The sequence below is a fragment of the Bos mutus genome, chromosome 9 (assembly GCF_027580195.1).
Source record: "Bos mutus isolate GX-2022 chromosome 9, NWIPB_WYAK_1.1, whole genome shotgun sequence".
Classification (NCBI taxonomy): domain Eukaryota; kingdom Metazoa; phylum Chordata; class Mammalia; order Artiodactyla; family Bovidae; genus Bos; species Bos mutus.
Genome location: NC_091625.1, coordinates 37,824,846 through 37,896,934, shown reverse-complemented (window position 1 = coordinate 37,896,934; position 72,089 = coordinate 37,824,846).

The following is a 72,089-nucleotide window of genomic DNA, read 5'->3' as shown; positions in this document are numbered from 1 at the left end:
TTACTTATTTATGTGCTTGTTTTTAATTACAGAATCTGGCATATAATCTTGCCACTTCAAGTATGGAGTGCCTGAGTGTATAACTTCATTGGTTTCTGGAAAATAGTATTCATCATGATTATTATCATTTAAGAATTTTGTTCCCTGTGAGTTTGGCAAAATCTAGAGTACCTAGATATCTTTCCAGTGTGTATATGTATATTTGTTTTTAAATATGACTTAAGTATTTCTTGCCACTAAGTTAATTTTGAATAAAAGTTCTCTTTCTCCTTTAACAAGTAAGAGACCAAAAGCATCAACTTTTTGATATCAAAGAAGAATTACTAAGGTACACCATTTCTTGTGGGAAGTTAGATGATAACTGTTCCACAGAGCAATTACTGGTTTAACTTTCATCCTGCATGAAGCTTCTCTTGGCTTTAATTCAGTTTCAAAGTTTTGGTATTATATCCTGAGACTGTAAGTTTATGTGGCTTTGGATAAATATATTTTCCTTATTCATCAAGTATTTTTTGGAATAACTGTTTCTAGTTAAAGTACTCTGTTAAGTGTGAAAATACCTGAGTTTATACAAATGTACTGAAGTCTTCATCCTTTGCTTTTAAAAAAGGTCCTCATCCAGCAGCTAGATTACATAAAAACAAAAAAGCCTGCTAGCTACATAGACATGTGTTTTTGTTTAAAATAAGAATTTCCTTTTATGTTTCTCTGTTTTATGTCAAACAGCAAGAATTAAATGTTGACAGATTGGAGAATATCTCCACTACTATAAAGAATATAAATGCTATCTCAGGGGAAAAGAGATAATAATAATTAATTGTGCAGAGGGGACCGTGATGTCAGTTTGGTCAGCTCTTAAGGTTCTTGTGGGTTCTACTTCTATGAATGTGCATGAAATTGTTCATTAATAAACAATTTCTCCCTAACTCCCACTAGCATATGAAAAGCATTAAGCCAAAAAATGCAAAGGGGTTTCATCTTGGTGCAAATTGCTAAAAGGTAAATATCCTAGAATTAAGCTTAGTTTTTAACAAAGGAATTTAGTTAAAAATAAATGAATGGGAGAGAAAGTGGCATGTTATTAATCAAAAATAAAACCATAAAATATCCCAGTAATGTTTACCTTTCTACACTGGCTCTTCTGTATTAAAGAAATGCATACGGAACAGTGATACAAGTGGTTGACAGGTAATGCAGTAGACTGAGGAGCAACTTTAAAAATACTAAAATACACACAAAGGCACGCACACGAATAAGCACCTGTATCACCGTTTCATTAATACAGGCTACAATTTCAGAGTTGTGTTCATATTCAGCAAATTCCTGTGGAAGGCTCCAACATGGAAAATGAATGGGTGTCTCCCATTTAAGCTGATATTCAGACTACTTGAAAAAGTGAAGATTGACCATGTTCAAAGCAGAACATTGAGAATTTCAGGTCATTCTAATATTACATTAATAGATCACGCTCTTGTTTTAGAAAACTCGGCTGGCTTTCATGTGGGGTGGTCGGCTGTGCTGTGTGTGTGCATTAGTTGCTCAGTTGTGTCTGACTCTCTGAGACCCCATGTACTAGTCTGCCAGGCTCCTCTAAGCATGGAATTCTCCAGGCGAGAGTACTGGAGTGGGTTGCCATTCCCATTTCCAGGGGATCTTCCCGACCCAGATATCAAACCCAGGTCTCTGGCATTGCAGGCAGATTCTTTACCGTCTGAGCCACTAGGGAAGCCCATAGATTGTGCTGCTTATTCACAATTTCCCTTCCTCCTCTGCCCTTGGTAGAGTTTCCCACGCACGGTATACTTCCACATCACACTGGCTTTTGGCTTAGGACTTGTTCTGACAAATGGAAAGTGCTTGGTTGATAACATGCATTGCTTCTGCTCCCCTGTCTTGCACTTCTGCCATGACATAATCACTTCACAGATAGGAGTTGCTTTTTCTCTTAGGTCATGGAATGAAATGACACATGGAACACTCCTGTACCCCAACCACAGCTTGGCCAGACCCACAGCAGCCAAACCCAGACACCTGAATAAGAAGTATATGTGTTTTGTTTTAAGCCTGAAAGTTTGGGTTTGTTTGTTATACATAAGCATAACAGGAAAAGCTGACTAATACAAGTGACCATGAATCAATTCAGAGTAAAAGTTCAATGAAGTGAAAATGAAAGTTATTCAGTCATGTCCAACTCTTTGTGACCCTATGGGCTATTCAGTCCATGGAATTCTCCTGGCCAGAATAGTGAAGTGGGTAGCCTTTCCCTTCTCCAGGGGATCCTCCCAACCCAGGGATCAGACCCAGGTCTCCAGCATTGCAGGAGGATTCTTTACCAGCTGAGCCAAAAGGGAAGCCCAAGAAAACTGGAGTGGGTTGCCTATCCCTTCTCCAGCGGATCCTCCCAACCCAGGAATCGAATCTGGAAATCCTGCACTGCAGGTGGATTCTTTACCAACTGAGCTATCAAGGAAGCCCCAAAGTTCAATAAAGACCTATATTGTAGAACATAAAGTTTACCTTGAAGTGGGGCTGAGATCTTCCTTTTAAGGTCTTAGCACCAAGAAGACCTGAGCCAGAGCATGGAGTTTGGAAGCCTAGGTAGAAGAATTAGGAATTTGAGCAGATTATCAGGGCTAAAGTTTTAACAGAACAGAGAAGATAAGGAAGCAGTGACTACAAATGAAGTGGAAGATCAAGGGAAAAGCAGCAGCAAGACAGATGGTTTGCTGAGGTCCTGAGTGGTTGAGCTGTTTCTTCCTTTCAGTTCACCTTGTACTGAGGCTTGATTATAGTAACAAGTCAAGTGGTCCCAGATATTGAAATAGGATGAGTCAGGGGAATAAGTCATGGTCTGGCAACAGAGACCTGGATCACTTCAACGTGAATTATCCTCATAAGAAACTAACAGAATCTGAAAGGGTTTTTTTCAGGATGGGGTTTGAGGGAGTAATAAACACATGCATGGTACTTATAAGAAAAAAACGAAAAGCTGATTTAAAGTGAAATAAGTGTGTGGTACTGGATCATCAAAAAAGCAAGAGAGCTCCAGAAAAACATCTATTTCTGCTTTATTGACTATGCCAAAGCCTTTGACTGTGTGGATCACAATAAACTGTGGAAAATTCTGAAAGAGATGGGAATACCAGACCACCTGACCTGCCTCTTGAGAAACCTATATGCAGGTCAGGAAGCAACAGTTAGAACTGGACATGGAACAACAGACTGATTCCAAATAGGAAAAGGAGTACATCAAGGCTGTATATTGTCACCCTGCTTATTTAACTTATATGCAGAGTACATCATGAGAAATGCTGGACAGGGTGAAGCACAAGCTGGAATCAAGATTGCCAGGAGAAATATCAATAACCTCAGATATGCAGATGACACCACCCTTATGGCAGAAAGTGAGGAGGAACTAAAAAGCCTCTTGATGAAAGTGAAGGAGGAGAGTGAAAAAGTTGGCTTAAAGCTCAACATTCAGAAAACGAAGATTATGGCATCCGGTCCCATCACTTCATGGCAAATAGAGGGGGAAACAGTGGAAACAGTGTCAGACTTTATTTTGGGGGCTCCAAAATCACTGCAGATGGTGATTGCAGCCATGAAATTAAAAGACTCTTACTCTTTGGAAGGAAAGTTATGACCAACCTAGATAGTATATTGAAAAGCAGAGATATTACTTTGCCAACAAAGGTCCGTCTAGTCAAGGCTATGGTATTTCCCATGGTCATGTATGGATGTGAGAGTTGGACTGTGAAGAAAGCTGAGCACCAAAGAATTGATGCTTTTGAACTGTGGTGTTGGAGAAGACTCTTGAGAGTCCCTTGGACTGCAAGGAGATCCAACCAGTCCATTCTAAAGGAGATCAGTCCTGGTGTTCATTGGAAGGACTGATGCTGAAGCTGAAACTCCAGTACTTTGGCCACCTCATGCGAAGAGATGACTCATTGGAAAAGACCCTGATGCTTGGAGGGATTGGGGGCAGGAGGAAAAGGGAACGAGAGAGGATGAGATGGTTGGATGGCATCACTGACTTGATGGACATGAGTTTGAGTGAACTCCAGGAGTTGGTGATGGACAGGGAGGCCTGGCATGCTGCGATTCACAGGGTTGCAGAGTCGGATACGACTGAGCGACTGAACTGAACTGAAGTGTGATGTCAGCTTTCCGAGATAGACAATAGAATAGTAGGTGGTCACTTGTGTTATGTAGTCATTGTATTGGTACAAGTTTACCAAACAAGAATTGTTTTGAAAGAATTATTGTGAAAATTCATTTTCCATTCATAAAGGCTACATTTGGGTCTCATGATATTCTAAGACAAACCTGTGCTGTCTCCCACAGCAGCCTGCTTCAGTTCTGTTTTTCCATCTCTCTAGAAGGGATGTGTCACTCTCATGCTCCGGGATGGTCAGTTGTATCCCCTTCCCTGTAGTATAAACTGAAACTTTCTATAATTTGACCCAAACCTTATTACCTTTCCAACACCCATTTCATATTACTCCTTTTTTTGAAGCCACTCTTTTAACATAACTTGCCTTTTTAGTATAATGAACTTTATGACCAGCAGTGCTGAGCTTAAATCATTCTCTCTTTCTAACTGTGTGGCCTGGCCAATCTTTGTTCTATCTAAGCACTAGTTTCTTTTCTAGCTGTGTGGCCTGGCCAGTCTTTGTTCTATCTGAGCACTAGTTTCTCTGTGAATATATTATTGTTTTAAAATTTAAATGAGATGTTTAAAAGAAAGGAATATTCCAAAACAAGACCAGTGTATTTTAGTTCTGCTTATTCTTGATAAATGCTGTGTATGCTTTAGCCTCCCACTGCCTGAATCTTCTACTTTTTTGTGTTCTCTGTGTAAGTCTTATGGTTTTTCAAAACTTCGTCAAATTCTACCTCTGCTGAGAATTTATTTCCGACTTTCAGCTTGTGGTGATCTCTTCCTTCTCTTGCAGTATATCCGTCATTTAGTGTGGTTGCCCTGTATTACTGTTTATCTTTTAAATGTATATTTTATCTTTCAGACCAGATGCAAAACTTTTCAGGACACAGACAACAGATGATAAAATGTTGTATGCTGATTACCTTGGGCAGAACCTTGTTTATTGAAGGGGGTTATAAGGGACTTGAACCCACTCCAGTGTTCTTGCTTGCAGAATCCCATGGACAGAGGAGCCTGGTGGGCTACAGTCCACAAGTCACAAAGAGTTGGACATGACTGAGTGACTACCACACATAGGGAGTTCAAAAGTCATAGAGCCTAACTTCTTGTGTGATGATATGGTGGATATGGTGATAATGGCAATGATGATGGAAATGAACATTATGATTGAACTAAAAATCAAAAATGTATTTACTTATGAGTCTTAAGTTGGTCTTATTTTTCAAAATATTTTTCATTTTCTATAAGTGTATTAATGCATGTAAGTATATATTAAATAATAAAGTAATGATGCTCATAATATAAAGATTCACATATAGTTTTTTCACATATGTTTTTAAATTCACATTTTCATTTTATATTTTATTTTTTGATGAGCAATATTGATCAGCAAGTTCTCTGATGCTCATGATGTATTATGAGAGGATAGTTTCTGTATCATTATCAATATATAGCATTAGAAATGAAATAGCAAGAGAATTTGAAACTGAATCTAGAGCATGATCAGAAAATATTTTCTCTATAAGGTCAGATAATACCTTGATCTTTACAGTCTGTCTGGAAACTTGTCAATTCTGCATTGTTATACAAAAGTAGCCATAGACTAGGTAAATGAACAAGCATGGATATGTTCTAGTAAAACTTTATTTTCAAGATTAGGCATGGCTTGTGATCCATAGTGTGTCAAGCTCTGATAGATGACATCTAAATCAGCATGTTAGTTTTCTATTTGTAGTGAGTTAGAATGCAGAGTTCCAAAGAATATCAAAAAGAGATAAGAAAGACTTCTTCAGCGATCAATGCAAAGAAATAGAGGAAAACAACAGAATGGGAAAGACTAGAGATCTCTTCAAGAAAATCAGAGATACCAAAGGAACATTTCATGCAAAGATGGGCTCGATAAAGGACAGAAATGGTATGGACCTAAGAGAAGCAAAAGATATTAAGAAGAGGTGGCAAGAATACACAGGAGAACTGTACAAAAAGGTCTTCATGACCCAGATAATCATGATGGTGTGATCACTGACCTAGAGCCAGACATCCTGGAATTTGAAGTCAAGTGGGCCTCAGAAAGCATCACTATGAACAAAGCTAGTGGAGGTGATAGAATTCCAGTTGAGCTATTCCAAATCCTGAAAGATGATGCTGTGAAAGTGCTGCACTCAATATGCCAGCAAATTTGGAAAACTCAGCAGTGGCCACAGGACTGGAAAAGGTCAGTTTTCATTCCAATCCCAAAGAAAGGCAATGCCAAAGAATGCTCAAACTACTGCATAATTGCACTCATCTCACACGCTAGTAAAGTAATGCTTAAAATTCTCCAAGCCAGGCTTCAGCAATATGTAAACTGTGAACTTCCTGATGTTTAAGCTGGTTTTAGAGAGGGCAGAGGAACCAGAGATCAAATTGCCAACATCCACTGGATCATGGAAAAAGCAAGAAAGTTCCAGAAAAACATCTATTTCTGCTTTATTGACTATGCCAAAGCCTTTGACTGTGTGGATCACAATGAACTGTGGAAAATTCTGAAAGAGATGGGAATACCAGACCACCTGATCTTCCTCTTGAGAAATTTGTATGCAGGTCAGGAAGCAACAGTTAGTACTGGACATGGACCAACAGACTGCTTCCAAATTGGAAAAGGAGTACGTCAAGACTGTATATTGTCACCCTGTTTATTTAACTTATATGCAGAGTACATCATGAGAAACGCTGGGCTGGAAGAAACACAAGCTGGAATCAAGATGGCTGAGAGAAATATCAATAACCTCAGATATGCAAATGACACCACCCTTATGGCAGAAAGTGAAGAGGAATTAAAAAGCCTCTTGATGAAAGTGAAAGTGGAGAATGAAAAAGTTGGCTTAAAGCTCAACATTCAGAAAACGCAGATCATGGCATCCGGTCCCATCACTTCATGGGAAATAGATGGGGAAACAGTGGAAACAGTGTCAGGCTTTATTTTTGGGGGCTCCAAAATCACTGCAGATGGTGAGTGCAGCCATGAAATTAAAGGACACTTACTCCTTGGAAGGAAAGTTATGACCAACCTAGATAGCATATTGAAAAGCAGAGACATTACTTTGCCAACAAAGGTCCATCTAGTCAAGGCTATGGTTTTTCCAGTGGTCATGTATGGATGTGAGAGTTGGACTGTGAAGAAAGCTGAGCACCGAAGAATTGATGCTTTTGAACTGTGGTGTTGGAGAAGACTCTTGAGAGTCCATTGGACTGCAAGGAGATCCAACCAGTCCATTCTAAAGGAGATCAGCCCTGGGATTTCTTTGCAAGGAATGATGCTAAAGCTGAAACTCCAGTACTTTGGCCACCTCATGGGAAGTGTTGACTCATTGGAAAAGACTCTGATGCTGGGAGGGATTGGGGGCAAGAGGAGAAGGGGACGACAGAGGATGAGATGGCTGGATGGCATCACTGACTCTATGGACGTGAGTCTCAGTGAACTCCGGGAGTTGGTGATGGACAGTGAGGCCTGGCGTGCTGCGATTCATGGGGTCGCAAAGAGTCGGACACGACTGAGGGACTGATCTGATCTGATCTGATCTGAGTGACTTTCATTTTTCAGGGAGCGTGTTTTACTCTGTAAATAAACTCTCAAAATAAAATCCCTAGCGTTTATTTAATTTTCCCTAAATCTTCTAATGAAAATTTTGGTTCTTTTTATGATTGAAGTCTCTTATGAAAAGAATCCTGAGATGCTTTGCCAGCTTTCCATTTATATTTTGCTTAAAGTTGATAAAACTTTTAAAGTCTTTCAGACTTTATAAAGGTATTTTTATGTATATAAAGTAGTATATTTTCAGTTCAACCCACAAGCATCTGTTTGAGCCATTATGTGGTGAATTTTATGCTAATATCTCAATAAAGTGTTTATTTCTTTCCTATTTCTTAAGATTATATTTCCTTAGGAATATTGTCAAAATATAGTCAAGCTGTGAAGTTCCAGTTTTCTGTTTGTGTAATGTAACTTGAGGCCATTTCTTAGGGAAGTGGTCTCTTTTCAAAAACATTTTTTCCCTAATGTTTTCACAGTATTATATTTAATCTCTGAAAAAGAATATATTTTATAATCGATGTGAAAAAATTCTTATTTTAATATGGAGTTTTATTTTTCTTAATGGTATGAAAATAATGGGATGGCTTACAAATAAAGGAGTGATTCAATGAAATACAGTAGTATTGCATGAATTTTTATACTTGGGAGCACAATGGAGCTACTCAGGTGACAGATTGGGAAGCCAGTATTAAAGAACAAGGCTTGCAGTGAGATCAGCCTGGCCCATGGTCCAGCCAAGACGGCTAGATTAACACACTTGATAGGACCATTGGCCTAGCAACTCTTTGTTCTCTTCTCTTAAAATCCCAACCCCTTTTTTTTCGTACCCTAGTTATTTGTACTCCTGTCCTTGCCGTCCTCTCCATCTAAGAGCGTGAGTCATCCTTTTGTGCTTTCTCTTTCTTAACTCACCATGTTGTGTCAGCCATGAGGCTCCATGACGGTATTTATGAACTGTTTCTCATTAAGGTCCTTGCCTTCTTGTTGTTGTGCTCATGCTCAGTCCTGTCCCGATTCTTTGTGACCCCATGGACTGTAGCCCACCAGTCTCCTCAGCCCATGGAATTTTCTAGGCAAGAATACTAGAGTGTGTTGCCATTTCGTACTCCAGGGGATTTTCCCAACCCAGGGATCGAACTTGAGTGTCATGCATTTCCTGCATTGGCAGGTGGTTTCTTTACCACTGAGTGACCTGGGAAGGTTAGCTGTTTGTGATTGTTTGGCTGACTGGTAATTGACAACTTCACGTCTCCATATCGCTTTCTTAAAATTCACACACTTAAAAAATACCAGAAATATCCTTTTAAAGAAAGAATGTGTTCATTCCCCTCTTCCAAAATCTTTGGGGAGCGCCCTCACTATCTACAGAGTAAACCTAAATTTCTGAACATTTTGACTAAGACCTTTTGCAACAGGACCCTAATATAATGAGAAGGGTTCCAAATCAGGAAAGGAGTATGTCTGGGTATATATTGTCACCCTGCTTATTTAACTTATATGCAGAGTACATCATGAAAAATGCTGGGCTGGTTGAAGCACAAACTGGAGTCAAGATTGCCAGGAGAAATATCAATAACCTCAGATGTGCAGATGACACCACCCTTATGGCAGAAAGTGAAGAAGAGCTAAAGAGCCTCTTGATGAAAGTGAAAGAGGAGAGTGAAAAAGTTGTCTTAAAACTCAACATTCAGAAAACAAAGATCATGGCATCCAGTCCAATCACTTCATGGCAAATAGATGGGGAAACAGTGGAAATAGTGAGATACTTTATTTCGGGGGTGCTCCAAAATCACTGCAGATGGTGACTGCAGCCATGAAATTAAAAGAGGCTAGTTCCTTGGGAGAAAAGTTATGACCAACCTAGACAGCATATTAAAAGGCAGAGACATTACTTTGCCAACAAAGGTCCAACTAGTCAAGGCTGTTTTTTCCAGTAGTCTGTATGGATGTAAGCATTGGACTATAAAGAAAGCTGAGAGCCGAAGAATTGATGCTTTTGAACTGTGGTATTGGAGAAGATTCTTGAGGGTCCCTTGGACTGCAAGGAGATCCACCAGTTCACACTAAAGGAAATTGGTCCTGAATAATCATTGGAAGGATTGATGCTGAAGCTGAAACTTTGGCAGTGCTTTGGCCACCTGATGGAAGAACTGACTCATTTGAAAAGACCCTGATGCTGGGAAAGACTGAAGGTGGGAGGAGAAGGGGACATCAGAGGATGAGATGGTTGGATGGCATCACCAACTCGATGGACATGAGTTTGAGCAAGCTCTGGAAGTTGGTGATGGACAGGGAAGCCTGGTGTCGAAAAGCCTGGTGTCCATGGAGTTGCAAAGAGTTGGACACGACTGAGTAGTGAACTGAACTGGCAGTGAGCTTAGAATAGTGAGAGTCATGTGGCAATAGCTCAGTAAATTGTATTGATCATTATAAACAGTATTGGACTTAAACATTGTTTTCTGATTATTTGTTTATGCAATGAATCAATCAAGATCCAGGTAGGAGACAGGAACTGCATCAGTTATTTGAAGAAAACACCTGGTTTATAACTAGACGTAAATTTATATACTGGATAAATAAAAGGATAAGAAGAAAACTGAGGAATCAAAGAGCAAACACTGCAGAAGTCTCTGCTACTTAGGGCTAAGGGACAAAATGGAACAAGCTGAAATTATTAAAAGTTAGATGCGTGAAGGAGAGCCTCTTTTGAACTGAAACTTGGACATTTGGGAAGAGAGTGCTGCTTGACTGGTATAAAGTTGGATTCTGGGGGTGTTGCTAAAACTACACACTGGATTAAAATGCTGCTTTGGGAATGACCTGCTGTTGGTGGGGTCAAGGATTGCTGTGGTGACTTGCACCTGAACCTGAGAGCCCGTAGTTTACAAATGGGATAAGCAAGTCCGTTCTTCCTCTTCCAGCCTTGGTGCACCTCTGTAGTGCCTCCCATTGGCAGAGCCTAACATTTGTGGCAGCTGGCAAGGTCGAAAAGTGGTTTGCAGAGCTCCAGATTCACTATGACAAAGTCTTAGTGAAGGATTTGTGAATCTAGGAGATAAATGCTCACCATTTGGTACAATCTGTCTCATCAGCTGCATGTCATCTATACTCACCCTTCTCACAAACTGAAATTTCACACAACAACAAAAACAAGTCTCTGTTTCGACCTAATAATATACAAACATCCTTTATACAGTGCAAGTTCTCAGCCTTTTCCAAAAGTAGAGGCATGGTCCTGACATCTCTGTGTTCATCATTGTTGTATGTTAATTACTACTCAAATACAGTCATGGGTCTGTCTGACTATTCTGTAAATCTCTACACTAAATTTCAAAGTTAACCAGCAACAAAATTTGTATAAAATAATAAGAATATGCTTTAAAGAATTGTCCACTTATGCTAATTTCTATTTTAAAAATATTTTTCAAAAACGGACACTGACTTTTTAAATAATTAAATTTATTTATTTTTACTTGAAGGATAATTGCTCTACAATATTGTGTTGACTTCTGCCAGGCATCAACATGAATCACACCTATGTCCCCCTGTCTTGAACCTCCCTCCCCCTTAAACCTCCCTCCCCACCCTACCCTGATAGGTTGTTACAGAGCCCCTGTTTGAGTTCCCTGAGACACATAGCAGATTTCCATTGACCTTATATTTTACATATGGTAATGTACGTTTCCATGTAACTCTCTCCATACACACCACCCTCTCTATCCCCCCCACCACGTCCATAAGTCTGTTCTCTATGTCTGTGTCTCCATCACTGCCCTGCAAATAGGTTCATCAGTACCATCTTTCTAGATTCCATCAGTTCAGTCGCTCAGTCGTGTCCGATTCTTTGCAACCCTACGAATCGCAGCACACCAGGCCTCCCTGTCCATAACCAACTCCCAGAGTCTACCCAAACTCATGTCCATCGAGTCAGTGTTGCCATCCAGCCATCTCATCCTCTCTTGTCCCCTTCTCCTCCTGCCCCCAATCCTTCCCAGCATCAGAGTCTTTTCCAATGAGTCAACTCTTTGCATGAGGTGGCCAAAGTACTGGAGTTTCAGCTTTAGCATCAGTCCTTCCAATGAACACTCAGGACTGATCTTCTTTAGGATGGACTGGTTGGATCTTCTTGCAGTCCAAGGGACTCTCAAGAGTCTTCTCCAACACCACAGTTCAAAAACATCAATTCTTTGGCACTCAGCTTTCTTCACCATCCAACTCTCACATCCATACATGACCACTGGCAAAACCATAGCCTTGACTAGAAGGACTTTTGTTGGCAAAGTAATATCTCTGCTTTTAAATATGCTATCTAGGTTGGTCATAACTTTCCTTCCAAGGAGTAAGCGTCTTTTAATTTCATGGCTGCAGTCACCATCTGCAGTGATTTTGGAGCCCAGAAAAATAAAGTCTGACACTGTTTCCAGTATTTCCCCATCTATTTGCCATGAAGTGATGGGACCAGATGCCATGATCTTCGTTTTCTGAATGTTGAGCTTTAAGCCAACTTTTTCACTCTCCACTTTCACTTTCATCAAGAGGCTTTTGAGTTCCTCTTCACTTTCTGCGATAAGGTGGTGTCATCTGCATATCTGAGGTTATTGATATTTCTCCTGGCAATCTTGATTCCACTTTGTGCTTCAACCAGCCCAGCGTTTCTCATGATGTACTCTGCATATAGGTTAAATAAGAAGGGTGACAATATACAGCCTTGACGTACTTCTTTTCCTATTTGGAACCAGTGTGTTCCATGTCCAGTTCTAACTGTTGCTTCCTGACCTACATACAGGTTTCTCGAGAGACAGGTCAGATGATCTATATATGTGTTAATACATGACATTTGTGTTTCTCTTTCTGACTTACTTCTCTTTCTGTATAATAGGCTCTAGTTTCATCCACCTCATTAGAACTGACTCAGGCATCTTCCTTTTTACATCTGAATAATATTCCATTGTATATATGTACAGCTTCTTTATACATTCATCTGTTAGTGGACACCCAGGTCTCTTCAATGTCCTAGCTATTGTAAATAGTGCTGCAATGAACATTGGGGTTATTTTTGTTCCCTCAGTCAGTCATCTCCAACTCTTTGCCTCTCCATGGACTACAGCATGCTAGGCTTACCTGTCCTTCACTATTTCCTGGAGTTTGCTCAAACTCATGTCCATTGAGTTGGTGATGCCATCCAACCATCTCATTCTCTGTCACGTCCTTCTCCTCCTGCCTTCAATCTTTTCCAGCATCAGAGTCTTTTCCAATGAGTTGGCTCTTCATATAAGATGGACAAAGTATTTGAACTTTAGCTTCAGTATCAGTCCTTCCAATGAATATTCAGGGTTGATTTCCTTTAGGATTGACTAGTTTGTTCTCCTTACTGTCCAAGGGACTCTCAAGAGTCTTCTCCATCACCACAGTTCAAAGGCATCAATTCTTTGGTGCTCAGCCTTTTTCATTGTCCAGCTCTCATATCTGAATATGATGACTGGAAAAACCATAGCTTTGACTGTACAAACTTTTGTCAGCAAAGTAATATGTCTGGTTTTTAATACATTGGGTACCTGTGTCTTTTTCAATGTTGATTTCCTCAGGGTATATGCCTAGTAGTGGGATTGCTGGGTCATATGGTGGTTTTATTCCTAGTTTTTAAGGAATCCCCATATTGTCTATATTTAGTAGACTATCTCTATATAGTATGCTGCTGCTGCTAAGTGGCTTCAGTTGTGTCCGACTCTGTGCGACCCCAGAGATGGCAGCCCACCAGGCTCCCCTGTCCCTGGTATTTTCCAGGCAAGAACACTGGAGTGGGTTGCCATTTCCTTCTCCAATGCATGAAAGTGAAAAGTGAAAGTGAAGTCTCTCAGTTGTGTCTGACTCCTAGTGACCCCATGGACTGCAGCCCACCAGGCTCCTCCGTCCATGGGATTTTCCAGGCAAGAGTACTGGAGTGGGGTGCCATTGCCTTCTCCAATATATAGTATACTATATGGTATACTATACTATATATAGTAGTACTGTCTATATATAGTATACTATATATATAGTAGCTGTATCAATTTACATTCCCACCAGTAGTGCAAGAGGGTTCCCTTTTCTTCACACACTCTCCAGAAGTTACTGTTTGTAGATTTTTTTGATAATGGCCCTCCTGAAGGCCATTCTGACCTTAAAGCAGAAAGTAAAGAGGAACTAAAGAGCCTCTTGATGAAAATGAAAGAGGAGAGTTAAAAAGCTGGATTAAAACTCAACACTAAAAACACTAAGATCATGGCATCTGGTCCCGTAACTTCATGGCAAATAGATGAGGAAATAGTGGAAACAGTGAGAGACTTGATTATTTTGGGCTCCAAAATCACTGCAGACTGTGACTGAAGCCTTGAAATTAAAAGATGCCTGCTCCTTGGAAGAAAATCTATGACCCAACCTAGACAGCATATTAAAAAGCAGAGACATTACTTTGCTGACAAAGGTCCATCTAGTCAAAGCTATGGTTTTTCCAGTAGTCATGTGTGGATGTGAGAGTTGGACTATAAAGAAAGCTGAGTGCCGAAGAATTGATGCTTTTGAATTGTGGTGTTGGAGAAGACTCTTGAGAGTCCCTTGGACTGCAAGGAGATCCAGCCAGTCCATTCTAAAGGAAATCAGTCCTGAATATTCATTAGAAAGACTGATGCTGAAGCTTAAACTGTAATACTTTGGCCACCTGATATGAAGAACTTATTCCTTGGAAAAGACCCAGATATTGGGAGAGAATTAAGGCAGGAGGAGAAGGGGATGACACAGGATGAGATGGTTGGATGGCATCACCGACTCAATGGACATGAGTTTGACCAAGCTCTGGGAGTTGGTGATGGACAGGGAGGCCTGGTGTGCTGCAGTCCATGGGGTCACAAAGAGTCAGACGTGCCTAAATGACTGAACTGTTTCTGACCAGTGTGACGTGATATGTCATTGTAGTTTTGATTTGCATTTTTCTAGTAATGAGCGATGTTGAGTATCTTTTCATGTGTTTATTACCATCTCTATGTCTTCTTTGGAGAAATGTCTGTTTAGGTCTTTTGTCCACTTTTTGATTGGGTTGTTTTTCTTGTTGAGTTGTATGAGCTGCTTGTATATTTTGGAAATTAATCCTTTGTCAGTTGTTTCATTTGCTATTTTTTTCTCCCATTCTGAGGGCTGTCTTTTCACCTTGTTTATAGTTTCCTTTGCTGTGCAAAAGCTTTTAAGTTTACTTAGGTTCCACTTGAGCTTCCCTGGTGGCTTAAATGGCAGAAAACTTGCCTACAGTACAAGAGACTTAGGTATGATCCCTGGGTCAGGAGGAACTCCCTACTCCCTTTTCCCGTCCCAGTTTTCTTTCCTGGAGAATTCCATGAACAAAGGGGCTATATATCCCCTTGTGTCCCAAAGAGTTGGACATGGCTAAGTGATACCCTTCGCATACTCCTGGGCCTTCCCAGGTGGCACTTGTGATAAAGATCCCACCTGCCAATGCAGGAGAATTGTGCATTGTAAGAGATGTGTGTTCAGTCCATGCATTGAGAAGATCCCCTGGAGGAGGAAATGGCAACCTGCTCCAGTATTCTTGCCTAGAGAATCCCATGGACAGAGGAGTCTGGTGGGCTACAGTCCACAGGATCTCAAAGAGTTGTTCGTGGCTGAAATGACTTAGCACAGGTCCCACTTGTTTATTTTTGTTTTTATTTCCATTCCTCTAGGAGGTGGGTCATAGAGGATCTTACTGTGATTTATGTCATAGAATGTTCTGCCTATGTTTTCCTCTAAGAATTTTATAGTTTCTGGTCTAATATTTAGGTTTTTAATACATTTTGAGTTTATCTTTGTGTGCAGTGTTAGGAGGTGTTCTAATTTCATTCTGTTACATGTAGCAGTCCATTTTCCCAGTAGCAGTTACTGAAGAGACTATCTTTGCCCCATTGTATATTCTTGCCTCCTTTGTCAAAGATAGGGCATCCATAGGAGCATGGGTTTATTTCTGGGCTTTCTATCTTTGCTTTATATTTCTGTTTTTGTGCCAGTACCATACTGTCTTGATGACTGTAGATTTGTAATATAGTCTGGAGTCAGGAGGGTTGATTCCTCCAGCTCCATTCTTCTTTCTCAATGCTTTAGCCATTTGGGGTTTTTGTGTTTCCATATGAATTGTGAGATTTTTTTGTTCTAGTTCTGTGAAAAATGCCAATGGTAATTTGATAGGGATTGCACTGAACATGTAGATTGCATTTGATAGTATAGTCATTTTCACAATATTGATTCTTCCAACTCCAACAGATGAAGTATCTCTCCATCTGTTTATTTCATCCTTGATTTCTTTATCAGTGATTTATAGTTTCCTGTATACAGTTCTTTTGTCTCCTTAGTTAGGTTTATTTCTAGGTATTATTTTTGTTGCAGTGGTAAATGGGATTTTCCTTAATTTCTCTTTCTGATTTTTGTTATTGTATAGGAATGTAAGTGATTTCTGGGTATTGATTTTGTATCTTGCAACTTTGCTAAATTCACTGATTAGCTTTAGTAATTTTCTGATAGTATCTTTAGGGTTTTCTATGTATAGTATCATGTTGTTTGCAAAGAGTGAGAGTGAGGTTTATTCTTTTCCAATCTGGATTCCTTTTATTTCTTTTTCTCCTCTAATTGCCATGGCTAGGGCTTCCAGAACTATGTTGAATAATAATGGTGAGAGTGGGCACCCTTGTTCCTGATCTTAGAGGGAATGCTTTCAGTTTCTCACCATTGAGAATAATGTTTTCTGTGGGTTGATCTTATATGGCCTTAATCATGTTGAGGTAGGTGGTTCCTTCTATGCCCATTTTTTGAAGTTTTTTTTTTTTTTATAAATGGGTGCTGAATTTTGTTGAAGGCTTCTGCATCTATTGAGATTATCATATGATTTTTATCTTTCAATTTGTTAATATGGTGTATCACACTGATTGATTTGCATATATTGAAGAATCCTTGCATCCCTGGGATAAACCCAACTTGATCATTGTGTATGATCTTTTTAATGTGTTGTTGAATTCTGTTTGCTAGAATTTTGTTGAGGATTTTTGCATCTATGTTCATCAGTGATATTGGCCTATAAATTTTTTTTTTTTGTGTTGTGTTTGTCTGGTTTTGCTATCAGGATGATGGTGGCCTTGTAGAATGAGTTTGGAAGGGTTCTTTCCTCTGCAATTTTTTGAAAGAGTTTTAGAAGAATAAGCATTGTCTAAATGTTTCATAAAATTTAGTGGTGGCCAAGCCCTGGCCTTGGGTTTTTGTTTTTGGGGAGACTTTTAATCAGTTTAGATTTCAGTGCTTGGAATTGGCTTGTTCATAATTTCTGTTTCTTCATGGTTCAGTCTTGGAAGGTTGAACTTTCTAAGAATCTGTCGCTTTCTTCCAGGTTGTCCATTTTATTGGAATATAGTTGCTCATAATAGTCTCTTATGATCCTTTGTATGTCTGAATTGTCTGTTGCAACCTCTCCTTTTTCATTTCTAATTTTGTTGATTCTTCTCTCTTTTGCTGAGTCTGGCTAATGGTTTGTCAATTTTGTTTATCTGCTCAAAGAACCAGCTTTTCATTTTATTAATCTTCGCTGTTGTTTCCTTCCTTTCTTTTTCAGTTATTTCTGCTCTGATCTTTATGATTTATTTCCTTCTACTAACTCTGGGTTTATTTTGTTCTTTGTCCAGTTGTTTTAGGTGTAAAGCCAGGTTGTCTATTTGATGTTTTCTTGTTTCTTGAGGTAGGATAATATGTTGCTATACACTTCCCTCTTAGAACTGTTTTGCTGCATCTGGACACTGATTTTTTAAAAAATTATCAAATTAGGAATATTTCACTTGAGTAAATAAATGATAAGTGTTATTAATATATTTTATAATATTGAACGGTTTTTGGTTGTTCCTGGTTAAAACCCACTTTAGTCATTGTGTGGTATTCTTTCAGTATGCTGCTAGGCCTATTTGTTAACATTCATATAGAACTTTTGCACCTGTATTCAATAAGACTGTCTTCAGTCTTTTTTAAAAATAAGTTTTGGGGGAGGCTTTGGTATAAACTGGGCCCCTAAAAACTGTAGGTTACCCTTTTCTGTGCTGTATAACTGTTTAAATAACATAGTGGCTGCTAATTCATAACTGGTCCAGTTAAAGCATAAAACTATCTAGTCTTGGTGTCTGTTTAAATTTATGAGTTTATAGGAACTCATATATTACATTCAGTTTTTCACATTTACTTGATTAAAAGTTGTGAAAAGTAGTTTAATATATTTTTTAAATTTCTTTAGTGTCTGTAGCTATTTTCTCCTCTTTTCTTATATCATGTACTTGATGTGCTTGCTATGTTTTTATGATTAGGCTGGCTAACATCTTGTTTTTTCCTCTCAAGGTTTATTGATTTATTTATCTCAAATTTCATTTTGTTATTCTTACATTTTTCTGTTTTCTAATTGATTAATTTATGTTTTGGAGAAGACAATGGCAACCCACTCCAGTACTCTTGCCTGGAAAATCCTGTGGACGGAGGAGCCTGGTAGGCTACAGTCCATGGGGTCACTAAGAATCAGACACGACTGAGCAGCTTCACGTTCACTTTTCACTTTCATGCATTGGGGAAGGAAATGGCAACCCACTCCAGTGTTCTTGCCTGGAGAATCCCAGGGACGGGGGAGCCTGGTGGGCTGCCGTCTATGGGGTCGCACAGAGTTGGACACGACTGAAGTGACTTAGCAGCAGCAGCAATTTATGTTTTAAATTAGTTTCTACTTATTCTTTTTTCAGATTATGCCATTTTTATATTTCTGCCTTCTTGAGTTAAATAGTAAATTCATGATATTCAGCCTTTATTTTAATAATAATCAGTTACTAACAAAATAACTATTATAAGCTGGACTTCAATTTTTTTTGACTACTGCTTTGGCTATATGGCATAAATTCCTTTATATTATATTTTCATGATCATATTGTTACATATAGACCATAAATTTGGTTTTGATTTTCTTTTTGGATACAAGAATAAATAGAACGTCTTAAAATTTGAAGATGATTGAATTGTTTTGTCTTCTTGTTTTTTAAAATTTCTAGTTTAGGTTTAGTCTGATTCATTTAAATTTAATTAAATCTAGTTTTTCTATTTCTACTTTAAACATTTTCCTATATTAGCTCTAGGTTTTCTTTCCTTGTGTCTATAAGTATGTATGTATGTAGGTATGTGTGTGTGTTTATATCTGTGTCTATATATTTGTGTGTAATGTGTTTGGATAGATAAGTGATGTATGTCACTTGAAAGAACATATAGTCTGTATTTAGAATATCCAGATCTGATACACTAGTGACATTATTAATTATATCTTTCTTTTAGCTTTTTTACCTGAACTTTATAATTAATTTTGATGTGTCCTGGGCTGAAAGACTAATTTTCTCTTTGATGGGAAATCAAATTTTAAAGGTTATCAAATTCTTTAAGGTATTTGATAACTTTTTACAGATGTGCAATATTAAGATCATCACCTACTTTACTAATATTGTTAAATTATGTAACACATGATCACTTTCTGTACAAAATGTGTTCTTCTTAAGTACTAAATTTTGCATTTGACTTTATCTGCCACTGAAAAACATTTTGATATTTTTCTTGTGTGGAAATATTAAGATCATTAAATTGTGGCTGAGACAATAAAGAGTCTGCACACGGTGCAGGAGACCCCAGTTCGACCCTGGGTTGGGAAGATAACCTGGAGAGGGAAATGGTCCATCCACTCCAGTATTCTTGCCTGGAAAATCCCATGGGTGGAGGAGCCTGGTGAACTGCAGTACGTGGGGTCGCACAGAATCAGACGACTGAGCAACTAACATTTTCTTTCAAGTTACCAGATAAACACATAAGTTAGTCTGGCTGAGTACTTCACATCTATAAAACATTGAGAAAACTGTTTTGCATTTTTACTCTCTAGAAACCTTAAGATTTAATTTTCTAATTTCTGAAATATTTTTTCCCTTCATAATCATTCTGAAGATATAAGTTGGTTATGTTGAGTAGACTGATAGTTTTATAAAGAGACAGATCTTGAACTTAATATACTATTTAACCTTTATCTATTTCATAAACTTTATTGCACTACTAGGTGCATTGTGAGTTCTATTTACATCATTTTTACACAGCAGTTTCTCAAAATGAAAGAAACAGGGTAATAGTAATTTATATTCAAACGTTAATCTGGTCGCTACTACAGGATATTTTACTGTCATTGCAACTGTGTCATCAGAGCCTGCTAGTACTCAAAAAATTTGTTGGTCTTTTCCTGTTTATAAAGTGCAGTTCTAGCAGTATTTATTGACAATGAACTAAAAAAAAATAACTTTTCCTTCATAGCACCAACATATTCAGGTTACCCGTATACTAAAAATAATCGCCATGTTAGCAATGTCTGTGTATTGGTCAAAGGGCTATAAAAATACTTTGGCAGTGTATTAGTTTTATGACTTGGTTTGACACATAATTCATTAGATCTTGGAGTTACGTTGTCATTGGAAAGTGCTGCTTAATTCTTTGTCCAGATTTCCCCGATATTCAGAACAGTCTCTTACTAATGTAATCTTTAACCATTTGTGTCAGCCATTTGCTATGGCTTTTCAATCTTAACAAATTTTAGTACTACTTTAAAAGAAATGTAGAAAGGAATAATGTTTATACATGGAATATTGCGCATCTGCTTTTGTAAAATTACTGATCAGCATCCCTCCTTTTGAAATACTCTGTTTTCAACTTATTTCCTTTGTTTTATTTGTGTGTGCTAAGGTGCTTCAGTTATGTCTGACTCTTTGCATCCCTATGGACAGTAGCCCACTAGGCTCCTCTGTCCATGGGATTCTCCAGGCAAGAATCCTGGAGTGGATTGCCATTTCCTCCTCCCATATGTTTTATATATGTCTCCTTAAATTGACGATTGCATTGTTTATTAGCCAATTCACAGCCATAGAGAACTATTATTTCAGTATTTCATTATCAAAACTACCAAGCTGAATGTAATATATGAGGACTCATACATCTAAGTAAAAATACTAACTTTTATTTATTTCTTTATATTTATTTGTTTTAATTGGGGGATAATTACTTTACAATATGGTAATGGTTTTTGCCATGTATCAATGTGAATCAGACACAGGCACACGTGTGTCCTCTCCATCCTGACACCCCCACCCACCTCCCTCCCCACTCTATCCCTCCAAGTTATTACAGAGAGACACATCAAACTGGCACTGGTTATCTATTTTATATATGGTAATGTATATGTTTCAATGCTACTCTCTCAAATCATCCCACCCTCTCCTTCTCCCACTAAGCCCAAAAGTCTGTTCTTTATGTCTGTGTGTCCTTTGCTGCACTGCACATAGGATTGTTGGCAATGCAAATCAAAACAGCAATGAGGTATCATCTCACATGGGTCAGAATGGTCATCATCAAAAAGTCTACAAACAATAAACTCTGGAGAGGGTGTGGAAAAAAGGGAACCTCCTTACAGCGTTGGTGGGAATGCATATTGATACAATTACTATGGAAAGCAGTATGGAGATTCCTTAAAACACTAGGAATAAAACTACCAGATGACCCAGAAATCCCACTACTGGGCATATATCCTGAGGAAACCAGAATTGGAAAAGACACAATGTACCCCAGTGTTCATTGCAGCACTATTTACAAGAGCTAGGACATGGAAGCAACCTAGATGTCCATCAGCTGAGTAATGGATAAAGAAGTTGTGGTACATTTAGTTTTGTTTGTTTTGAATAATTTTCATCTCATCAATTCATCATCATTTGATTTATGACTCTTGCCACATCTGGGCTTCACAGGTGGCTCAGCGGTAAAGAAACTGCCTGCTAATGCTAGAGACCAAGGAGACATGGGTTCAGTCCCTGGGTGAGGAAGATCCTCTGGAGGAGGAAATGGCAACTCACGCCAGTATTCCTGCATGGCAAGTTCCATGGACAGAAGGAGGCTGGAGGGCTACAGTCCATGGGGTCACGAAGAGTTGGACACAACATAGTGACTACGCATTTATGCCACATCCAGAAAAGGTGTTTTTCTAAATAAAGTAAATGTAAATTTGTCTCGGCCATTAGAGTTAAAACTTAAATTAGGGAAATTCTATTTATATTATTATCTAATGGTTTTGAGTCATAAATTTAAAAGTATATTTGATTTAAAATAAAGTGATTGCAAATGATATGTTTAATATATAAATGCTGACATTTTAAATATTTTTTTCACTTCTGGATCATAGTTGGGAAATATCACTTGTTGAAAAAATTAAAAATACAACTACTGTCTGAACAAGCAATCCCAGGTCTGGGTATGTTTCAAAAGGAAATGAATCATTATCTCAAAGAGATATCTGTAACCTGATGTTCATTCCAGCATCATGTATAATCGCAAAGACATAGAAACAACTTAAGTGCCCATCAGTGGATGATTGGATAAAGAAAATGTGATATGTATTATATGTATATAGTATATGTATTATTCATTCATATATATTATTCAGCCAGAATAAAAGGAAATCTGCCTTTTGAGACAATGTGGATAGAACTAGACATTTTGCTAAATGACATAAGCCAGAGAAAGACAAATACTGTATCCTCTCATTTAATATATGGAATGAAATAAAAGTCTAGACAGTAGAATATTGGTTGCCAGGGGATAGGGGATGGAGGAATGGAGAGATGCTGAAGAAAGGGTATAGATCTCTGGCCATAAGAGGAATTCATTCTAATGTACAGCTGGGTAACTAATGAATAACAATGTATCATATATCTGAAAGTTGTTCAGGGAGTAGAACTTAAAAGTTAATCACCGTGTTAGTTATCTATTTTATATGTAGTAGTGTGTATATGGCCTATATGGAAAAATAATATAAAAAGGAGTAGATATATGTTTATGTATAACTTTTTCACTTTGCTGTATGCCTGAAATGAACACAACATTGTAAATCAACTCCAATAAAATTTTTTTTTTTAATTAATCACCTCACACACACAAAAATGGTAATTATGTAAGGGGATATAGGTCTTAACTAACCTTATTGTGGTAATGACTTCCTAGTATATACATTATCAAATCATCACATTGATTATACATCTTAAATTTATTATGTTATGTCAGTAATATCTCAATAAAGCTGGACAAATATCACTTATTAAAACATCTTATTTTTCATGATCAGTAAGCAACTTGGGAGACGTGAGAATTGTCACATGACCTTGAGCAGCTGAAATAGGCTATGCAGTGAAAGTGGTGAAAGTGTTAGTCACTCAGCTGTGTCCAACTCTGCAACCCCATGGACTGTAGCCCACCAGGCTCCTCAGTCCATGGAATTCTCCAGGCGAGAGTACTGGCGTGGGTATCCATTCTCTTCTCTAGAGGATCTTTTCAAGCCAGGGATAGAACCCAGGTCTCCTGTGGTTCTTGCATTGGCTGGCAAAGTCTTTACCATACTCTTCCCAAATAGACAAGTCTGCCAGTCACTCAGTTGGATGCCGTAGTAAGTTTGATTTGCTGTAAACATTTTAGAACACTTAATTTTAAATTTTTTGAATCTTTCCACAGCCCTCAGTATTCCCAGTGAATTCATTTCGTAAGGCTGCTGTAGCAACACAAGTACTACAAACTCAGTGAATTAACACAACAGAAATGTTTTCTCTCACAGTTCTGGAATCTAGAAGTCTGAAACCAAGGTGCGGGGGTGTGCTTTCTCTGAGTGCTCTAGAAGCAGCTCCATTCACGCCTCTGCTGGCTAGTGGTGGTTTGTCAGTATCTTCCTCTAGTCCCTACCTCTGTCTTCACATGGCCATCTTCCTTCTTTGTGTGTCTGTTTCTGTGTCTTCTCTTTTTATAAGGACAACAATCATATTGGATTTAGGGCCTACCCTAATCTAGTATGAAGTGAAGTGTTAGTTATTCAGTCGTGTCTGACTCTTTGTGACCCCATGGACTGTAGCCCACCAGGCTCCTCAGTCCATGGAATTCTCCCGGCAAGAATACTGGAGTGAGTAGCCATTCCTTCTCCAGGGGATCGTCCTGATCCAGGGATTGAAGCTGGGTCTCCTGCATTACAGGCATACTCTTTATTGTCTGAGCCACCAGGGAAGCCCCAATCCAGTATGATCTCATCTTAATTACAACTGCAAAGATTCTATTTCCAAATAAAGCCACATTCTGAGGTTTCAAGAGCGACATGGAGTTTGGGGGAAGGACACACTGTTCAACACAGTAGACCCAGTATGTACAGCCTCCAATTGTGTATCTCCTCCTTTGCTTACCAAGATATTTTGCTCTTTTCATCAAGCACCCTAAGATGTACCATCTGTATATTTGTCCATACCCTTTTACTTTGACTGCCATGGCACACTTGGATATCCATTTATGGTAAATGGAGGAAAAGAAGAGCACAGAGGAGCAGGAAGGACTACAGGGAAGTACGGTGTGCTCTAGAGGAACTGAGAAAAAAACCCCTTTAAGTTAGCAAATTATTTTTCTGTCATTATGTTTTATTTTTATTTTAGTCAATGTATACCCTGCGCTGAAGCTTGGTCCAGAGAGGGAGAAGAGGTAAAGGCCCATTACAGGTCTCTGGGAACCATCTGTCCTGTGCTATGTACCATACCACTCTGAGATTCAAAAGTACATTTTGACATTCCTCTCCATCAATGAAGATATTAGTTAAAATTCATTCTACTCTTGAAAATGGTCGTATTGATTCTCTCCTTTCATCTTTGCCTTTATACTGCTGTTGTTTAATTTTAGTGTCCTCAACCCCTTCAACATCCAAGACTCACACTTCCCACTAACATTTTCATATTAAAAACAAACAAAAGAAAAAACACTCACACTTGCCAATTGATGATTCTGTTCTCTCAGTTAGTAATTATCAGCTCTTTCTAAAAACTTCACTTTTCTGCTGTTCTTGGTCTTTATTCCTACCAGCTATTGTGTTATGTTCATGTAAATTCACTCCAGCCATGTTTATAACCAAGGCAGGATTAGAAGAGAGGCAAAAGCAAGGGCAGGGAAGGTAAGAGCCAGGGCATATAGGCAAAACAGGAATCATAAAAACGTTCTACAAAAGTTGAGAATATTCCATTGTCAGTGAATTTGCTTACATCTCAGTTCAGTCACTCAGTCATGTCAGACTCTGTGACCCCATGGACTGCAGCACACCAGGCTTCCCTGTCCAACACCATCACCCAGAGCTTGCTCAAACTCATGTCCATCGAGTCGGTGATGTCACTGAAACACCTCATCTTCTGTCATCCCCTTCTCCTCCTGCCTTCAATCTTTCCCAGCATCAGGGTCTTTTCTAATAAGTCAGTTCTTTGCATCAGGTGGCCAAAGTATTGGAGCTTCAGCTTCAACATCAGTCCTTCCAATGTACACCCAGGACTGATCTCGTTTAGGATGGACTGGTTGGATCTCCTTGCAGTTCAAGGGACTCTCAAGAGTTTTCTCCAACACCGTAGTTCAAAAGCATCATTATTTGGTGCTCAGCTTTCTTTATAGTCCAACTCTCACATCCATACATAACTATTGGAAAAACCATAGCCTTGACTAGATGGACCTTTGTTGACAAAGTAATGTCTCTGCTTTTTAATTGCTGTCTAGGTTGGTCATAACTTTCCTTCCAAGGAGTAAGCATCTTTTAATTTCATGGCTGCAGTCACCATCTGCAGTGATTTTGGAGCCCCCCAAAATAAAGTCTGTCACTGTTTCCATTGTTTCCCCATCCATTTGCCATGAAGTGATGGGACCGGATGCCATGATCTTTGTTTTCTGAATGTTGAGTTTTAAGACAACTTTTCCACTCTCCTCTCTCACTTTCATCAAGAGGCTCTTTAGCTCTATTTCATTTTCTTCCATAAGGGTGGTGTTATCTGCATATCTGAGGTTATTGATATTTCTCCTGGCAGTCTTGATTCTAGCTTGTGCTTCTTCTAGCCCAGCATTTCTCATGATGTACTCTGCATAGAAGTTAAATAAGCAGGGTGACAATATACAGCCTTGACGTACCCCTTTTCCTATTTGGACAAGCCTGGTATTAAATTTTGCTGTTTCATTCATTGCTTTAACCTCCTATTCATTTTAAATGTGATTGTAGCTAGTCATATCTGCTGCTGCTGCTGCTAAGTCGCTTCAGTCGTGTCCAACTCTGTGCAACCCCATAGATGGCAGCCCACCAGTCCGCCATCCCTGGGATTCTCCAGGCAAGAACAGTGGAGTGGGTTGCCATTTCCTTCTCCAATGCATGAAAGTGAAAAGCGAAAGTGAAGTCGCTCGGTCCTGTCTGACTCTTAGCAACCCCATGGACTGCAGCCTACCAGGCTCCTCTGTCCATGGGATTTCCCACACAAGAGTACTGGAGTGGGATGCCATTGCCTTCTCTGAGTCATATCTAGTCATAGTATTTATTGCTAATATAAATATTATTGGGATGGCTGTACTTATTTTAATCATAGAATAGTATCAGCATGTATGAGTGACTTCTGAGTACTTCTGAGTAAGAAAATATTCTTTGGATAAAATTTTAAGGATTTATTGTGAGCACTGGTCTGTTAATGCCCTAATTGTTGAATGTAACTGAATGCCAAAGCTCTTTATATTAATAAGCTTGTTACAAGAACAACACTACAGGAAGTATGGTTAGCTCAAATAATTCAAAATACAAATATTTTGTTCTGTTTTCCCTACTTGTTTTGTGTTCTCTGACAACTGATTTCCTGCTCACTTTCAAGCACATCAGATTTCATAAAAGCCTATCTCTATCTCCTTTCTCCTTGTTTTCTTGTTATCTTGGAGAGGTAAAATCAAGCAAATAAGTAAAATAAGCTAAAAAAATGGTCTGAAAATGAACCTTCCACATTAAGAGCCTCTATGAGATTGGGTTCACCCCTGTGTTTAAAGAAAGTCATGATTCATTAACCATGGCCTGTAACAATCAAATAAACAAAACCATGCTCTAAAAGGCATCCATTAGCACATTGAAGTACATAAATCACTTCAGCCCATGTGACTCAGGGCTTAACCATTTGCCAAAACAGCTGTTTTCTCAGTTCAAATAATGACGAGAAAAAACAGCTGAAGCCAATTAGTAGCTAAGCATTCATTCCCAAATATCTGCGACAGTTGAGTGGTTTATTTTGCAGGACAGATATGTTGTTATTCAGATCCAAAAAGAAAGCTCCTTTTTACAAAAAATTGAAGGTTTTACATTAACCCTTATTTGTACTGGGCTTTCCTCCAAAGAGCAAGCAGAGAAATAAACAAACAAGCAAACAAACAAACAGCTAATTAAAATCTGGTGTACTTGAAAGCCAAGCAGTGAATTATTTACTTAGGATTGTTTGTTTCTTTGCTCATAGAATATTTTAAGCATTCATGAGAACCAGGAATGTGAACAGAAGATTCTGATGCAAAGCAAAATATCTGATTTCAAACAGAAATTATGTTTACCAAAGAAAAATGATCTATCAAACAGAAATAGACTCTAGAAAAGACTGAACATATTTTCCATATTCAGATTTTAAAAGAAGATCTATTCTCAGCCAAGGAAAGACTTCAAACACATTGTGTTCTAGCTTGGAATCTATACTATTGTTAACAAAATCATTGAGTTTTCAGCGGAAGTCCTCCAGTAGTGGGTCCAGAGCTTCTCCTGCTACAATAAAGGCAATTCCCTGGAACTTCCCTTTCTTTGACAGTCCTGCTAACTGCTAATAAAAATTTACAAAACAGATTCCTCAAAGGAATCATCACCAGCCCAGCTCTCGATAAATAATCTTCCCTTTAAAGATGGCCTTGATGCAGACAGAAAGCAGTAGGGCTTTGCAATCATGTGGCTGGGTCCTGAATATATAATATAACGTTTGAAATCCTTCTGAAACTTCAGTTCCTTCATCTATATAGTGTGGATAATTCCATGTTCCTCACAGACTCACGAGTCTGTATTATGATGTTTAAGTAAGCCATTTATTTTTTGATGAAGTAGAAATATGGTAACACAAGAGTTAATCCTGGAGAAGGAAATGGCAACCCACTCCAGTGTTCTTGCCTGGAGAATCCCAGGGACAGGGAAGCCTGGTGAGCTGCCATCTATGGGGTCGCACAGAGTTGGACACAACTGAAGTGACTTAGCAGCAGCAGCAGCAGAGTTTATTCATTTTGGAGTCATGAGGGATTCTCTCCAGGTAGGAGAGAGATGTTCATGGACAACTCCCCTGTGGGGAAGATAGGCTGGCTGGCATGAGATGATGGCAAATCTGGGAGAGGAAGAAAAATAAACCTTACCAGAGGAAGGAAGAGGAGGTCAGGAGCCAAGGAACTCAGAGGGGAGCCTGGGGCACTTGTAACACTGTGGCAATGCTTCAACCTCTCCAAACATATGGGTGAGCCCTAAGTTCATGACTCCATGGCAGTACCGATTATTCATAATGAAAAATAAATTTTTCATTTAAATTTTGTGTAAATACAGGATATCATCTGATAGTTATTACTTAGATATGAGTGGTAAGACCTGCTTTATTTTGCTAACCACTTAAATTTCTTGAAAAGTCTTTATTCCTTCTCAGGCATGTGTAGGGCTTCCCTTGTGGCTCAGATGGTAAAGAATATGCCTGCAATGCGAGAGACATGGGTTCAGTCTCTGGGTTGGAAAGATCCCCTGCAGAAGGGAATGGCTACCCGCTCCAGTATTCTTGCTCAGAAAATTCAATGGATAGAGGAGCCTGGTGGGGCACAAGGAGACATGACTGAGTGACTAACACTCACTTCAGGAATGGGAAAACCAAACTTAATCTGGAGACTCAGAACAGTTTTTAATCCAGTTCAGTTATGAAACTTTTGGCTTCCCTGGTGGCTCAGATGGTAAAGAATCCAACTGCAATGTGGGAGACCTGGGTTTGATACCTGAGTTGTGATGATCCCCTGGAAGACAGCAAGGCATCCCACTACAATATTCTTGCCTGGCGAATTCCCATGGACTGAGGAGCCTGGCAGGCTATAGTCCATGGGGTCACAAAGAGTTGGACACGACTCAGTGCAGCCGAGTCCTCTATCTAATATGAAGTCTTCATCTCAGAGCTCCCTTATTTTTTTTTGTCAGAGTTTACCCTCCTTGTCTTCTGGGTGCTATTTGCATTTCGCAGGGTTTGTTGTATGTTGGTTTCCACGCGTCAGGAGTAAAATGGTTACATATCTAGCTTGTTTGTCTTCCCTTCTGGCTGTGAGCACTGCTGTCCTCTGAGGTCCTGTAGCCCCGGAATGGTAGAACTGAAGGCAGTAGGAAGAGGACAGAAGACTGTGCAACTGGAAGGCTCAGCTGCCCTGTCATATCCAGCTTGTGGGCAGGCAACAGAGGATATCTCACTGTGCTTTAAATGTGCATTTTTGATTACTGTCACAAATAAAGATAGCCCCCCGATGGCTTGCATTCATTTCTCATTCTAAGATTTCTGTTTCATTTTCCCTTTTATCTACTGTGGTTTTCAGTTTCAATTTGCATCAGAATTTGGTATAGAAAGGATGTTAATGCTTTAAAGTTTAAAAGGCATTCTTTATAAAATAGCTGAACATTATTTAGAAAAGCTAAAGTTTATGTACACTGATGGAACTTAACAAAACTAAATTTACAATGCAAATAAAACCGAAAAGAAAACAGATTAGGAAAGATATTCTCATTTAATAAGATGGATAATAACTACAATGTGATAATAATTCATTTGGATTGTAAATAAAATTCAATATTCAGTATGAAGTAAACTGAGAATTTGAACTAGCAATTCATAAAACTGAAATATGTGTGATCTCATACATATAATATTCATAATTCCAGTAATATCTTTGTTTCATTTACTGTTTCTGTATAAATAAATGATATTTTAAAGTGTGTGAAAAAAGTTTAGTCTACCTAAATTAAAAAAAAAGTTTAGTCTACCTAAATTAAAAAAAAAAGTTTAGTCTACCTAAATAAAAAAAAAAAGTTTAGTCTACCTAAATTAAAAAAAAAAATCTCAGCTAAAGAAAATATAGCTTAATATTTAAGCAGTCAAATTTTTAGGAGAGTCAAAATTGTTAATAAAAATTCTTCTGAACATGCTACCCTTATTAACTTTGGGTAGAAGTGTAATTGGAAAAAACTTTTAGAAAATAAATGTAGGCATTTGTAAAAGGAATCATAAGTAAATATCTTGATGTGGAAATTTGAGTTTGAAGCATGCATACTAAGGAGATAATTCTGAAGAAGCAAAAAAAGCTACAAACTATACATATAATAGTATTATTCATGATGTCTATAAAGAAAACATAGAAATGGCTTACTTATCTTATGTGATATTATTTAATATACCATTTTCCAACAACAAAATAGAGTATTATATGCCTATTAATAACTGTAAACATTGACAGAAGTAGAAATTATGGTAGAAAGTTAAATGAAACTAGCAAATACAAAATGACATTTACATTGTGTTGAACAATGAAAATATGTGCACTCAGGAAAGAACAGGCTAAAAAAAAGTTCTATTTGAATAGTTGAAAAATGAATGTATCAATACTTAGATTTTTTTCTTCAATGTTCTTGTATTTTCCAAATGATTTGTAAGATATGGGCATACTAACAGGATAAGTAATAGTAGAAGCATGTGTGTGTTTGGCTGTGACCATGGCATTTCCTGACACTTGTCCGAGTATTTCCTTTGATGATTAACATCTCTCACCAAACAATTTCCTTGTCTCCATCAGGAAGTCCGAATAACCCAAATATTAGGATTTAGAATTCACTACACCATTTAGGGTACTTTTCAAAGAATTTTTGAGGCATTCCCTAATCCTTCACTAGGGCAGACCCTTTATCCCATTATGTGCATTTGAATGTGCCTTTGAAGAATGGGGGAGAGTTGTCTGGGATTCTTGCTTTGGTGTTTGAGTTAGAGAATAAAAGCTTCAGAACAAGACTCTTTATTTGGAAATTTTCTTTTGGATTCTACTTAAAAGGCAGAGAAATGATCAAAATAGCATCCCACAAGCATCCTTGGCAGGGTTGTGGTGTGTTGAAGTTTTCTTTATTCTCCGAATTGGCATTCATTGAAGAGGTTTTTGAAGAGTCAAAGATAGTAGATCCATTTAAGTAGGTGCTCGCAGCTTCAATTAGTGTATGATTAAATTAATGAGTGTGATTTTCTGACCTCTAGCTGGGTTTTGGGGTGACATTAATTATCTATAAAACCTCTTCACCTCCTCTACCCTCTACACCAGCCAGGAAAAATATCTTCCTCCCAACAGAGTACCAGTGAGATTTTTTTGTGGCTCTTTATGGAGTTGTACCTGTAGCATAAAATTTCATAAGGCATTTAAGAATTAGTTACTTAAAACAAAGTGATATTAGTCATTATTATTATTATTATTTTCATGAAAGGGAGGGATGAAAAAAAATGAGAACTGTTTTGGCCGGTCTGATGTTGGCTTTCCTCACTGGCTTTACTTTAAAGGCATTGCTCCAGCCGGAGCTGCTTTGATTTATGTCCACTTGAAGTGATCCCTAATGCCCTTCTTTTGTTCCTATTTCCTATTTAGTTGCCAACCCTTCCAACACAGTCTACTATTCTGGAATTGGTTTAGTTGTGGTTGAAAGGAAGTTTGGTTTATTTGGTTTCAGAGCTCCTCAAATTTGCTTTTGTGTGTGTAATAAATGTAGGAAGAGCTGGAGTTCTCTGTTTCACTGTAATAGTTTTTACAATCCCCTGGATCCCTTAAACTTTCTGTGTGATAGTATTTCTTTTTTTTTCTGAACCATACTTGTACAGCAGTACCCTTCTTGGAAAATTTGTAAGCCCTAGTAAGTGTATTTAAAACTTTAAACTAATGACTTTTTAACTAGGTTTTACAGCATTGTACTCATTTCTGTTACGCAGAAAAAATAGTTCTGTAGGAAATTAGGCCAAACTTAATTATTTTTCCACCAAAACCCATAGCTACAGCTACTTTATTTCTTTATGTTTATTTTAATAGTTTGCAGTCCAACAGTGTATCTAGAGGAATAGAATTTTAATATGAATTTTAAGAAGAAAAAAGAAGAAAACCTCTTCTACTTCTTGTTAGAAGCACAAGTTATGTTTAGCCCCAAACTAAGCATCAGGCTTCCATTCTTCATTGGCTCAAGGCCCCTTCTAGAATAAACAGGAGAAGTCATTCACTAGAATTGCCTCCCACTTGGTGTGCATGCATTCTTATATATCCTCAATATCATTTATCAAGAAGCAAAAAATGTCTTAGTAAATAAAAATTCAGGAGTCTTTTAGTGGAAAAAGTAACTCAGTAACAGGATCAGTCAGAAGGCAAGGTGGAAGGCTGCTTTGAGGTTAGAAGTCAGAACAATAAACACAGTTGTGACAAGTGAGATGGTAGCTTGAAGGATATACCAACTCGTGCTAAAAAATATTTGTGCATAGCCAAGAAATAGAAAAAAATACTGTAGATCTAGCTTGATTTGGTCTGTTCCTTCTAATCAAAGAGAGATGATCCATGTAACTTCTTGCTCTGCGTGAGATGGAGCTAAAGGCGAGTGTGCCTAATAAAGAAACTCAATCTGTATTGTTGTTTAAGGACCTACAGGTTATCTCTCTTTCATGTAGTGATTTTCAGATGAGTGGATATTCTGCTCCACATGGCAATTCAGAGGTTCAGCCTTATGATGGATTTGCTACTTTCAGCAGATGACTTGCAGGATTGTTGTGGCCATTACCTTTTCATTCACTGAAGAGGAAACGCAGTTTTAAGTCAATCAGAAATTACACACATAAAATTTGCTCATGTTTTATTCATCAGAGCTAGCCACTGTCGTAAAGCAGCTGCAGAGAAGCTGGAGATCACTGCTATAGGTGGGACTGAGGGGTTGGGCATGTCCCAGCAACAGCTATTAATACTATGATGGCAATAGGAAGGAAAGCATTTTTCAGGACAGTGTCTTTGATATCTTCTAAACTAAACCCCTTTAGTGCCCTAAAATGAATGCTTTTTAATTTAACGGAAAGTAATTGGTTATCTGCTACATGGGTAGCCCTCTCTCTTCTTTAAGCTACTGGAGTCTAATTGCCCAGAGAAGAACAAACTGGCGCTGATTTATTCCAGTCAACAGAGTCTATCCCATCCCAGTATGCATGAGTCAGCCCAAGCTTTCACAAAATCTAGCAGTATAATTATTACAGTGCCACATTTTATACTGGTTTGGATGAGAAGGGCTTCCCTGGTGGCTCAGACAGTAAAGAATCTGCCTGCAATGCATGAAACATGGGTTTGATCCCTGGGTTGGGAAGATCCCCTGGAGAAGGGAATGGCTACCCACTCCAGTACTCTTGCCTGGAGAATTCCATGGACAGAGGAGCCTCAAGGACTACAGTCCACCGGGATGCAAAGAGTCGTACATGACTGAGCCACTAACACTTTTACATTGGACAATAAATTTAGAGATTTATTCTACCCATCTAGCATTACACAAATTACTTAGAATCACTACAAGAGATTCTACTGAGGAATCACTGAGCCCAGACTGGAGAACTAGAGCTCAAAACCCCATTCCAAATTTCCAAGATTTCTGTCAGACTAAAATGATGCCACATATATGTATTTCTGTGGTATCCAATATAGACCAGGAAATTAGTTTTTAAAATATTTCCTGCATATATACATTGCCTCTTTCCACATATGCTATTGATTTTTCTTAAAATATTAATTTCAATATCAGTTGACTATGGGATCTGTCTTTGAAGTGTAGCTGATATCTAAAACTTAGTAAAAACTGAGCTTCAGAAGATGGATACATGGAAAAGATCTCTGGATAGCAATTTTCATTTACATCAGGCACTACTTAAAAATGGGAGAAAGGAGAGGGTAGAAAAGCCTGAACTTCATCCATAAAATGCTTATCATTTGCATTATGTATCTTGATGACTTATTTATTACTATAAAAGTTTTGAGCATGACCACCATTTTGCTTTTTAAAATACTTGGTATCTTAAACATTGAGTCAGTTTTTGCTTCTCATTGTTCAATGAATGGCTTTTATAAAAAGTGCTGAAATATTTGTTAATGGACATATGTCAATTTAGTATTAAAAAAGAGCCACACTTTCCTAAGAATATAACAAAATTATCTCATAATGCAAGTATATAGAAGTATGCTGCTAAGTCACTTCAGTCGTGTCCAACTCTGTGCAACCCCATAGACGGCAGCCCACCAGGCTCCCTCGTCCCCGGGATTCTCCAGGCAAGAATACTGGAGTGGGTTGCTATTTCCTTCTCCAATGCATGAAAGTGAAAAGTGAAAGTAAAGTCGCTCAGTCATGCCCGACTCCTAGCGACCCCATAGACTGCAGCCTACCAGGCTCCTCCGTCCATGGGATTTTCCAGGCAAGAGTACTGGAGTGGGTTGCCATTGCCTTCTCCGATATAGAAGGATATTTAACTTAAAATAGATCTTTCTGGTAACAGTCCTTAATAATCTAATTTGAATTAAAATTTGTGGTATTTTTTAATATGATCGGATGTATATGGGACAGAGTGCTATCAATGTGAGAACTCTGAGAAAATAAAACAATATCCTGTCACTGTTAGGAAAACTGATTCGCAAGCAAGAGCTAGAATAAAGCCAAAATTGAGTTATATTTGTCTCTATTAATAAAACTAGATCTCTACCAAACATATTCATGTTTTCTCCCCAGTTCCTATATGATTAACATTCACACTTCAGAAACATATGCTGAGAGAGAATTTATTTTCCATCAAAAAGTGCCTTGTTTCAGGAAGATGCTTCTGTTGCAAAGTAAATTAGTTGTCTTGAAGGATGTTAGTATATTGAGGTTGGGATGATTTATCCTGCCTCTTGAAACTCAAACTTGGAGTAATGTAAGTAAAATATCCATCACCAAGCTGTTTGTACTCAGTACTGACAGCACAGAATTGCTTTGAATATTATTTCTGGTGTCCTGCCAGAGCCAGGTGTTGGTATGCACAAAAATGAGAGCATGAGATTAAAGAACACGTGGACACAAATGAGTCCCAGGAACTTCAAAGGGCATTTGCCAATTAGGTTCCTGATAGCAAAATACAGCTGTCGTCATCTGACAGGTAAGTATTTGCTATTCAGTCAGGCCTCCAGAAAGTACCAAGATGTACATTTTGTAGGATTTATGGTCAGGCTCTACTTTTTGCTTTAAATCTGAATGTCTCACAGAGATTGCTCTGATTCATCAAAAGAGTAATTTCCATAAGTGATTTCACATGTGAATGTTTGATGCCCATGTTATTCTACAGCATGCTTCCATGCCCTCTGCTTCCCCAGAGTTACCACATTCTCTCATGGTAAAAGGGGAGAAGGCGATGGCAACCCACTCCAGTATTCTTGCCTGGAGAATCCCAGGGTTGGGGGAGCCTGGTGGGCTGCTGTCTATGGGGCAGAGTCGGACACGACTGAAGTGACTTAGCAGCAGCAGCAGTATGATAAAAGGTCATGCCTGTCTGTCACTTTCTTACATAATCTTCACCTTAGAGAAGCAGGTAAATACACCCGCGTTCATGCTAAGTCACTTCAGTTGTGTCCAACTCTTTGCGACCTTATGGACTGTAGTCCCCCAGCCTTTTCTGTCTGTGGGATTCTCCAGGCAAGAATACTGGGGTGGGTTGCCATGCTCTCTCCAGGGGATCTTCAGAACCCCTGAGAGGAACCCCTGTGGCTCCTGCATTGCAGGCAGATTCTAGACCACTGAACAACTGGGGAAGGACACTGAATTCTACTTACTGAAGGACATTTTTCCCCGTAAATAACACAATCAAGACAAACAATATCTCAATTTAAAGTGATTATGGGGTCTTTGAAAAAGTCCAATAACTCCAAAAAAAAAAATAAAGCTAAATACATGAGTAAAGTTTAATGAGTTGAATTAAAATTTTAGCCACCTAAAATATTATCGTATTCAAACTGTGGGACTTGGATGCAGTAGACTAATATTGAAATGGTGTGTGTGTGTGTGTGTATGTGTTGAAGGGGCATGTGGGTGTTAAGTGTTACTGAATCTACTCTCATACCACTTATGAAACTTAAAATTGGAAACAAAGTCCTCTTTGTTGTTGCTGTTCAGTTGCTAAGTTGTGTCTGATTCTTTGACCCTATGGACTGCAGCATGCCAGGCTCCCTGTCCTTCACTATCTCCTAGAGTTTGCTCACACTCATGTCTATTGAGTCGGTGATGCTATCTAACCATCTCATCCTCTGCCATCCCCTTTTCCTTTTGCCTTCAACTTTCCCAATATCAAGGTCTTTCCAATGAGTCAGCTTTTTTCATCAGGTGGCCACAGTATTGGAGCTTCAGCATTAATCCTTCCAATGAATATTCAGGGTTGATTTCCTTTCAGGTTGATTGGTTTGATCTCCTTATGGTCCAAGGGACTCTCAAGACTCTTCTAAAGTAAAATTTATTCCTGAGGCATCAAGTTTTCCAGTTTTCCATTCATTCTGTAGGTATTCGTTATCACTGTCATGTGGTAACTACCCTTCTAGGCGCAATGGTGAAACACACATGGTCCCTGCTTTCCTGGAGTTACTAGTCAAGAGGAGGAGAGAGTCAAGATCATTTCAGAGTTATAAGTACAATGAAAAAAGTTATAAGTACAAAAAAAAAAAAAAGGGCACAGAGTGTGACATGGGAAGGAGAAGTTTCTAGGGGTTATTAGAGTTAAGGTGGTCTGGAAAGAACTATGAAAAGCTGATGCCTGAAAAGCAAGGAACATCTAGCTGAATAAAGAGGCAGGAGGGTGCTCCAGCAGGGGACAGTGAAAATGCAGAGGTCTTCAGGGGGAGGTGCAATTAAAGAGCTATAGGTAGGTATCATGTCTAGTAGCCAGTGAAAGGCAGTGAAGTGAGATGAATTGGAAAGGTGGGCCGGACCAGGGTATTAGATCCCTGTAGGCAGTGATCAGGGTCCTGGGCTGAGTTCCGAGAAGCAGTCTCTAAGAGAAAAATGAGTATGGGGAACATTGATGAAAAGTGCTCTTAGGACCAACTTTGGTGGACAGGGGTGCCTGAGGTGGGGGCAAAGGGAGATAATGAGCTCTACTGTAGTTCTGACAAAGCTATCAGCCATGCCCACGGGGGCAGTGGAGCTGGGATGGCCCATTAGAGTTGTCCCAAGCCACGTTGTAACATTGATTTAGGCGCTGAACATGGGCTGCTCCTGAGAGAAGGAAAAAGCAGCAGCAGCAGCGATATTCTTCAGCCAAGGCAATCCACAAGGAGTCAGCCTGAGGGGTGACTTGGCCTCATTCCCAGCAGCCAGTGAAGTGAGTCCTTTGTTGCTGAAGGGAGATCCAAGCATATGGATTTTATTTCAAGCACAATGGGAAGCCACTGAAGAGTTTTAAAATGGGGTGTCACAGCCTGATTTACATTTTCATATGAGTACTCTGGCTATTTTTTGAAGAATACAAAATGCAGGCATATAATCAGGGAAATAAAATATAATATTTGTGTAAAAGCAAAGGGCTCTGTCAGATTTGTCCCATGTTATTTCCTCTTGATGGCTGAGTCATAAGATTGGGACAAATCAAAGGGGACATTTTTTATTCAGAATTACTGATACCAGGCCTAATAAGAGAACTAATATGATTTAATTCAATGTTCTTTGACTCAGCCTCTCCTGAGAATTGTTGAAATGAGAAACTATTCATAACTGTGGTTTGAGTGAATGCATGAGTGTGTGTGAGTGAGAGTCAGGTTAATGTTTTATTTCTTCCTTATAAGGTTAACCTGGAATTTTGGCTTTGAATTTCAGCCTCTTCAAGTTTTTGGATTTGTATTCTCACTTAAGAGGTCTATGATGGATCACATATGATAGATCCTCACAATGGACCATTAGTTCCATCTCTTGGAAAGAAATCTCAACATATGAATCTAACTGGCAAGCTTGCAGAGTGTGTGCTAGTCTCACTTCCATTCTATGAGAGATAAATGTTCACTGGTTGATCAGCCTATGATGGAGAGGAGGGTATGGCTCTCAAGTGGAAGCATGAGACATCTTCATGGTATTGGAACAGTTCTGTATCCTGATTCTGGATATGGTTACAAGTGATGAATTGACATAGAACTGTATACATTCATTGTACCAATGTCAGTTACCAGGCTTTGATATTTTACCACAATTGTTTAAGATATAACCATTGGGAAAAACTTGGTAATGACTATATAGGACCTCTCTGTATTATCTTTCCTTTGAATTTGTGATTATTTCAAAACAAAAAAGTTTAAAAACTTCTCTCTGACAAATACCAGGCATGTCAGTGTACACCCCTTTTGCATCTTTGCACCTACTCTTATACAATGGCTACAGCTACCTTGAGGACCTGGAGACCTCTATTTCACTCAGATTTCTCCCCCTGGAGTCCACAGCCATCTGGCTGGCCCATGGCACCTCAAATTCAACATGTCCAGTGTTTTTTCTGGTTTCTCTAGTGGCTCAGCGGTAAAGCATCTGCCTGCAATGCAGGAGACCCAGGTTTGATCCCTGGGTCAAGGACATCCCCTGAAGAAAGAAATGGTAACCAACTACCATATTCTTGCCTGGAGAATTCCGTAGACAGAGGAGCCTGGAGAGCTACAGTCCGTGGGGTTTCAAGAGTTGGACACGACTTAGTGACTAAACCAATACCACCATCCGTGTTCTTCTTCTTCCCCAAACCAACAGTGATTCCAGTGCTCAGTCTATGTCCCAACTGCACTGAAATCCTTCAAGTTCTCCAAAAAGTTCTTCCCTCTTAGCTTTCACTTTTAGCTTCTGAAGTGAGCTCTGACTTTGCTGCGTGGTAGATACTTATCTTTCCAGATCCTCTTAAATGCCTCTTTGAGGAAGGCATAATGGATCCTGTATCCATACTCTCATAGAAGTCTGAGGCTTTACATTATTGACTGTAACATAATTACTTGTATGCCTGTTTTCCTCACTAGATTATGGAAGAAGCTCTAGATTATTACCTTATATTGTGTATTGTGCTTTAAAGAGCAGAGATAAATACATTTTTGTTAAATGAACATATGAATGACTAAATTAAATGATCAATCTATGTAATTGCAGTTGGTGACCACAAAATGGATTTTATATTGAAAATATATTTTTATATATTTTGAGTTCTCAAAACACTTTAAAATATTTACCTTGTTTGAATCTCACAACATCCATCCTAGTTAGCTGTCAGAAGTATATTATCCTAATTTAAGTGAAAGTTGCTCAGTCGTGTCTGACTCTTTGAAACCCCATGGACTATACAGTCCGTGGAATTCTCCAGGCCAAAATACTGGAGTGGGTAGCCTTTCCCTTCTCCAGAGGATTTTCCCAACCCAGGGATTGAACTCAGGTCTCCTGCAATGCAGGTGGATTCTTTACCAGCTGAGCCACCAGGGAAGCCCTATCCTAATTTAAGAGCTAAAGAAATGGGAGAGAGGTTTTATGTGAATTGTCTGAGTGCAGACCATGGTTCATAGTGTGGAAGAGTAAAGATTAGAACACACATCTCCTAATTTAACACCAGTGTTTTGCTCAACATACTACTATTGGATCTTTGATTGGTATAACATATGTAGTTAATTTAAAAGTAATGTGTTTGTTTTGTTTTCTAAAGCACTCAACTAAGTAGTTCTCTAAAGAAACCCATGTGAAGTTGGTCCCTATTCTTAGTCTCTTATACAAATAAGTCACTGAAATGTAATGCTTCTGATCACTTTTTCAGTCTATATCACTGAATTTAGCTCTTCTCCTTTGTACTTTAATGTTAGGTGATGGGGTACTTATTATGAAAAGGTATGGCATGTAGCTTTTTGCTTTCTCAGGGCTTTATGACCAAGGGGAGAAATTAACATTTTTACAGAGGAAAAAACTGAAATGCAAAGTCTCTGACATCTGTTTCCCTCATTTAGTTGGATCTTTTAAGATCAGCTTATCTCTCTTGGCTCTTGGAATCTGAAATGGGAAACATTGCTTTGATTTATGGATGTTGCCATGATTTATGCAATGTTAAAATGAATATCAGATGGTTGTACATTTTTGCAAGAGCAATAGCCCAAACAGGTAGATTTTATCTTATCATCTGAAAACCAAGATGCTGAGACATGGCTATCAAATAGCATTGCTTAATTGTTTTAACTACCTCAATAAAGACTTGGCCTTAATGAAAATTAATTTAAATTGAAGTTGTACGACATACATCCAGCACACAGTTACTCAATACTTGATCATAGACATAGGGAACTTGGAGAGGCCTTTCACCAAGGCAGTTAGGCAAAGATCCAGATAAAGTCTATTTTAAAGGGAAGCAGATGACTGGAGGAAACTACCACCAAAGGGAAAGATACTCTTGAATCTTAAAACTATGAAATGACCCATGTGACAGTAAGAATCCCTCCAGAGAGAAATAATTATCAAGTGAATACATTAAGTAAAGGCCTCAAGCAACTCTTGTAAGATACTCTCCCAGGAAATTCAAACCTGATGAATCAGATGAAACCTGCAGAGGTTGCTGATAAATCTTGATTTCTAAAATTGTTCCTGTTTCTTTTAGAGGAATGACTTGATGACATAAAGTCACAAGACATCAGACACGCACATGTCCCTTAATCCACTGTTCCAATAGTAAACATGCTTCTCTTCCATTTGACTAGGGAATAGCAGATAAAATAGCCTGATGTTAATTTTATTTAACGGATGCCATATCTGAGATCAGGATGGCATGTGCGTTTATGTGTGTTGGGGGGGCAGTTGTAAATAATGCAAATGTATGTTTTGTTGTTGCACTCCTAGGTGGCAAATACCCAAATTCTTATGAGATCATACTAGGATTTTATATTTGTTTGTGTTCTGCTGCATGTAAGGCCAGATTAGTAAGTATGAAACACTATAGCAGTAGCTTTCCAAGTGAAACATGTGGCCCCATTAACTCTGCAACTCAAAAATGTTTACCTCTTGAACTAAACATTGCCATACTTCTTATGAATATCTCTAGAAGCCTACTAGTGATAGGAGGCTTGTTGACATGGCACGTATCTATGTATCCAGATTGTGGAGACTTGAGACTTCATCACAGCAAGACCCGATGTATCTTTGTGGAACCTTAATAAATAATCCTTCTTCTCCCTCAGAGATAGTCCAGAAGAATTTTTATATTGTATCAGGAGCACGGGGTTGAAGCAGAGCAGCTTAGGGGTGAGGCTGTAGGGGTAGAACAAAGGAGACAGGAAAGGATGTGGGGCTGGGGAAGTGGTCACACTCTCAGTCTTACACATCTACTCAAAAGATTGTAAAAGTGAAAAATGGTGAGGGGATACTACTGCATGAATGCGACTGAAAGGAAAAGAGGGGGCCGAGTGGCTCCAGCAAGTCACCTGGTGGGGTGTCTGTCCCGTAGGCCTGCCCTCTGTTACCTCCTCTACCACACACCCAAGTCTGTGCCTGATTCAAGCGTAACTTGACTCAGTTGTAATATGGGGGTATGGTTTGGAGAGAATTTCCTAAGAGTCTAAAATGCTAACATTCCTCTCTTTCAAGAAATGTTCATTGGTCCCAAATAATAAACTTGATTTGGGAACTGCGCTTAGAATTTCCTGATTTATGACACATATATTTTTTCCTTGTGGTACAGAAAGTAAAAGAATAGAAAGATAAATCAGAGCCAAAGAAGAAAACAAAAAAAATCAAAGCAGATAACGTATTTGTATGTCTGTCTTCCATAGTTACCTGTGGGCGAGTGATTATGTAGGGAAGTACTCCTTGAATATCTATATTGATTTTGCAGTAAAAAAGAAAACAAAGCTATGATTGAGCTTCTAATTGAAGCTAGTAAAAATGCACAAATTGATTAACTTGATAATAAAATACTGACTTGAACACTTTTAGACTACAGAAAGATGACATATTTTGTTCTGTCTGTATTTTGTTTTTCACATTTGGTTAATAATAATAAAACAACAACAACATTTCCAGTAACCTTACATTTATTTACCTATTTACATTATTTACTTATTACTAATTACTTATTAATTACTTTATTTACTTATTTTCCAGTGATGAGTTATTGATTAATGTATGTACACTGGAGACAAATTGAAAAAAGCTTATAGGGTATTTATAGCCATATTAATTCAGAGCTATCACCACATGATATTAGTAGCCAGATGAAAACAAAAACTTAAAAAAAATCATACTTGAACAGGACAAATGAGATTTTGATTACTTTGTTTCAATTTTCCTGAGATGTTTCTTGTCATGTTTCTTAACCTAAAAGCAAAATTTAATAGTAGTCCTTTTTTCTGCTTCCAAAATGGATTATAATTTTGATTTCTGTAATTTCCAAATTAGTATGATCTTAAGTGTGAGCTTGGAGAAGGCAATGGCACCCCACTCCAGTACTCTTGCCTGGAAAATCCCATGGATGGAGGAGCCTAGAAGGCTGCAGTCCATGGGGTCGCTAAGGGTCGGACACGACTGAGTGACTTCACTTTCACTTTTCACTTTCATGCATTGGAGAAAGAAATGGCAACCCACTCCAGTGTTCTTGCCTGGAGAATCCCAGGGATGGGGGAGCCTGGTGGGCTGCCGTCTATGGGGTCACACAGAGTCGGACACGACTGAAGTGACTTAGTATAGTATAGTATAAGTGTGAGCTAGTATTTCTGCCCCCAAAGTCTTTAACATTGTACTGCCAAATATCAAAATATGATCTCTATATAAAATCTACTCAATTTAGAATGTCTAATCTGAATAGTTCCAAATATTTATATTGAAAAATGGATTAAACTGTGGACATTTTTGATACCCAAATATTTGCTTTACGTATTTCCTGTTATCTAATACTTGTATTATCTATACTTACTTACATTTACTCCATTTAGACCTCTTGGCACAGTGCTTATTTTTTTTCAATGTGTAGAATTAAATTTGGTAGAATTATAATATTGGAGAAGGAAATGGCAACCCACTCCAGTGTTCTTGCCTGGAGAATCCCAGGGATGGCGGAGCCTGGTGGGCTGCCGTCTGTGGGGTCGCACAGAATCGGACATGACTGAAGCAACTTAGCAGCAGAATTATAATAAATTGTTTTTATAGAGAGACATCAAGATGATTTCTCAAAGAGATGGTTTCATACTATGAATTCTGCATCAGTATCAGTATCAGTATCAGGAGGTATTAACAGAAAGTATAGAAAACAAGTTGCCTGAATTTTGTTTCAGACTATTGGAAATAGATCCTACTCTTATTTTTGATATATGGAAATATAACCAAAGTATTTTGATTTTTTACTTTAAAGAATATTGTACAAAATACTTAAATAGAATATATGTCAGTCTTTGTTTTAAGGAAATAATAGACTGTTTTCTGAAATATTTTATTTGGATTTGAGCAATGCACAAGGAAGTAATGTATACTTATTTAAAGTGCAGCAGTGATTTAAAAAGTATGGGGGCAGGACATAAATTTGAGTAGATATATTATGTTTTGATACCTATTTTACTGTAATCCACTTTCCATGGTATTAGACAAAGTGTAACAGAAAAGGAAGAATAATTGGTAGGTCTGATCAAATCCTCCCTGAATTACTCCATCAAACATGCAGTAACCCTATTATTGTATAGATCTTAAGGCAGGCCTGAATTGAATTGCTGCTTTAATACTCAATCTCTTTTGAATATCATTATTTTCCAAAATAGGTAGATGTGGATACAGAGGAAAATTAATTTACTCTGAGCATCCAGTCCATTTAATCATCTAGACTGCATAGTGATAAATAATGTCTTTGGGGGTTGGGAGAGCAAAGAAATTTTTCAACTTCTTTTTCCAACCATGATTATTTAGAAAAAACTATTAGCAAGAGATGTTTTACATGAAAATCTCAGATTTCAGGAGGATTAAGTGAAAAGCTACAATTCAATAAACATTTCTTAGACAAATGTTAATCTGGAGTATTCAAACCAGTCTAATAATAATTCAGCCCCTTGTCCATACCTTAAACTGTGACCGAGATTGATAAATTTGAATCTCATTTTTTACAGAAAGAACACCTTTTAAAAAGTGTTCTGCTCATGGCAGAAAATGCATTGAGAGAGGCCCCATTACTGTTGCCCTGACAGCACCAGACAGGAATGTCTGTGTCTTGTGTTACAAATATTTTGCTATAGTGATGAAATGCACACATATATTCATCATCTTTGAGCCTCAAAATACTTCTATTTTTCTTTTTATTAGGTAATAAAACATAACTATACAAATATAATAATACTAATAGCATGTGTATCAAAGATAGTAGTTTACTAACCACTATTCTGTTATTTCATTCTTACAACTGGAATTCGTGCATACTTTATTTTCTATCACTAATATCCATCAGGGTTACTGATAAAATTAGTTCTCTAAGTCATATCTCTGAGTGCTGAAATGGAAACTTTACAGTAGAAATGATTATTGCTAATTCATGGGTGAAGAAACTGGAACTGTAAAAACGAGGCTGCTTACCAAGCTCATTTTTGTATTAAGTGCTCCAATGACATTAGGCTGGGCCTTCTTAGGTCCGGGGTCATTTTCTTGCCTTCATTCAAGCTGTAGTTTATAGAGACTTCCAGATGTTGATGGATAACATACATTTTGCTTATACTTAGGTCCTAAAGACTCTCTACAAAACAGTCTCAAAAGGGATACTCACGAAAACAAAATTTGTTTGAGGAAATTAGCATGGGAATCCAAATTAACCATTGAAATTATATATTAATTTTTATTTCATATAAAAGCAAGCATTTTACTGTTAGATATTCATCATTAGAAGTATATAGACATTTGTAGAAGTAAAGCATTCTAGTAGCATTAATTTTTCTTAATTTTCCCATAATGCAGATACTCCTGTAATTGACTATATGAGGAAAATAAATATTCTATGTGCATTTAGCTAGTAATATCTACAGTTTAATAAAATAGTAACTAATTTCTTTCTTTTTTATTGAAGTATAGTTAATGAACAGCATTGTCTTAGCTTTATGTATACAGCAGAGTGATAAGTTATATATGTGTATGTTTATATATGTATTCTTTTTCAGATTCTTTTCCATTATAAATTATAGAACAGTCTTTTGGACTCTGTGGGAGAAGGAGCGGGGGATGATTTGGGAGAATGGCATTGAAACATGTATAATATCATATAAGAAACAAATTGCCAGTCCAGGTTTGATGCAGGATACAGGATGCTTGGAGCTGGTGCACTGGGATGACCCAGAGGGATGGTATGGGGAGGGAGGTGGGAGGGGGGTTCAGGATTGGGAACACATGTACACGTGTGGCGGATTCATCTTGACGTATGGCAAAACCAATACAACATTGTAAAGTAATTAGCCTCTAATTAAAATAAATAAATTTAAAAAATTATTGCAAGACATTGAATCTATTTCCCTGTGCTATAGAGTATATCCTTGTTGTTCATCTATTTTGTACATGGTAATGTATATATATTAATTCCAAACTCCTAATTTACTTCCCACCCACCACTGCACCCTCTGGTAACCCAAGTTTGTTGCCTATGTCTGTGGGTCTATTTCTGTTTTGTAAATAAGTTCATTTATATAATATTTTAGGTCATACATATAGATGATATCATATATCATATCATATATTATTTGCCTTTGTCTGGCTTAACTTCACTTAATATGATGATCTCTAGGTCCATCCATGTTTCTGCAAATGGCATTATCTCATTCTGTCTTAATGGTTGAGTAATATGTATCACATCTTTATCCACCTATCTGTTCATGGACACTTAGGTTGCTTCCATGTCTTGGCTATTATAAATGGTTCCCCTGTGAACATTGGGGTGCATGTATCTCTTTGAATTAGTTTTCTCCAGTTTCTTTTCAACTAAAGAGGTTAATTTCAGTTTTATTTTTTAATCTGTCTGTATGGCACCCCACTTCAGTACTCTTGCCTAGAGAATCCCATGGATGGAGGAGCCTAGTAGACTGCGGTCCATGGGGTCGCTAAGAGTTGGACACAACTGATCGACTTCACTTTCACTTTCCACTTTCACACATTGGAGAAGGAAATGGCAACCCACTCCAGTGTTCTTGCCTGGAGAATCCCAGGGATGGGGGAGCCTGGTGGGCTGCCGTCTCTGGGGTCGCACAGAGTCGGACACGACTGAAGTGACTTAGCAGCAGAAGCAGCAGCAGCAAATTGGATCACAATAAACTGTGGAAAATTCTGAAAGAGATGGGAATACCAGACCACCTGACCTGCATCTTGAGAAATTTGTATGCAGGTCAGAAAGCAACAGTTAAAACTGGACATGGAACAACAGACTGGTTCCAAATAGGAAAAGGAGTACGTCAAGGCTGTATATTGTCACCCTGCTTATTTAACTTATATGCAGAGTACATCATGAGAAATGCTGGGCTGGAAGAAGCAAAAGCTGGAATCAAGATTGCTTGGAGAAAAATCAATAACCTCAGATATGCAGATGACACCACCTTTATGGCAGAAAGTGAAGAGAATCTAAAGAGCCTCTTGATGAAAGTGAAAGTGGAGAGTGAAAAAGTAGGCTTAAAGCTCAACATTCAGAAAACTAAGATCATGGCATCTGGTCCCATCACTTCATGGGAAATAGATGGGGAAACAGTGGAAACAGTGTCAGACTTTATTTTTCTGGGCTCCAAAATCACTGCAGATGGTGACTGAAGCCATGAAATTAAAAGACGCTTACTCCTTGGGAGGAAAGTTATGACCAACCTAGATAGCACATTAAAAAGCAGAGACATTACTTTGCCAACAAAGGTCCGTCTAGTCAAGGCTATGGTTTTTCCAGTGGTCATGTATGTATGTGAGAGTTGGACTGTGAAGAAAGCTGAGCGCCAAAGAATTGATGCTTTTGAACTGTGGTGTTGAAGAAGACTTCTTGAGAGTCCCTTGGACTGCAAGGACATCCAACCAGTCCATTCTGAAGGAGATCAGCCCTGGGATTTCTTTGGGAGGAATGATGCTAAAGCTGAAACTCCAGTACTTTGGCCACCTCATGTGAAGAGTTGACTCATTGGAGAGAGTTGACTCCCATCTGATGCTGGGAGGGATTGGGGGCAGGAGGAGAAGGGGATGTCAGAGAATGAGATGGCTGGATGGCATCACTGATTCGATGGATGTGAGTCTGAGTGAACTCCGGGAGTTGGTGATGGACAGGGAGGCCTGGTGTGCTGCGATTCATGGGGTCGCAAAGAGTCAGACACGACTGAGTCACTGAACTGAACTGAACTGAATGTAGCAATCTAAGGTAAAATCATGTCCACCTTGAAAGCAAGATTTAATGACTAATTCATATAGGCAATTACATATCTTTTCTATCATGAACTAAATCATCAGTTTTAACCAACTTTGCAAGAATTATAGAGCCATTGAAATCAAAGCCATAAAGGTCTGAGGGATCATCTCTGGTTAAATTATGTTAATCAACAGTAATTGCTAAGAGCTTCTGGAATGTATATTCACATAACTAATACAATCTTAAAATCTTAGGTCAGTCATTTTTAAAAATTTTATCCAGTTCCAATTATATTCTGATGCAGTTTATAAACATGTATAATATCATATAAGAAACGAATCACCAGTCCAGGTTCGATGCAGGATACAGGATGCTTCGGGCTGGTGCACTGGCATGACCCAGAGTGATGGTACAGGGAGGGAGGTGGGAGGGGGGTTCAAGATGGGGAACACGTGTACACCCGTGGCGGATTCATGTTGATGTATGGCAAAACCAATACAATATTGTAAAGTAATTAGCCTCCAATTAAAACAAATAAATTTAAATTAAAAAATATATATAAAAATCCTAAAAAAAGTCAATTTTTGCTCTAGAAAGATGATTGAAAACCTAGTAGAATACTCAACAAAGATTTGTTGGATGGTTGGATGAATGAAGGGATCCATGATCATTTGCCATACAACTTTAAATTCTATCCTGCATGGAGAAACTGAGGCAAACATGTTGCATGAAACATGTTGTATACTATTAACACAACCTTTTTTTCAATAGAAAGAGCAGGTTGTAGTGGAGGAGAACCTAATTCCAGAAACATGGGTGAACATAACAAAAGCTCATTTGCCTTTTATTTGCCCAAGTGCAGCTGGGAATCTATGGCATGCCCACTGTACCTTCTCTTGTAGATACTGTTCATAGTAACGCCCTCTTACCTCCCATATGATGATACTCAGTATACTGCAGTCACAGAATCAGTACATCGGAGCCTTTCACATTGTGGAGGAGAGAAATGTGTACATATTATTTTAAAGCTGCGTCTCTTGCTTTGCTCTAGCTCCCTTCCTCCTAGCTTCCCCTGGACTCTTCATTGGACTTCTTACCCCCTAGTAGATAACTACATTCATGCAGCCAGTTCACCATAACCTGGAGCATTCATAGTTGTACCTAGGGATTCAGGAACAGCTTCATACTCTGAGTTCCAGGTCGCATGCTCATGAAGCCAGCTCTGTAGGAGACCATTATCCAAGAGAAATGCCCCTGTTTTTAGGCCCAGGAGACCTGATTTGGGCATCTGTAACCACTGGAGCCCATTTCACTCTAGGGGAGCTGTGCTTCTACTAAAGGAAGAGAGGAGAAAATTCATTTAACCCACAGAGTTACTACATCTGCATAACATAAATCTGTGCTTGTTTGGATTTCAAAAGGTTGCTACCATTTTTCAAATGCCAATAGCAGACACTGTATTTCTCTCCACTATCTAAATGATTATCAGTCGTTTTTAGGTCTGATTTTATTGTCTTTTATGGTCATGAAATTTTGAATGAGCAACAAAGATGATAATCATTTTAGCATATTTTATACTGATCTCTGACCATATGCATATGCATATATATGATATATGTAACATGTAATTTTCAGGTCTTAACAATGAGATTAAAAAAAGCATATTGCATTTACTGAGACACTACACAAAAGTCTAACACTCCAGTCACTTGATTAACAAAACTGCAGTCTTTCCTTAGTTTCCCATTCTCCAGTTATTCCCTCTAAAAATCATTGGGATTATGAGTGTGTCTCCATGTGTGTGGCTGTGTGTGTGTGTGTGGTGAAATTGGCAGGGGTAGGGTTCAAGGGTATACTTGGAGTTTCTTCTTGATGCTCTGCCAAGAGTGGTCACTGGTTTCTGGTTCTTCTCCACTGTTAATTATAGTAGCTCTGTTGCTCTGTCACCAGCCTCTAGACTGTGATGATCAGTGGTCTTACACTCTGATCACAAAGACACTATTTCTGCACTTCAAAACCAGGGATCGTAGTTTGGTTTTTCCAGAAGCAGGCCCTAAGTAAAAGATTTAAATGAAAACCATTTATGTGAAAGGTGAAGGAAACACTTTAAAGAAAAGACAAAATGAGACTGGAAAAGGCAGGCAGCTCATAGAGGAAGTTTTATCATGTGAGCTGCCACCATGGCAACTTGAACTTGATGCCACTGGGGAATATCCTAGCACAGCACTATCAACTTCAGTTAAGGTCACTTAGATTGCTGGGCTGGAATGGGGTTGGAATGGACTACTTAGACCAGCAGTTCTCACATCTGGCTGCTTATTGGTATCAACTTTAGAGCTCTGTAAAATTACCAGCTCCTTGGGTCCCGTCACAAATGTACTGAATCAGATTTGGGGAGGCAATATTGGGGAAAAGTCAACTTGGAATTAGCATCACTAAAAGCATGTCCAGGTGATAGTCATAGGTAGCCAGCTTTGGGAATTACAGGCATAGACACAAACTGGTCATTCACATAGTAGGTAGTTTTCCTTTGTATTTAAAATATAAATTATAATAGAAGTGGTCTTTATTCATCCCTTTCTTTCCAGTTCTATAGTCACCATGCCAGATCAGCTCTCCAATAGCACTTGACCGGATTATTTAACAACCTCATAACTGGTTTCCTCTGATCCTCATTCCACTTGGCCATTAACTGTTGTGGCCCCCAAGACTCAGTTCTAGGTTCTACTCTGCCCACTCTAAACCACCCCCTTGGGACATCACATCCACTTATATAGAGATGATGCCTGCTTTTCTTTCTTCTGTGCACATTTTTTCATTGAGTTTCTAATCCATTCTTACAATTGGCATTTGCTATGTCCTTGTTTAAATGTTTTGAACTTCAGTGTAACCAAAAGGGCTATGACCCTCTTTTCCCTAACACCCTTTAAACTTTCTTCAAGTAAAAATCAGTCTTCTGGGCCTAGAATCCACATAATTCTACCATCTGACTGTAAGCAGCATTTCAGATTTCATCTTTCCTTACAAGCCTGCAACTAGCTGCTGGACACACCCAGATGAGTGCTTTTCTTCCCACTCACTCACTGTCTGCTCATCCTCTACCTTCCTAGTACTCTTGAGAAGTCTTTCTTCTAAGCCTTTGCTGGCCTTAGAATAGTCCCTTCTAACCTTTTCTGAGCACAAATGTAAATATTTTACATGTTTTTGTTTAGCTTGTATACACACTTTTATATAACATTTAATTTTTTATTGCTGTCTAGTTTCTAAAGCAATCGATATAGCATCATATTGGTTATAAACACCAGTACTATAAGGAATGTTTCAGAGATTTTTTTCAAATAACTTAAAATGGGGAAATTAACTATGAAGGTCTTTACTCCTGTGATTCAATATGTAAATAATCTTTATCAGTTCAAGGGGTTACAAAAAACTGTGCAAATATTTTCCAGAACAACAGAAAGAAGGCCTCCTATAACTAAGCATTTTGCTGGGAAATATTGAGGGCAGGAGGAGAAGTGGATGACAGAGGATGAGATGGCTGGATGGCATCACCAACTCAATGGACATGAGTTTGGGTAAACTCCAGGAGTTGGTGATAGACATGGAGACCTGGCGTGCTGCGGTTCATAGGGTCACAAAGAGTCGGACACGACTGAGTGACCGAACTGAGCTGAACTAAGCATTTTGGCTCTAATAAAACATTGATTCAACTGTTCATCATTTATTCATTTATCCACTGAGAACACTGTCCTAGGCTGTAGAAATACAGCAATGAACCAGATTTATAGGTTGTATGCTGTCAAAGAGCTCATATTTCAGTTAAGGAGATGCGTGATTCAAAGGCACAAAAGATGGAATGAAGTATTTTCATAGCCTTTTACTGAATACCTAGTATGCTAGAGACCAGGGAGTAACTGGAACTCAATTTAAAAAAATTAGGGTATGAATCCAGGGCCATCACTTGGTAGTAAGGTTATCTTGGGCTCATGAGAATCCCACAGATCTTAGTTTCTCCATCTGTAAAGTGAGTTTCTTAGGAGGAACAATGCATCTAATATTCTTAGCAAACAGTGGACACATGGGAAATCATAGAAGTTGTGATAATAAGAGTAATGATAGTTGTTTTGATAATCTTTTGGTTTCAAGAGGGTGAACAATTTCATTGGTGAGTAACTTTCATTCTCACACCTCTAGAACTTTTAACTATATTTCTTAAAGAATTCTCTGGGAATGAAATAATGTACTGCTAATAATTCCTTACCTGTAAAGTGACAGATGTTGTTTCATTTGACATTCATAGCCTCTTTCTGGTATAAAGACTTTGCTAATAGATGATACAAGTACAGTTCAGAAAGAATATCATGCTCAAGGTCATGTAACAAGTACTTCAAATTGTTCTGTATTATTCTAAGCATGCTAGATGTTTCTGACCTGTTTTTTTTTTTTTTTGTTTTTGTTTTTTTCCCAAAAGGCAGGATAATCCTGAGTGGAAAAGAGGAGCAAGTCATTTTAAAAATATGAATACAAATAATCCTCATGGGATGACTTGCTGGCCTTGTTACTTACAGGTCTCTGTATTGTTAAACAGACTCAACAGGCAAGCTTAAAGTGTGAACAATGCTGCAGAAGAAGATCCTTAATATAGCCCATATCAAGGATATCCTGGGTATTCTAAGAGCCTTTTTTTTTTTTTTTTTGCTTTTTAGAATAGCTTGTATAGCTCTTTTATTAATTCTTTCAGCATCTTTGGATGCCTATTTTGTGAAAAATTCAATTTATGACTCTGGGAATCAGAGTTTGTACAGGCATTACTTAAGAAGAACTAATATAGGAAAGCTTTCTAGGTTATATTCTCTAAACATCCCCCTGATTTTTCTCTCTGCATCAGTGGCTGTCTGTTCAGTTTATTAGGCAAGATAGAATTAGGAAGAAGAAGAGGAGAGATTGTGTGGCAGAAACAGTGGGTTTGCTCATTTCATACTTCTACTCCCCTTCTCTTTGCCTGCCTCTCATATAAAAGCAGAGCATCAAATTCAAAGTCTGTCTTGTAGCTGCAAGTAGCCACGTTCTGTCCACTGTCTGCCATTGTCTTCCTCCCCTTCTTTTTTTCCTTTTTCCATAGTAAACAGATGGTTTTTGGAAGCACGTGGTGTAAAAGCGGTACAGCAAGGAAGTTAGAGGCAGTCGAAACACTGTCTATCCCTTGACCTCTTGAATGAAATGAATACACTACGGAGTGTTGGAGTCCTGATAAGCAGCTTTCTGCAATTTGCAGCTATCTGAAATCGTCAGATAAGAGACTACTTGACTCTCAAAACTCTGGTCCACAGATGCAATGTTTAAAACTTAGGATTAGTGGGTGAAGCACCTGATGGGTATTATGGGGAACTATTTAAAGACAGTGTATCAGAAAGGTAAAGACAGATTGATCCTTCACAATATGTACTCAATAAGTAATGATTATTTTTGCTGCCTGAAAATAGAGATTTCTCCTCTTCTGGAGGGAAGCAGTAGTTTAGAGCAAAGTGCTAATTACTTCTTATTCAAGAATAAGATGCATTTAAAAGAAGATAAACTTTTTAAAAAAGATATGCAAAGCCAGATTTCATTGTCTTCAATGGCAGTGCCAGCAAAAGGAAGGGTAATTTTCGGAAGAGGACTTTCCAGAGGTGGCTGAGAACCTAGGAAACTGAGCTCTCTTTTGAGTTCCACCAATTTCTTTTCATACATCTTTGGCTAACTTATATTTTGAATATTATCCATAGTGCTTAGTCTGTCTCACCTCTTGCTTTTAAGAGGGTAAATGTGTGTTGTGAACTTTTGAGTAGCTTTGAAAGGGAATGGTGTTCATGTGTCAAGAGTGTGTGTGTGTGTGTGTGTGTGTGTGTGTGTGACTAATATTATGCTAACATGAATATAAGGAAAAATAACTCACCTGGTTCCTGTCAAAACAGATTAAAACATTGATCGATCCTCACATTGATATTTAGTGAAAATGAAATATGTTCTGTTCCAGTCTAAGCTAAAGATCCATCTGCTCTGAATAGTAGAAGCAAAAATTGGGGATTCTGCTGCAACTATGGTCAATGCATCTGTCAAAATAGTTTTTGATGTTTTGTCATTTAGCTAAATAAATTTTAGAGATGAAAGAGCACTGAATGTTAGGAATAGAACTGTAATATACTTGTAGAATTTATTCAAGGTTAAGATTTCCTACCTCCTTGCCCATACTCAGTCTTACTCAGTATTTCTTGTCCCAGTAAAAAGCCCCATCATCCATTAAATCTGCAAACCAGCAAAGGTAATAATGATAATAAAGCCATCACTAACATGTCTGAAGAAAACTTCAGTTTATAAATTCTACAGATGTGTCTGCCCATTTGATTATTGATACAAAGCATCAATGAAACCTAGGGCTGAGAATGGAAGCCAGATGATCAAAACTCCCTGATTTTCTAATACAACAGGTTAGCAACCTAGAGAAGGAAAGCTGCGTGGAAAGTGGTGGGGTGCATTTGAAAGAATGTCTGTTGTGGAAAGTCAGGTGCATGAGGATCTATTTCATTGTTGTTCTTGAATTTTAATGGAATATTCCCCCCTTCTTCCTGTAATTTTCTCCAGCAAAGAAATGAGGGCTCTTGGATTGATATAGGACTATGGGGTTTAGGGCAAGATGACAAAAGGACAGATTGGCAAGGGAATTTGGGTTAAAGTAAGAAGATTTCTGAAATAGTATACCCTGAAATTTAAGCCTGATATATTGTGGAAGTAAAGAAAGAAGAGGACTGATAGCTTGATAAGCAATTTAGGCATCAGTGTATGTATCGGGAGTTCCCCATGTAGTCAGAAAGCAGAGTGAGAACAACTGAACAGAAAGTTGAACAGAGGCTTTGGTCAAAGAAAATATTTGAATTAGTGCTTTTTACGGCCAAAGATATGGCAATGGGAGAAGAGTGTGGTAAGCTATGGTGCTTGGCCATGAGGGTAATGAAGTCAGCTGGCATGATGAGAGACTATGGTTCAAATGATAAGGTGTCCAGTGAATCAGGGAAAATTTCTTGATTTTATTGGTGAATAGCAAAAAGGAAGATAATAGCATAGTTAAATAATAATAATAAAATAATAATACCTATACATTGGGTATAACTTATAATATGTGAAATACTGTTTTAAATGTTTTTCATACATTGTTTCATTCATATTCTCGGTAACCCCATGAGTTAAGTAAAATTGTTTTCCCATTGCACATTCCCTGTATTATGCTGTTAAGTGGATGAGAGACCAATTACTGAAAATTCATCTCAGCTGTACAAGTCAGAAACCTAAAACTGATCCTCAGATCCATCTTTCTTCCTGCTCTGTATTTCATCCATTATGAACTTAACAGAATGTCTCATTTATTTGCATTCCTTTAGTTCTGTCTCATCCTACTTCACAATTTCAGGCTTTCATATTAGTCCCTCTTCAATCTGCTCTTCACATTATAGCTAAAGTAAGAACCAAATTGTAATACTTTCTCCTCCTTACATATGTTATGAACCTTTTCCTCCTTTGATTTCTGTGACCTTCATTTTCTACCAAGTATCTTCTTCATTCTTCCTTTTCTAGCCACTCTGTAAATTTTTCTGTCCCACATACTTACCTGTTCTCATGCCACAGTTCTTTGCATGTTCTGTTCAGTCTATTAGAACGTACTTCCTTCCTCTTTTCCACTGGGTTCTTCCTACTTATTCTTGAGATATCAATTCAAGCTTCATTCCCTTCTGGAGGCCCCTCTTGACCTTTCTCGTCTGACAGAATACCCTAGTGTAGGCTCTCATATCCTGGCTGTACATCAGCCTCACATTATGTGTCACAGTGGGTTTGTTTTTTGTCTTCTCTACTAGCGCTGCTAGATCCTCTGGGGCAAGACCATGCCTTATTGTTGTCCACTGTGTCGCCAGTGTCTAGTACAGTGGCTGCCAAGCAGTGGGCGTGCTTTTGGTGGCTCAGATGGTAAAGAGCCTGCCCTCAGTGTGGGAGACCCGGGTTCAATCCCTGGGTTGGGAAGATGTCCTGGAAGAGGAAATGGTAACCCACTCCAGCATCCTTGCCTGGAAAACCCATGGATGGAGGAGCCTGGTGGGCTACTGTCCATGGGGTTGCAAAAAGTCGGACACAACTGAGTGACTTCACGTTCACTTTATAGCACACACTTGTGAGAAAATATTCAAAAGTTACTTCAGTCCACTGAAATCTAATTCTCTGTAGAATGAAACTGTCAAAAACATAACAAAATAAAAAACACTGGCCACCAGAAGCTTAACATCCTTCATTGTTAAAATTAGGCATCTCCCCTTTGTTGTGCATATAAACACAGTCTAGACATTGAACACCCTGAGTGCATGCACTGTATTTACAAGAGATTGTATCTCCAAAAAAAGGCCAATATACCACCAAGAAGTACAATGGAAAAATAGGTAAAATGCAACCAGTTTCTTGTGTTCCAGAGGTCAAGCCATGGCAGCTTTCTCTCATATATAGTATCTTGCACATGTTACCCAACAAAATTTGGGTCTGCTTCCCATGTAGAGTAAAGCCAATCTACTGACATCAGGTTGTGGTAAAGAAAGGTAACATTTACTGTAGGCCACCAAGCAAGGAGAACAGGTATCTCATGCTCAAAAGACCCAAACTCCTTGATGGCTTTCAGGGAAGGAATTTTGAAGGCAGTGTGAGGGAGCAGGCTTCAGGGTGCATGACCCGCTCATGTACCATTCTTGGATTGGTTGGTATCAAGGTAAAGTTTCAAGCATCATCAACTTTCTGGTTTCAACTTGTCTAGGGTCTGTGCTTTTCTTGTCAGCAGTTTTCATCTGGTGGGGGGTCTGCTTCCTAAAAAAAACAACTTAGGAATGTGTGTCAGGCCTTTATCTATAAATCTTTCAGGGAACTGAGAGTTTGGTGATTCTGCTGTCTGGCAGATTTATAGTCTAAATTGTTACCAGTTTCCTGGCCCAACAGGTATTTTCTGTTTCTACACCTTCACATTTCCTAATTATTAAGCCTTGAGCCAGGATTTTGAGATTCAAGGGAGACCTATGAGACTAAAGCAAAAGACTTTCACTTCAAAGGAGGGGACACAGCTCGTATACAGTTTCTCATAGATGAACTCTAATCATACAAACATATGACAAATCACTGCTACCCTGTCCTTGGCCTTATAGGCTTTGACTGAATGTAACATGCATTTGGATTTAGCTAAATATGTGAAAGGAGGCAGGGTCAACCATGTGGAATATATAGTAGTTGGTCTTGGAGTAAAAAAATTCTGGATTTGTGTCAAGACCTGGCATTTATATTTGTGCTATCTACAGCAAGTAACATTACTTTATTTTGCCAACAAAGGTCCGTCTAGTCAGGGCTATGGTCCAGTGGTCATGTATGGATTTGAGAGTTGGACTGTGAAGAAAGCTGAGCTCTGAAGAATGATGCTTTTGAACTGTGATGTTGGAGAAGACTCTATGGAGTCCCTTGGACTGCAAGGAGATCCAACCAGTCCATTCTAAAGGAGATCAGCCCTGGGTGTTCTTTGGAAGGACTGATGCTAAAGCTGAAACTCAATACTGTGGCCACTTCATGTGAAGAATTGACTCATTGGAAAAGACTGATGCTGGGAGGGATTGGGGGCAGGAGGAGAAGGGGACGACAGAAGATGAAATGGCTGGATGGCATCACTGACTCAATGGACATGAGTTTGAGTGAACTCTGGGAGTTGGTGATGGAGAGGGAGGCCTGGCGTGCTGCAGTTCATGGGGTTGCAAAGAGTCGGACAGGACTGAGCGACTGAACTGAACTGAACAGCAAGTAACAGGAAATTCATGTTTATTGGGCATCTGTCATGGAATAGGGGCTTCCCTAGTGGCTCTGAGTAAAGAATTCGCCTGCAGTGCTGCAGGAGCTGCAGGAAACATGGGTTCGATCCCTGAGTCAGGAAGATCCTTTGGAGAAAGGCATAGTAACTCAGTCCGGTATTCTTGGCTGGAGAAACCCATGGACAGAGGAGCCTGGCAGTCTACAATCCATAGGGTCACAAAGAGTCAAATAAGACTGAAACGCTTAGCATGCAAGCATGCTCGTCATGCAGTAGATACTTTCATGGGCCTCTTATTAACTTATATACTCTTTTCTTACTGTGTGTTAGAAATGATCATTACCTTATTGTGCTGATGAGGAAAGAAAAGTGAATTGTAAAAGTCACCCAACTCAGAAAATGAGGCTCAAAAATGTGACTCAAAATCCAAGATCTATTTCTTGTCTTCTTTTTCCTTGAGTGCTTGAGATCTTAGACTCTATATATTGTGTATAAAATTAGCAGGATAATAATTCCTTTATGAGAGGATTGTTGTGATGTTAAGTTAGAAAATGAGATGAGACAATTAACAGTGACAGGAGTTTATTGTTGTTCAGTAAGTTTTAGGATTAAATTAATAAGCACAGTGAAATAAGTATAGGTGCAACTACCAGAATTCAACTGCAAAGTATCATTTACCAAAAATTATTTAAAATTTGGTGCTAATTGTTTCATTAGAAAAATACTATGGGTACTTTATATATATTTAAAACTACCTAAAACAACCACTTTTAGGAATCAGCGAACTCAAATGGACTGGAATGAGTGAATTTAACTCAGAAACCATTATCTCTACTACTGCAGACAGGAATCCCACAGAAGAAATGGAGTAGCCATCATGGTCAACCAAAGAGTCCATAATGCAGTACTTGGATGCAATCTCAAAAACAACAGAATGATCTCTGTTCATTTCCAAGGCAAACCATTCAATGCCCCGACCAGCAATGCTGAAGAAGCTGAAGTTGAATGGTTCTATGAAGACCTACAAGACCTTTTAAAATTAACACCCAAAAAAGATGTCCTTTTCATTATAGGGGACTGGAATGCAAAAGTAGGAAGTCAAGAAACACCTGGAATAACAGGCAAATTTGGCCTTGGAATACGGAATGAAGCAGGGCAAAGACTAATAGAGTTTTGCCAAGAAAATGCACTGGTCATAGCAAACACCCTCTTCCAACAACACAAGAGAAGACTCTACACATGGATATCACCAGATGGTCAACACCGAAATCAATTGATTATGTTCTTTGCAGCTAAAGATGGAGAAGCTCTATACAGTCAACAAAAACAAGACTGGGAGCTGACTGTGGCTCAGATCATGAACTCCTTATTACCAAATTCAGAATTAAATTGAAGAAAGTAGGGAAAACCACTAGACCATTCAGGTATGACCTAAATCAAATCCCTTATGATTATACAGTGGAAGTGAGAAATAGATTTAAGGGCCTAGATCTGATAGAGTGCCTGAAAAACTATGGATGGAGGTTCGTGACATTGTACAGGAGACAGGGATCAAGACCATCCCCATGGAAAAGAAATGCAAAAAAGCAAAATGGCTGCCTGGGGAGGGCTTACAAATATCTGTGAAAAGAAGAGAAGCAAAAAACAAAGGAGAAAAGGAAAGATATAAGCATCTGAATGCAGAGTTCCAAAGAATAGCAAGAAGAGATAAGAAAGCCTTCCTCGGTGATCAGTGCAAAGAAATAGAGAAAAACAACAAAATGGGAAAGACTAGAGATCTCTTCAAGAAAATTAGAGATACCAAGGGACATTTCATGCAAAGATGGGCACAATAAAGGACAGAAGTGGTATGGACCTAACAGAAGCAGAAGATATTAAGAAGAGGTGGCAAGAATACACAGAAGAACTATACAAAAAAGATTTTCATGACCCAGATAATCACGATGGTGTGATCGCTCACCTAGAGCCAGACATCCTGGAATGTGAAGTCAAGTGGGCCTTGGAAAGCATCACTACGAACAAAGCTAGTGGAGATGATGGAATTCCAGTGGAGCTATTTCAAATCCTGAAAGATGATGCTGTGAAAGGGCTGTACTCAATATGCCAGCAAATTTGGAAAACTCAGCAGTGGCCACAGGACTGGAAAAGGTCAGTTTTCATTCCAATCCCAGAGAAAGGCAGTGCCAAAGAATGCTCAAACTACCGCCCATTGCACTCATCTCACACGCTAGTAAAGTAATGCTCAAAATTTTCCAAGCCAGCCTTCAGCAATATGTGAACCGTGAACTTCCTGATGTTTTTTTTTTTTTCACTTTCTTTTTTTTTTTCTAATTTTATTTTATTTTTAAACTTTACATAATTGTATTAGTTTTGCCAAATATCAAAATGAATCCGCCACAGGTATACATGTGCTTCCTGATGTTTAAGCTGGTTTTAGAAAAGGCAGAGGAACCAGAGATCAAATTGCCAACATCTGCTGGATCATGGAAAAAGCAAGAGAGTTCCAGAAAAACCATCTATTTCTGCTTTATTGACTATGCCAAAGCCTTTGACTGTGTGGTTCACAATAAACTGTGGACAATTCTGAAAGAGATGGGAATACCAGACCACCTGACCTGCCTCTTGAGGAATCCGTATGCAGGTCAGGAAGCAACAGTTAGAACTGGACATGGAACAACAGACTGGTTCCAATTAGGAAAAGGAGTATGTCAAGGCTGTATATTGTCACCCTGCTTATTTAACTTATATGCAGAGTACATCATGAAAATGCTGGGCTGGAAGAAGCACAAGCTGGAATCAAGATTGCCGGGAGAAATATCAATAACCTCAGATATGCAGATGACACCACCCTTATGGCAGAAAGTGAAGAGGAACTCAAAAGCCTCTTGATGAAAGTGAAAGTGGAGAGTCAAAAAGTTGTCTTAAAGATCAATATTCAGAAAACGAAGATCATGGCATCCGTTCCCATCACTTCATGTCAAATAGATGGGGAAACAGTGGAAACAGTGTCAGACTTTATTTTTGGGGGCTCCAAAATCACTACAGATGGTGACTGCAGCCATGAAATTAAAAGACGCTTACTCCTTGGAAGGAGAGTTATGACCAACCTAGATAGCATATTCAAAAGCAGAGACATTACTTTCCCAACAAAGGTCTGTCTAGTCAAGGCTGTGGTTTTTCCTGTGGTCATTTATGGATGTGAGAGTTGGACTGTGAAGAAGGCTGAGTGCCGAAGAATTGATGCTTTTGAACTGTGGTGTTGGAGAAGACTCTTGAGAGTCCCTTGGACTGCAAGGAGATCCAACCAGTCCATTATGAAGATCAGCCCTGGGATTTCTTTGGAAGGAATGATGCTGAGGCTGAAACTCCAATACTTTGGCCACCTCATGCAAAGGGTTGACTCATTGGAAAAGACTCTGATGCTGGGAGGGATTCGGGGCAGGAGAAGAAGGGGACGACATAGGATGAGATGGCTGGATGGCATCACCAACTCAATGGACGTGAGTCTGAGTGAACTCTGGGAGTTGGTGATGGACAGGGAGGCCTGGCGTGCTGCGATTCATGGGGTCGCAAAGAGTTGGACACGACTGAGCTACTGAAGTGAACTGAAAACAACCACTACAATACAATAGCTGACAATTCCTGACAATTATAATTTTGAAGTTTCTATTTAATGGTGTTCATAGAATAAAATTTTTGAAAAATAAAAGAGAAAACTTTAAATCATTTTTAAAGTTTTGGAATATTTTTCACCTATTTTCTCAATCTAATCCTAAAGTATGAGATAATTTTTCTGTCGAATGAAGAAATATTATGATCTTCTTTGTTGAATCAATGGACAGTCTAGTATTTCTAAAATTGTTTGGAGTTAATGAGCAGAATAAATCTGACTTTGGGAGAAAGCTCTAATTACTTAGCTGTGGGAATACCAACGTTCTGAGATACTGTTTGTATAAATTATTATAGTTTCCCATGCATATTAAAGAATTTTTTTCTTTTTACTTGTATTGGAGGTGAATGCTTTCATCCTAGAACCAAATTAATTGTCCTTGTCTAATATTAGCAGTATGCAAATGTTATAAGTAACAATATAATATTGATAAGTGCAAAAATCACATACTATGTAACACTTGTATTTTTTATTGGACTATAACTTCTTTTTTTAAAAATTTTATTTCATTTTTAAACTTTACATAATTGTATTAGTTTTTCCAAATATCTAAATGAATCCGCCACAGGTATACATGTGTTCCCCATCCTGAACCCTCCTCCCTCCTCCCTCCCCATACCATCTCTCTGGGTCGTCCCAGTGCACTAGCCCCAAGCATCCAGTATCGTGCATTGAACCTGGACTGGCATCTCGTTTCATACATGATATTTTACATGTTTCAATGCCATTCTCCCAAATCTTCCCACCCTCTCCCTCTCCCATAGAGTCAATAAGACTGTTCTATACATCAGTGTCTCTTTTGCTGTCTCGTACACAGGGTTATTGTTACCATCTTTCTAAATTCCATATATATGCGTTATTATACTGTATTGGTGTTTTTCCTTCTGGCTTACTTCACTCTAACTTCTTTACAATGACTTCTTTACAATGTTGTGATGGGGCCTTCCCTAGTGGCTCAGACAGTAAAGACTCTGCCTGCAATGCAGGAGACCTGGATTTGATCCCTGGGTTGGGAAGACCCCCTGGAGAAAAGAATGGCCATCTATTCTAGTATTCTTGCCAGGAAATTTCCATGGACAGAGGAGCCTGGCTGGCTATACTCCATGGGGTTGGAAGTTTCTGCTGTACAATGGAACAAGTAAAATAAATAAACAGTCACCCAGTCATGTCCAACTCTTTGCAACCCCAAGGACTGTAGCCCACCAGGTTCCTCTTTCCATAGAATTCTCCAGGCAGGAATAGTGGAGTACATTGCCATTTCTTACTCCAGAGGATCTTCCCAACCCAGGGATCAAACACGGGTCTCCTACATTGCAGGCAGATTCTTTACCATCTGAGCCACCAAGGAAGCCCAGTTATATGTATAAATATAGCCCCTTCATCTTGGACCTACCTGCCACTCTCACCCCATCCATTCAGGTCATCACAGAGCACTGAGCTGAGCTCCTTGTGCTAGACAGCAGCTTCTCACTATCTGTTTTACACATGGTAGTGTATATATGTCAATCCTCATCTCCCAATTCATCCCACCCTCACCTTCCCCTGTTGTGTCTACATGTGTATTCTCTACATATGTCTCCATTCTGCATGTCAAATAGATTCATCTGAACCTTTTTTGTTTTTTAGATTCCACATACGTTAATTAATATATGATATTTGTTTTTCAGACTTTCCTTCACCCGTATGACTCTAAATCCACCCTCATCTCTATAAATTACAAACCCAATTTTTAATGTCTGAGTAATATTCCATTGTATATATGTACCATATCTTCTTTATTCATTCATCTGTTGAGGGACATTTAGGTTGTTTCTGTGTCCTGAATATTGTAAATAATACTGCGAAGAACATTGGAGTGCATGTGATTTTTTGAATTATGGTTTTCTCAGGGAATGTGCCCAGTAGTGGGATTGCTGGGGCATATGGTAGTCCTATTTTCACATTTTTAAGGAGTCTCCATACTGTTCTTCATAATGGCTGTGTCAATTTACATTCTCACCAACAGTGCAAGTGGGTTCCCTTTTTCTCCATACCCTCTCCAGCATTTATTGTCTGTAGATTTTTTTGATGATGGCCAGATGACCAGACATTCTGACTGGTGTGAGGTGATAACTCATTGTAGTTTTGATTTGCATTTCTCTAATAATTAGTGATGTTGCATATCTTTTAATGTACCTCTTGACCATCTGTGTGTTTTCTTTGGAGATATATTTCTTTAGATCTTCCACCCATTTTTTGATTGGGTTGTTTGTTGTTTTGATATTAAGCTGCATGAGCTATTTATATATTTTGAAGATTAATCACTTATCAGTTGCTTCTTTACAAATTTTTTCCCATTCTGGGGATTGTCTTTTCATCTTGTATATGGTTTCCTTTGCTGTGAAGAAGGTTTTAAGTTTAATTAGGTCCCATTTATTTCTGTTTTTATTCTTCATTACTCTAGGAAGTGGGTCAAAAAAGATCTTGCCATGATTTATGTCACAAGGGTTTTTCCCATGGTACCCTCTAAAAGTTTTATAGTGTCTGATCATACATTTAGGTCTTTCATCCATTTTGAGTAAATTTTGGGGTATGGTGTTAGGGACTGTTCTAATTTTATTCTTTTACATGTGGCTGTCCAGTCTTCCCATCACCACTTATTGAAGTGGTGATGTCTTCTCCATTTTATAGTCTTGCCTCCTTTGTCATAGATTAGGTGACCATAGATGCCTGGATTTATCTCTGGGCTTTCTGTCCTGTAGCATTCATGTATGTTCCTGTTTTTGTGCCAGTACCATACTATCTTGATAACTGTAGCTTTGTAGTATAGTCTGAAGTTGGGGTGCCTGATTCCTCCAGCTCCATTTTTCTTTCTTAAGATTGCTTTGGCTATTCTGGGCCTTCTGTATCTCCATACAAATTGTAAATTTTTTTGCTCTAATTTTGTGAAAAATGCCATGGGCAATTTGATAGGGAATGCACTAAATCTGATTGGTTTGGGTAGTACAGTCATTTTCAATATATTGATTCTTCCAATCCAAGAACATGATATATCTCTCCAGCATTTGTGTCATCTTTGATTTCTTTCATCAGGATTTTATAGGTTTTTGAGAACAGATCTTTTGCCTTCTTAGGTAGATTTAATCCTAGGTATTTTATTCTTTTTGTTGAAATGGTAAATAGGACTGTTTCCCTAGTTTTTCTTTCTGCTCTTTCATTGTTAGTACATAGGAATGCAAGAGTGTTATAGCACTGTAAATGAGCTAGAACACTTCTGATAATTGCAAAATTAAATCCCATAATTAAGATCATTGGCAAAGAAACTGAAACCAAAAGGTCTAAGCTGTTAAATGTTTTGAAAGAAATTTAATAGAAATATTTTCAAATTCATATTTTTATCTAGGTTTCCTAGGTAGCACAGTGGCAAAGAATCCGCCTGCAGTGCAGGAGATGCAAGAGACATGGGTTCAATCCCTCCATCAGGACAATCCCCTGGAGTAGGAAATGGCAACCTGCTCCAGCCTGCTTGTGTGGAAAACCCCATGGACAGAAGAGCCTCTCAGGCTACTGTCCATGGGTTGCAGAGTCAGAAACAACTTGGCAACTAAGGACATAAGTCAACCTGGGGCCCGAGAAATGAGAGAGGGCTGATGCCTTGGTTTCCCAATGGTCCTGGAAGGTCTATATATATATATATGTATATATATATATATGTATATAAGGTTAGAGATGTGTGTGTGTATATATATATATATATGTATATAATGGCTCAATAATATAATACAATAATATTTCAAAATGAAATATGGGTGGCACATGCCTCTCTAGATAATGTTTGAGACCATGCCAGCAAATTTGGAAAACTCAGCAATGACCAAAGGACTGGAAAAGGTCAATCTTCATTCTAATCCCAAAGAAAGGCAATGCCAAAAATGTTCAAACTACCAGACAATTGTATTCATTTCATATGCTAGCAAAGTAGTGGGGCTTCCCTGGTGGCTCAGACAGTAGAGTCTGCCTGCTATGCAGGAGACCTGGGTTTGATAACTGGGTCAGGAAGATCCCTTGGAGAAGGGAATAGAAATTCTTTTTAGTATTCTTGCCTGGAAAATCCCATGGACAGAGGAGTCTGATGGGCTACAGTTAATGGGGTTGCAAAGAGTTGGACACAAGGAAATGCTCAAAATCCTTCAAGCTAGGTTTCAACAGGACATGAACCAAGAACTCCCAGGTGTAAAAACTGGATTTAGAAAAGGTAGAGGAACCAGAGAGCAAATTGCCAACACCCATTGGATCATAGAGGAAGGAAGAAAATTTCAGAAAAACATCTACTTTTGCCTCATTGACTATGCTAAAGCCTTTGACTGTGTGGATCACAGCAAACTGTGGACAATTATTAAAGATATGAGAATACCAGGCCATGTTACCTGAGAAACCTGTATGCAGGTCAAGAAGCAATAACATATCTATCAAGAAAATGAACATATCAGTCACATACAAACCTTGTTCATATGCCTTTATACTCCAACCCTCTCCTTCAACTATACCCTCAGACTACCACTGATTTATTTTCTGTCACTATAGATTAGTTTGCATTTCCTAGAATTTTATATATGAAATGATATTCTTTCACTGAGCATAATCATGGAGAAATGGCTAAAGCATATGGTCAGTTAGTCAATTCAGTCACTCAGTCGTGTCTGACTCTTTGAGACCCCATGATTGCAGCACTCCAGGCTTCCCTGTCCATCACTAACTCCCAGAGCTTGCTCAAACTCATGTCCATTGAGTCAGTGATGTCATCCAACCATCTCATCCTCTGTCATTCCCTTCTCCTCCTACCTTCAATCTTGCCTGGGATCAGGGTCTTTTCCAATGAGTCAGTTCTTCGTGTCAGGTGGCCAAAGGACTGGAACTTCAGCTTTAGCATCAGTCCTTCCAATGAACCTTCAGGATTGATTTCCTTTAGGATTGATTGGTTTGATCTCCTTGCAGTCCAAGGGATTCTCAAGAGTCATCTCTAACACTGCATTTCAAAACCGTCAGTCCTTCAGTGCTCAACTTTCTTTATGGTCCAGCTCTCACATGCATACATGACTACTGGAAAAACCATAGCTTTGACTAGATGGACCTTTGTTGGCAAAGTACTATCTCTGCTTTTTAATATGCTGTCTAGGTTTGTCATAGCTTTTCTTCCAAGGAGCAAGCATCTTTTAAGTTCATGGCTGCTGTTACCATCGCAGTGATTTTGGAGCCCAAGAAAATAAGGTCTTTCATTGTTTCCATTGTTTCCCCATCTATTTGTCATGAAGTGATGGGACCGGATGCCATCCGATCATATGGTAGGTGTGTTCTTAAATCATATGGTAGGTGTATGCTTAAACTCAATTGGATTTTTAACATTTTATACTTCTACAAGCAGTGTATGAAAGTTCAAATTCTTTCACTTCCTATGTAGTATTTGGTATCATAGATCTTTAAATTTTTAATTATTCTAATATATGCATAATATTTTGTGGTTTTAATTTGCATTTCCTCAGCGGTATTGAGAAACTTTTCTTGTATTTATTTGGCACTCATAGTTCATTGCTGAAGCTTCAGTTCAAATGCTGTGCTCATTTCTGAATTGCATGAGTTGTATACATATTCTGGATGTAGGTCATTTGCTGGGTACATGTTGACAGTGCTGTCTCCCAGTTTCTGGCTTGCCTTTTCACTTTCTTTATAGGACTCATTGAATTTTTAGTTAAAAATCTTTTCATATGAGAAATGTGAGACCCCGATATATTCACTACAAAATAGAATTAATAATGTATATAGAAGTAAAATATACGAAAATAAAGGAACAAAGGCTGAAGGAGGGGTAAAGGAAGAACTATTTTGTAAAGGCCTATGATATATATGAAATGCAATGTATTTAAAGGTATACTGTTATATATGTTCTAAACACACCAATTAAAAGGCAAATATTATCATATTGGATTTTTTAAAAGCTGAAATTGTGCTGTAATAAAATATGTATTTAAATAAAATATACAAATATGATAAGAAAAGTCTATAAAAAGAAATTACAATTTTACATAAATAAATAGAAAGTTAGAATGGCTATATTCTAATGAAAAATATTGATTTTAAGGCAAACACTATTATGTGGGATTAAGACAGTCATTTCTTGATAATAAAAGGGTTAATTCATAAAAGATTCATAACAAATATTTGTCCACATGATAGCAAAGTTGTAAAATATATGAAGCAAAACCTGATAGAACTGAAAATAAGCTCACAATTGCAACCTGATATTTCAATGCTTCTCTTTCAATATATGATGGAACAAGTAGACAAATAGTCAATAGGGGGATACAAAGATTTGAACGGCGATGTAAACAACTTGACATAATTGACATTTATAGGACATCACACCATAAAGCAGCAAGAAATCTTTTAAGTGAAAATAGAATATTTATGAAGATAGATTATTTTCTGGGCCATAATGTAGGTCTAAATAAATTTTAAATAATTTAAATATGTTCTCTGAATAGAACAGAATTAGATTAGTAATCAACAACAGAGTGATATCTGAAAAAAATTGATAAATGTTAAAAAAAACTAAATTACTTCTCTCTAAATAACACAGGGGTCAGTGAAGAAATCACCAAAGAAATTACAAAGTGTGTCAAAGTGAATGAAAATAAAAGCCAGCATAGCGACATTTGTAGAATGCAGCTTAGAAATTTAAAAATAGTTTATATTAATTATACACATATCAAACAAGGTAAAAGGCCTCAAACCAATGACCTTAGCTTTCAGTTAAAAAATCTAAAAAAACAGTGAGAGCCCAGGACCCACTCCTGTACATCAGTACACCAGGCTATTCCTAGGAACCCCAGAGATCCTGGGATCTGGCTTCACCTACCAATGGGTTATACTAGCCCTGGGCCAGCCTTACCCACTAGTGGGTAGGCCCCAGTCCAGGATCCCTGGCAGTCAATATATATCCCAGTTATAAGGTAAGTACTAGGGATATAATATTACTCATGATAAATATAATTAACACTGCTCTATGTTATACATGAATATTGTTAAGGGAGTAAACCCTAGAAATTCTTGTCACCAGAAAAGGTTTTATTCTATTTAATTTTATATCTCCATGAGATGATGGATTACTATGATAATCATTTCATGATGTATGTAAGTCAGATCATCATCTGAACACCTTAAACTTCTACAGTGCTGTGTGTCAATTAAATACCAATAAAAATGAAGAAAAAACATAAAAAAGAGCAAACTGGGTACAACAAAAGAAGGACTGACATAATGATAGAAATATAATAAGTAATAGAGATAAGATATAAAATTAAATAGCAGATAATTTTATATATAATAGAAAATATAAAGCAAAACAATAAAGTCAATAAAACCAAAATATCAATCAGTAAGACAATCAATTGAGTTGATAAATCACTAGTGACACTGATCAGGAAAATGAAAAGTAGACACAAATCCACCAATATCAGGAAAAAGAGATATCGGATTCTACAGACTTTGAAAAGATAATAAATATTCATGGACAACTTTATGCTAGTAAATATGAAAACTTATATGAAATTGTCAAATCATTCAAAGGAGAAAAGAACATGACCTACCAACTACTAAGTTCACTGAAGGGGGTAAAAAACAACTTCAGTTCAGTTCAGTCGCTCAGTCGTGTCCGACTCTTTGTGACCCCATGAATCGCAGCACGCCAGGCCTCCCTGTCCATCACCAACTCCCGGAGTTCACTCAAACTCACATCCATCGAGTCAGTGATGCCATCTAGCCATCTCATCCTCTGTCGTCTCCTTCTCCTCCTGTCCCCAATCCCTCTCAGGATCAGGGTCTCTTCCAGTGAGTCAGCTCTTCGCATGAGGTGGCCAAAGTATTGGAGTTTCAGCCTCAGCATCAGTCCTTCCAGTGAACACCCAGGACTGGTCTCCTTTAGGATGGATTGGTTGGATCTCCTTGCAGTCCAAGGGACTCTCAAGAGTCTTCTCCAACACCACAGTTCAAAAGCATCAATTCTTCGGCGCTCACCTTTCTTCATAGTCCAACTCTCACATCCATACATGACCACTGGAAAAACCATAGCCTTGACTAGATGGACCTTTGTTGGTAAAGTAATATCTCCGTTTTTTAATATGCTATCTAGGTTGGTCATAACTTTCCTTCCAAGGAGTAAGCGTCTTTTAATAATCATGGCTTCAATCACCATCTTCAGTGATTTTGGAGCCCAAAAATATAAAGTTTGCCACTTTTTCCACTGTTTCCCCATCTATTTCCCATGAAGTGATGGGACAAGATACCATGATCTTAGTTTTCTGAATGTTAAGCTTTAAGCCAACTTTTTCACTCTCCTCCTTCACTTTCATCAAGAGCCTTTTTAGTTCCTCTTCACTTTCTACCATAAGGGTGGTGTCATCTGCATATCTGAGGTTATTTATATTTCTCCTGGCACCCTAATTCCATCGATCATTTAAAATCTTCTCACAGAAAAATGCCAGACCCAGAGGTCTTCATTGTAGAATTCTATCAAGGAAGAAATAACATAAATTGTACCTTAATTCTTTTAGAAAAGGCTTCCCTGGTGGCTCAGATGGTAAAGCATCTGCCTGCAATGCGGGAGACTCGGGTTCAATCCCTGGGTTGGGAAGATCCCCTGGAGAAGGAAATGGCCACCCACTCCAGTACTCTTGCCTGGAAAATTCCATGGATTGAGGAGACTGGTAGGCTACAGTCCATAGGGTCACAAAGAGTTGGACATGATTGAGCAACTTCACTTTCTTTTAGAAAACTGGAGATGAGTGGATACTTTCAGCTCATTTTTAGGACCACATTACCTTGATACTAAAAACAAATAAAGGTATTTCAAGACATAAAAGCCAGACATCAGTATCCCTCATGAATACAGAAGAAATTCTACCCAAATTTTAGCAGAGTCAAACAATGTATAAAAATGATAATACATCATGAACAAGCTGGTTTATCCAGAAAAATGCAAGTTCAACATTTCAAAATCAACACATTATATTAATATAGTAATCAAATAAGGAAAATGTTATGATTTTCTAAATATATGCAGAAAAAGCATGTGACAAAGTTTAATGTTAATTTATGATGAAACCTCTTAAAATGTTAGGAAAAGAATAAAACTCCTTCAATCTGATAAGGGGTATCTATCAAGCTCCAGAAGTTGGTAATGGACAGGGAAGCCTGGCATGCTGCAGTCCATGTGGTCACAAAGAGTCAGACATGACTGACCAACTGAACTGAAATGATGAAAAACTTGGACAATAAATGCTTCCAGTAGCAGCCTACAACTTCTTGCTGGCTTCAGAATCAAATGTTTTGTTGGTAGAAAACTTCTTCAGTATTATTTAGCAGGTCACTGGACCATAGGACATGCCACCCAGCTTACGATGATCTCCAAGGAAATCAAAGTTAGACTGCTTACAACTGGATGTTATTGATCATAGGTCTTGTCTTCTGCCGTGCTTACTTGGATGCCCCAGTGCAGAGGAACTCGGGGTCTCCAGCCCCTGTATAACTCTGTCAGTTCACAGCAGTGGATGTGGTCCATTGCTGGGAAGGTTGACCCCTAGAATGCAGGCTCCTTTAAATGAAGATGTTCCTAAACCCTTATCCTTGTTCTCTCATGACACCAAATGGCACCTTGACATAGCCTTTAACCTGTATTTGCTTATTACATAATTATATTTGGTGGGTTAAAAGTGAGAAATGAATGATAAAAATGTTTTCTTTCGTACCAGTACAACAATTCCTCCTGATAACTCTTCTTCTGTATCCTAGATCTGTAGACTTCTGGTGGAGGTTGTTCAGGCACTAAGTCATATCTGATTCTTTTGTGACTCCATGGACTGTAGCCCACTAGGCTCCTCTGTCCATGGGATTTTTTTAGGCAAGAATACTGGAGTGGGTTACCATTTCCTTCTCCGTCTGGTGGAGGTTAGGGAGGAATAAATAAGGACTATCTGGAAAAAGAGGTTGAAATCACCAATTCCTCATTGAAAATAAATTACACTGCTGAAAGAAAACCCATAATTTAGAGTTTAGTCTCTTTCTATCTCCCCTCTAATCATTATTCTTTGGTTACTAATAAATTGATTCTTATAATAAAATGTGTGCATTTTTTCCTCTAAAGCATTTAGAAACCTAGATGGTCATGAAAATTTTTGTTTGCTTGAAGTGCTTCTTCCTGTGTTGTGTGCTGTGAAGTTTGGATAAGCAACACTGTGACTTAAAACACTTGTCAGAGCAGTTTGTGGATTGGCTTGAGTTTTCACTTTTCATCTGGTTGTGTTTAGCAACATAAAGACTCTGCTTTTATTTCAGAATGAATTCCACTTAGTGACCCATCAGCAAGCATGCTCTGACCTTTCATAATCACAGCCAAATATGTTTTTAGCTCATTATCTGATACACTTTATTGTACCACAGGCTACGTGAGGAGCCCATGCACTCTCAGTGACCTTCACATGGAACTGAGTTTAGAAAGGTGCACAGATGGCATATAGTCAGTGTAAAAAAAAAAAAAAAATATATATATATATATATTCACATATACACACAAATATATATATATATTTTTTCAATAAGTTGAACTAGTTAAAAATGGAAACTAGATTTTATTTAAGAAACTTTCAATAAATAATCTTCCTTTTATACCCCCATATCCATTATCCAGAGATCCTATTTATGATTTTAGGAGAAAAATGTACCCTAGAAATGTGAGCTTACATTTTATACACCACACACTCACACAACACAGGAATATACTTTCCTTTATTTGGAATTAAAAATACAACCTCAGAAGTTTCCTATTTTTTAAAAAAAATGATGATTTCCTAACTGACTACTATTGTTCATCCCCTCCAGGACTGACCTCCCAGGTTGAGAAAACAAAGCCTGAAAAGAAGTCCAAATAATCTACCCTAAATTAAATCCTTACATACTTGAGGAAGCAGCTTGAGATCAGCTAACAAATTAACATATAACTTCATCTCCAGATGTGCCCTCTTGCATTTTTAAACCTATGCAGCACCAGTTATCTAATTTTATAAAGCCTGTTTATATTAAGAGCTACTAAATTATATATTTTGCAACTTTTCTTAAACTCAAAGTTTGTTTTTTAATAAGTAATTCATTGATATTTAACATGGGTCAGGCAAAATTATAATTGGAGTCCTAATTAAAGTTTTAAAAGTTGAGACCAAATATTCAGTACAGCATCAGGCTCTGATAATTCTTGGAGTCCCCCAAAATGTCCCGAGCAATCTGCATGTTGCATTTCTCTTGGTCTATGGAAATAAGTGGCAAAAGTAGTTGAAAGCAAATGAGCCATTCTTTCAATTTAATTCAAGATGTTTTCAGTAGTCTAAATAAAAGTCTTTAGAAACTGTTATTTTTTTCTTCTGATCTTTATAATGCCCCTTGAA